We start from the raw sequence: 72089 nt of genomic DNA, 5'->3' as shown, positions 1-72089 counted from the left end.
ATGATGTTTTCCAGCTTTAACCATGTCCCTGCAAAGGACATGAACTCACCCTTTTTTATGCTGCATAGTATTCCATGGTGTATACGTGCCACCTTTTCTTTATCCAGGCTATCATTCCTGGGCATTTGGGCTGGTTCCAAGTCTTTGCTATTATGAACAGTGCTGCAATAAATACACGTGTGCATGTGTCTTTATAGTAGAATGATTTATAATCCTTTGGGTATATACCCAGTAATGGGATTGCTGGGTCAAATGGTATTTCTGGTTCTAGATCCTTGAGGAATGGCCACACTGTCTTCCACAGTGGTTGAACTAATTTACACTCCCACCAACAGTGTAAAAGCATTCCTATTTCTCCACATCCTCTCCAGCATCTGTTGTTTCCTGACTTTTTAATGATTGCCATTCTAACTGGCATGAGATGGTATCTCATTGTGGCTTTGACTTGCATTTCTCTAATGACTAGTGATGATGAGGTTTTTTTCATATGTGTGTTGGCTAAATAAATGTCTTCTTTTGGGAAGTGTCTGTTCATATCCTTTGCCCACTTTTTGATGGGGTTGTTTGGTTATTCTTGTAAATTTGTTTAAGTTCCTTGTAGATTCTGGATATTAGCCCTTCGTTAGATGCATAGATTGCAAAAATTTTCTCCCATTCTGTAGGTTGCTTGTTAACTCTGATGATAGTTTCTATTGCTGTGCTGAAGCTCTTTAGTTTAATTAGCTACCATTTGTCAATTTTGGCTTTTGTTGTCTTTGCTTTTGATGTTTTAGTCATGAAGTCTTTGCCCATGCCTACGTCCTGAATTGCCTAGGTTTCTTTCTAGGGTTTTTATGGTTTTAGGTCTTACATTTAAGTCTTAAGTCCAAGTTGAGTTAATTTTTGTATAAGGTGTAAGGAAGGGGTATAGTTTCAGTTTTCTGCATATGACTAGTCTGTTTTCCCAGCACCATTTATTAAATAGGGAATCCTTTCCCCATTGTTTGTTTTTGTCAGGTTTGTCAAAGATCAGATGGTTGTAGATATGCGGCATTATTTCTGAGGCCTCTGTTCTGTTCCACTGGTCTATATATCTGTTTTGGTACCAGTACCATGCTGTTTCAGTTACTGTAGCTTTGCAGTATTGTTTGAAGTCAGGTAGTGTGATGCCTCCAGTTTGTTCTTTTTGCTTATGATTGTCTTGGCTATACGGGCTCTTTTTTGGTTCCATATGAAATTTAAAGTAGGTTTTACTAATTCTGTGAAGAAAGTCAATGGTAGCTTGATGGGGATAGCATTGAATCTATAAATTACTTTGTGCAGTATGGCCATTTTCATGATATTGCTTCTTCCTATCCATGAGCATGAAATGTTTTTCTATTTGTTTGTGTCCTCTCTTATTTCCTTGAGCAGTCGTTTGCAGTTCTCCTTGAAGACATCCTTCACATCCCTTGTAAGTTGTATTCCTAGGTATTTTATTCTCTTTGTAGCAATGGTGAATGGGAGTTCACTCATGATTTGGCTCTTGGTTTGTCTATTATTGGTGTATAGGAATGCTTGTGATTTTTGCACATTGATTTTGTATCCTGAGACTTTGCTGAAGTTGCTTATCAGATTAAGGAGATTTTGGGCTGAGACGATGGGGTTTCTAAATATACAATGATGTCATCTACAAACAGAAACATTTTGTTTTCCTTTCTTCCTATTTAAATACACTTTATTTCTTTCTCTTGCCTGATAGCCCTGGCCAGAACTTCCAATACCATGTTGAATAGGAGTAGTGAGAGAGGGCATCTTTTTCTTGTGCTGGTTTTCAAAGAGAATGCTTCCAGCTTTTGTCCATTCAGTACGATATTGGCTGTGGGTCTGTCATAAATAGCTCTTATTATTTTGAGATATGTTCCATCAATACCAAATTTATTGAGTTTTTAGCATAAAGGGCTGTTGAATTTTCTTTTTTTTTTTTTTTTTTTTTTTTTTAGTATTCATTGATCATTCTTGGGTGTTTCTCGGAGAGGCGGATATGGCAGGGTCATAGGATAATAGTGGAGAGAAGGTCAGGAGATAAACACATGAACAAAGTTCTCTGGTTTTCCTAGGCAGAGGACCCTGCGGCCTTCTGCAGTGTTTGTGCCCCTGAGTACTTGAGATTAGGGAGTGGTGATGACTCTTAAAGAGCATGCTGCCTTCAAGCATCTGTTTAACAAAGCACAACTTGCACCGCCCTTAATCCATTTAACCCTGAGTTGACACAGCATATGTTTCAGAGAGCACGGGGCTGGGGGAAAGGCCATAGATCAACAGCATCCCAAGGCAGAAGAATTTCTCCTAGTCAGAACAAAATGGAGTCTCCTATGCCCACCCCTTTCTACACAGACACAGCAACAATCTGATCTCTCCTTCCTTTCCCCACACTTCCTCCCCTTCTCTTCAACAAAACTGCCATCGTCCTCATGGCCCGCTCCCGATGGTCGCTGTCTCTTCGGAGCTGTTGGGTACACCTCCCAGACAGGGCAGCCAGGCAGAGGCGCTCCTCACCTCCCAGACAGGGCGGCCGGGCAGAGGCGCTCCTCGCTTCCCAGACGGGGCCGCCCGGGCAGAGGCGCTCCTCTCCTCCCAGACCGGGTGGCAGCCGGGCAGAGGCGCTCCTCACTTCCCAGACGGGGCGGCTGAGCAGAGGTGCTCCTCACTTCCCAGAGGGGGCGGCCGGGCAGAGGCGCTCCTCACTTCCCAGACCGGGCGGCCGGGCAGAGGCGCTCCTCACTTCCCAGACGGGGCGGCCGGGCAGAGACGCTCCTCACTTCCTCCCAGACGGAGTGGCGGCCAGGCAGAGGCGCTCCTCACCTCCCAGACAGGGCGGCCGGGCAGAGGCGCTCCTCACTTCCCAGACTGGGCGGCCGGGCAGAGGCGCTCCTCACTTCCCAGACTGGGCGGCCGGGCAGAGGCGCTCCTCACCTCCTAGACGGGGTGGCCAGGCAGAGGCGCTCCTCACTTCCCAGACGGTGTGGCGGCTGGGCAGAGGCGCTCCTCCCTTCCCAGATGGGGCAGCCAGGCAGAGGCGCTCCTCACTTCCTCCCAGACGGGGTGGCGGCCAGGCAGAGGCGCTCCTCACTTCCCAGAGGGGGCGGCCGGGCAGAGGTGCTCCTCACTTCTTACCAGACAGGGTGGCGGCCGGGCAGAGGCACTCCTCACCTCCCAGACGGGGCGGCCGGGCAGAGGTGCTCCTCATCTCCCAGACGGGGCAGCCGGGCAGAGGTGCTCCTCACTTCCTCCCAGACGGGGTGACGGCCGGGCAGAGGCACTCCTCACCTCCCAGACGGGGCGGCCGGGCAGAGGCGCTCCTCACCCCCCAGACGGAGTGGCCAGGCAGAGGCGCGCCTCACTTCCCATATGGGGTGGCAGCCGGGCAGAGGCGCTCCTCACTTCCTCCCAGACGGGGTGGCGGCCAGGCAGAGGCGCTCCTCACTTCCCAGACGGGGCGGCCGGGCAGAGGTGCTCCTCACTTTCTCCCAGACGGGGTGGCGGCCAGGCAGAGGCGCTCCTCACCTCCCAGAGTGGGCGGCCGGGCAGAGGCGCTCCTCACTTCCCAGAGTGGGCGGCCGGGCAGAGGTGCTCCTCACTTCCCATAGGGGGTGTCAGCCGGGCAGAGGCACTCCTCACTTCCCAGATGAAGGGGGTGGGTCGCCCCTTCACAGCTGTGGGTGTTTCTCGTTGGGTGGAACGAGAGACTTGGAAAAGGAAAAGACACAAAGTGAAGAGAAAGAAATAAGGGGACCCAGGGGACCAGCGTTCAGCAGATGGAGGATCCCACTGGCTTCTGAGTTCCCTTAGTATTTATTGATTACTTATCGGTGTTTTTTAGAGAGGGGGATGTGTCATGGTCACAAGACAATAGTGGGGAGAGGGTCAGCAGACAAACACGTGAACAAAGGCCTTTGCATCACAGACAAGGTAAAGAATCAAGTGCTGTGCTTTAGAAATGCATAGACATAAACATTTCAATGCTTTGTTAAGCAGTACTACTGCCCACATGTCTCACCTCCAGCCCTAAGGCAGTTTTTCCCTATCTCAGTAGATGGAACGTACAATCCGGTTTTATACCGAGACATTCCATTGCCCAGGGACAGGCAGGAGACAGATGCCTTTGTCTTGTCTCAACTGCAAGAGGTATGCCTTCCTCTTATACTAATCCTCCTCAGCACAGACCCTTTACGGGTGTCGGGCTGGGGGACGGTCAGGTCTTTCCCTTCCCACGAGGCCATATTTCAGACTATCACATGGGGAGAAACCTTGGACAATACCTGGCTTTCCTAGGCAGAGGTCCCTGCGGCCTTCCGCAGTTTTTGTGTCCCTGGGTACTTGAGATTAGGGAGTGGTGATGACTCTTAAGGAGCATGCTGCCTTCAAGCATTTGTTTAACAAAGCACATCTTGCACAACCCTTAATCCATTTAACCTTGAGTTTGACACAGCACATGTTTTAGAGAGCACGGGGTTGGGGGTAAGGTCACAGATTAACAGCATCTCAAGGCGGAAGAATTTTTCTTAATACAGAACAAAATGGAGTCTCTTATGTCTACTTCTTTCTATACAGACATATTAACCATCTGATCTCTCTTGCTTTTCCCCACATTTCCCCCTTTTCTTTTCCACAAAACTGCCATCGTCATCATGGCCCGTTCTCGATGGTCGCTGTCTCTTCGGAGCTGTTGGGTGTACCTGCAGACTAACAACAGACAAAACAGGCACACAAGGATTAATATAAAATTTATAATTGTAGTACTTCCAATGGTCTTAACCCAAGTGACAGAGTTAAGATTTGCGAGGCCATCAGCAACTCCTGTAATTGCCTTAGTTCCTGGCACCAAATTTCAATGGGCTTTTGACGCTTCAAAAATTTGTTCTTTTAATTTGGAAACGTCTAAAGTGAGATTATCTTCTCTTCCTTGTAGATGGCATCTAACCATATCCCAGTGATGGTCAGACTCATTATAAATTTGGGGTGTAATACAAAAATCTGACGTATTCCAGTCACATTGTAACTGAAGGCCTTTTCTGCATCTATTGAGATAATCATGTGTTTTTTGTCATTGTTTCTGTTTATGTGATGGATTACATTTATTGATTTGCGTATGTTGAACCAGCCTTGCATTCCAGGGATGAAGCTGACTTGATCATGGTGGATAAGCTTTTGATATGCTGCTGGATTCAGTTTGCCAGTATTTTATTGAGGATTTTCGCATCGATGTTCATCAGGGATATTGGCCTGAAATTTTCCTTTTTTGTTGTGTCTTTGCCAGGTTTTGGAATGAGGATGATGCTGGCCTCATAAAAAGAGTTAGGGAGGAGTCCCTCTTTTTCTTTTGTTTGGAATAGTTTCAGAAGGAATGGTACCATCTCCTCTTTGTACCTCTGGTACAAAGGGCTGTGAATCCATCTGGTCCTGGGTTTTTTTGGTTGGTAGGCTATAAATTACAGCCTCGATTTCAGAACTTGTTATTGTTCTATTCAGGGATTTGACTTCTTCCTGGTTTAGTCTTGGGAGGGTGTTATGTGTCCAGGAATTTGTCCATTTCTTCTAGATTTTCTAGTTTATTTGTGTAGAGATGTTTATAGTATTCTCTGATAGTAGTTTGTATTTCTGTGGGATCAGTGGTGATATCCCCTTTATCATTTTTTATTGTGTCTATTTTATTCTTCTCTCTTTTCTTCTTTATTAGTCTGGCTAGCAGTCTATCTATTTTGTTATGTTTTCAAAACACCAGTTCCAGGATTCATTGATTGTTTTGAAGGGTTTTTCATGTCTCTATCTCATTCAGCTGTGCTCTGGTCTTAGTTATTTCTTGTCTTCTGCTAACTTTTAAATTAGTTTGCTCTTGCTTCTCTAGTTCTCTTAATTGTGCTTTCAGGATGTCTATTTTAGATCTTTCCCACTTTCTCCTGTGGGCATTTAGTGCTATAAATTTCCCTCTGCACACTGCTTTAGCTGTGTCCCAGAGATTCTAGTGCATTGTGTCTTTTTTCTTATCGGTTTCAAAGAACTTATTCATTTCTGCTAATATTTCGTTATTTACCCAGTAGTCATTCAGGAGCAGGTTGTTCAGTTTCCATGTAGTTGTGTGGTTTTGAGTGAGTTTCTTAATCCTGAGTTCTAATTTGATTGCACTGTGGTCTAAGAGACTGTCTGTTATGATTTCCATTCTTTTGCATTTGCTGAGGAGTGTTTTACTTCCAATTATGTGGTCAGTTTCAGAATAAGTGCAATGTGGTGCTGAAAAGAATGTATATTCTGTTGATTTGGGGTGGAGAGTTCTGTAGATGTCTATTAGGTCTGCTTGGTCCAGAGTTGAGTTCAAGTCCTGATTATCCTTGTTAATTTTCTGTCTCATTGATCTAATATTGACAGTGGGGTGTTAAAGTCTCCCACTATTATTGTGTGGTCTTGTGTGGGTCTCTACACACAAGAGTGTGTAGGTCTCTAAGAACTTGCTTTATGAATCTGTGTGCTCCTGTATTGGGTGCATATATATTTAGGATAGTTAGCTCTTCTTGTTGCACTGATCTCTTTACCAGGATGTAATGCCCTTCTTTGTCTCTTTTGATCTTTGTTGGTTTAAAGTCTGTTTTATCAGAGACTAGGATTGTAACCCCTGCTTTTTTTTTGCTCTCCACTTGCTTAGTAAATATTCCTCCATCCCTTTATTTTGAGCCTATGCGTGTCTTTGTAACTGAGATGGGTCTCCTGAATACAGCACACCAATGGGTCTTGAATCTTTATCCAATTTGCCAGTCTGTGTCTTTTAATTGGGGCATTTAGCCCATTTACATTTAAGGTTAATATTGTTATGTGTGAATTTGATCCTGTCATTATGATTCTAGCTGGTAATTTTGCCCATTAGTTGATGCAGTTTCTTCCTAGCATTGATGGTCTTTACAATTTGGTATGTTTTTGCAGTGGCTGGTACCGGCTTTTCCTTTCCATATTTAGTGCTTCCATCAGGAGCTCTTGTAAGGCAGGCCTGGTGGTGACAAAATCTCTCAGCATTTGCTTGTCTATAAAGGATTTTATTTCTCCTTCACTTATGAAGATTATTTTGGCTGGATGAAATTCTGGGTTGAAAATTCTTTTCTTTCAGAATGTTGAATATTGACCCCCACTCTCTTCTGGCTTATAGGGTTTCTGCAGAGAGATCTGCTGTTATTCTGATCGGCTTCCCTTTATGGGTAACCCGACCTTTCTCTCTGGCTGAGATAATTTTTCTTTTTACACCCCTTCCCTGTCACCCCCACCAGCCTTTGCCAACACACACACACACACACATTGTTTAGCCAGTTCTATTTTTCACTATATCCTGCCGTTTTAGAAGTATTTGGAGTGAGCAATTCCTAAGTCTTTCCAAAGTTGTGCAACAGGTATTAACTTGTTTCTTGTTCCCCTTACCTGCCTCTGCCTAGTAGTTTGTTAAGTCAGTTACCATTCATACATCCACTTCCCACTTTCCAACATTTTGACTTCTGTTTTCTGTTGTTTCTCCCGTGTTATTTTTGTACTGGTATTTCTTTTTTAAAAAAATTCCTGTCTGTTGTGCATTTTGGAGCAAGAGCAGATAAAAATGCATGTGTTCGATAAATGTGTTGGGATCATTTAGTTTCATTATCCACTTTGTAGGAATATAAAATTCCAGAAAAGTGGTTTGACCAAGACATTTAGGGTTCCATGGCAGAGCCAGGACTAGACTCCATGACCCTGATTCCCAGTGTAATTTTCTGCTGCACCACTCTCTCTTATACTAGACTATTATTCTTTCCTCTTCATCACACAGATGATTGAATTTTTATGTAAGGAACTTACCTCTACCTGTTTAATAATTCAATATCTACAAGACTACTGCAATTCATTATTTGGCACACTGTTTCTGTAAAGTGCTTTTCTATCATTATCCCAATATATATGTGTGCCACACTAGTGAATGATGAAGTATTTACATTTTCACAAGTAGTGCAGCTAAAAGTAGACAGTCATTGTATTTATATATAGAATTAATACTTGAAACCTAGGGAACAGATTTTGGGGGATTGTAGATAACAGGGTTTTTCTTTTTTAAACAATTGTAAGAACAGAATGAATGACCTTCATGATTGGTATAATCTTATAATCCTCATCCCCACTTCAGCATTTTTCTTTTATTATAATAATCACTTTGAAGTTTTTTATTGATGTGATACATATTCCCTAATTTAAAAATTAATCACTATAGAAAAGTACAAAGAAAAAATAGCAACAAATTATTCCAAAACAAAAACACAAATGTAAACCTAATTCCAGGTATCACTTTCACATACATAGAGAAAGAAATCTGTAGAGAGGAAAGGAGATTTGTCAAAATAATTTTATAACAATGAGCTATTTTTAAAAATCCACTTAATTATGCTTCAAGGAAATTTAATAGAAAAAAAGGAAATCAGATTCAAACTGCATGTGTTATTGAACTTCAGATAAACATGGCTTCATCATATAAAAAAAGGATTTAGAAGTAGTCCTTTTAACTTTTGTTTCAGTTTCATTCTGAATAAGTTGACTCCCAGCTATAAAGATTCGTACGTTGTTCAGAGACTAGCTCTCTGGATAATAGTTAAAAGTTGTGGACTCTAAAACATTCAAATCCTATCTCTACCACTCAGTAGTGGTATGAAGTCAGGCACATTTCTTAAGCTCTCCATGCCTCAGTCTCCTTATCTGTTATGGCAAGAATAATAGCAGATGCCTCAAAAGAGCTCTGTGTTGAAAAAATGAGTCCTTAAAACACTTAAGAAAAACTAGGAGTCTCTACAAGTGTTAGAAATTATTATTCACTCTCCCCTTTCAAACTCCTTCAATGTGGTTTGTGTTGACTATATTATTTTTGGTTTATCATACTGTATAATATTTATATCCTATTTTGTAACCTTAATTTTACCTATTGTTTAGTTTGTAAACAATAGGTTGGTTTCAATTCCTCTCCAGCCTAAAGAATCTAGTTCAATCTTAGTGAGATAGCTCCTGGCAACATCCTCCACCCCACCTGTCAACCTTCCCTGTCCTCATCTAGTATTCTCCATGTCTTTAATTTCAAACATGTTCTCCTTCCATGGACATGCCAGGCTCCTTAAAACCTTTAGGCCTTGGCTTACAATGGTGGCTTTGGGATACCATTTGTCTCCAGCCAACTTGGCGGATATCTACTTAGCTTGCAACATAAACTTTCCCCATTTCAATAAGTGACACCACAGTCCTTCCAGTCACTTTGACCCCAAACCTAGGACTTATCCTCTACTTCTTTTTCTACCTCATACCCCATATCTCATCTAATAGTAAGTTCTATCAGTTTACCTCTGAAATATTTTCCAAATCCAACCACTTTTCATCCTCCTCCCTGCTACCATCCTGATTCAAGCCATCATCATGTCTTGCTTGAATGACCCCAAGGATTTCCTAAACCATCTCCCTTCCTCTACTTTTGTCCCTTTACAGTCTATTCTTTTTTTTCTATTATTATACTTTAAGTTTTAGGGTACATGTGCACCACGTTTCTACATATGCATACATATGTACAAAAAAGGTTTGTTACATATGCATACATGTGCCATGTTGGTGTGCTGCACCCATTAACTCATCATTTGTATTAGGTATATCTCCTAATGCTATCCCTCCCCCCTCCTCCCACCCCACAACAGGACCCAGTGTGTGATGTTCCACACCCTGTGTCCAAGTGTTCTCATTGTTCAGTTCCCACCTATGAGTGAGAACATGTGGTGTTTGGTTTTCTGTCCTTGTGATAGTTTGTTCAGAATGATGGTTTCCAGCTTCATCCATGTCCCTATAAAGGACAGGAACTCATCCTTTTTTATGGCTGCATAGTATTTCATGGTGTATTTGTGCCACATTTTCTTAATCCAGTCTATCATTGATGGACATTTGGGTTGGTTCCAAGTCTTTGCTATTGTGAACAGTGCCACAATAAACATACGTGTGCATGTGTCTTTATAGCAGCATGATTTATAATCCTTTGGGTATATACTCAGTAATGGGATGGCTGGGTCAAATGGTATTTCTAGTTCTGAATCCTTGAGGAATCTCCACACTGTCTTCCACAATGGTTGAACTAGTTTACAGTCCCATCAACAGTGTAAAAGTGTTCCAATTTCTCCACATCCTCTCCAGCACCTGTTGTTTCCTGACTTGTTAATGATCACCATTCTAACAGGTGTGAGATGGTGTCTCATTGTGGTTTTGATTTGCATTTCTCTGATGGCCAGTGATGATGAGCATTTTTTTCATGTGTCTGTTGGCTGCATAAATGTCTTCTTTTGAGAAGTGTCTGTTCATATCCTTTGCCCACTTTTTGAGGGGGTTGTTTGATTTTTTCTTGTAAATTTGTTTAAGTTTTTTGTAGATTCTGGATATTAGCCCTTTGTCAGATGGGTAGACTGTAAAAATTTTCTACCATTCTGCAGGTTGCTTGTTCACTCTGATGGTAGTTTCTTTTGCTGTGCAGAAGCTCTTTAGTTTAATTAGATCCCATTTGTCAATTTTGGCTTTTGTTGCCATTGCTTTTGGTGTTTTAGTCATGAAGTCTTTGCCCATGCCTACGTCCTGAATGATATTGCTTAGGTTTTCTTCTAGGATTTTTATGGTTTTAGGTCTAACATTTAAGTCTTTAATCCATCTTGAATTAATTTTTGTATAAGGTGTAAGGAAGGGATCCAGTTTCAGCTTTCTGCATATGGCTAGCCAGTTTTCCCAGCACAATTTATTAAATAGGGAATCCTTTCCCCATTTCTTGTTTTTGTCAGGTTTGTCAAAGATCAGATGTTTGTGGATGTGTGGTATTATTTCTGAGGGCTCTGTTCTGTTCCATTGGTCTGGATCTCTGTTTTGGTACCAGTACCATGCTGTTTTGGTTACTGTGGATTTGTAGTATAGTTTGAAGTTAGGTAGCATGATGCCTCTAGCTTTATTCTTTTGGCTTAGGATTGTCTTGGCAATGCGGGCTCTGTTTTGGTTCCATGTGAACTTTAAAGTAGTTTTTTCCAATTCTGTGAAGAAAGTCATTGGTAGCTTGATGGGGATGGCACTGAATCTATAAATTATCTTGGGCAGTATGGCCATTTTCACAATATTGATTCTTCCTATCCATGAGAAGGAATGTTCTAATGTTCTTCCATTTGTTTGTGTCCTCTTTTATTTCGTTGAGCAGGGGTTTATAGTTCTCCTTGAAGAGGTTCTTCACATCCCTTGTAAGTTGGATTCCTAGGTATTTTATGCTCTTTGAAGCAATGGTGAATGGGAGTTCACTCATGATTTGGCTCTCTGCTTGTCTGTTATTGGTGTATAGGAATGCTTGTGATTTTTGCATATTGATTTTGTATCCTGAGACTTTGCTGAAGTTGCTTATCAGCTTAAGGAGATTTAGGGCTGACAGGATGGGGTTTTCTAAATATACAATCACGTCATCTGCAAACAAGGACAATTTGACTTCCTCTTTTCCTAATTGAATACCCTTTATTTGTTTCTCCTGCCTGATTGCCCTGGCCAGAACTTCCAACACTATGTTGAATAGGAGTGGTGAGAGAGGGCATCCCTGTCTTGTGTCAGTTTTCAAAGGGAATGCTTCCAATTTTTGCCCATTCAGTATGATATTGGCTGTGGGTTTGTCATAAATGGCTCTTATTATTGAGATACGTCCTATCAATACCTAGTTTATTGAGAGTTTTTAGCATGAAGGGCTGTTGAATTTTGTCAAAGGCCTTTTCTGCATCTATTGAGATAATCATGTGGTTTTTGTCTTTTGTTCTGTTTATATGATGGATTACGTTGATTGATCTGGGTATGTTGAACTAGCCTTGCATCCCAGGGATGAAGCCAACTTGATCATGATGGATAAGCTTTTTGATGTGCTACTGGATTCAGTTTGCCAGTATTTTATTGAGGATTTTTGCATCGATGTTCATCAGGAATATTGGTCTAAAATTCTCTTTTTTTGTTGTGTCTCTGCAAGACTTTGGTATCAGGATGATGCTGGCCTCACAAAATGAGTTAGGGAGGATTCCCTCTTTTTCTATTGATTGGAATAGTTTCAGAAGGAATGGTAGCAGCTCCTCTTTGTACCTCTGGTAGAATTTGGCTGTGAATCCATCTGGTCCTGGACTTTTTTTGGTTGGTAGGCTATTAATTATTGCCTAAATTTCAGAGCCTGTTATTGGTCTATTGAGGGATTCAACTTCTTCCTGGTTTAGTCTTGGGAGGTTGTATGTGTCCAGGAATTTATCCATTTCTTCTAGATTTTCTAGTTTATTTCCATAGAGGTGTTCATAGTATCCTCTGATGGTAGTTTGTATTTCTGTGGGATAGGTGGTGATATCCCCTTTATCGTTTTTTACTGCATCGATTTGATTCTTCTCTCTTTTCTTCTTTATTAGTCTTGCTAGTGGTCTATCAATTTTGTTGATCTTTTCAAAAAACCAGCCCCTGGATTCAATGATGTTTTGAAGGGTTTTTTATGTCTCTATCTCCTTCATTTCTGCTCTGATGTTAGTTATTTCTTGCCTTCTGCTAGCTTTTGAATGTGTTTGCTCTTGCTTCTTTAGTTCTTTCAATTGTGATATTAGGGTGTCCATTTTAGATCTTTCCTGCTTTCTCTTGTGGGTATTTGGTGCTCTAAATTTCCCTCTACACACTGCTTTAAATGTTTCCCAGAGATTCCGGTATATTGTGTCTTTGTTCTCATTGGTTTCAAAGAACATCTTTATTTCTGCCTTCATTTCGTTATGCACCCAGTAGTCCTTCAGGAGCAGATTGTTCAGTTTCCATGTAGTTGAGCAGTTTTGAGTGAGTTTCTTAACCCTGAGTTCTAGTTTGATTGCACTGTGGTCTGAGAGACAGTTTGTTATAATTTCTGTTGTTTTGCATTTGCTGAGGAGTGCTTTACTTCCAACTATGTGGTCAATTTTGGAATAAGTGCAATGTGGTGCTGAGAAGAATGTATATACTGTTGATTTGGGGTGGAGAGTTCTGTAGATGTCAATTAGGGTCACTTGGTGCAGAGCTGAGTTCAAGTCCTAGATATCCTTGTTAATTTTCTATCTCATTGATATATCTAATGTTGACAGTGGGGTGTTAAAGTCTCCCATTATTATTGTGTGGGAGTCTAAGTGTCTTTGTAGGTCTCTAAGAACTTGCTTTATGAATCTGGGTGTTCCTGTATTGGGTGCAAGTATATTTATGACAGTTAGCTCTTCTTGTTGAATTGATCCCTTTACCATTATGTAATGGCCTTCTTTGTCTCTTTTGATCTTTGCTGGTTTAAAGTCTGTTTTATCAGAGACTAGGATTGCAACCCCTGCTTTTTTTTGTTTTCCATTTGCTTGGTAGATCTTCCTCTATCCTTTTATTTTGAGCCTATGTGTGTCTCTGCACGTGAGATGGGTTTCCTGAATACAGCACACTGATGGATCTTGAATCTTTATCCAATTTGCCAGTCTGTGTCTTTTAATTGGAGCATTTAGCCCATTTACATTTAAGGTTAATGTTGTTATGTGTGAATGTGATCCTGTCATTATGATGTTCACTAGTTATTTTGCTCGTTAGTTGATGCAGTTTCTTCCTAGCATCGATGGTCTTTACAATTTGGCATGTTTTTGCAGTGGCTGGTACCAGTTATTCCTTTCCATTTTTAGTGCTTCCTTCAGGACCTCTTGTAAGGCAGGCCTGGTGGTGGCAAAATCTCTCAGCATTTGCTTTTCTGTAAAGGATTTTATTTCTCCTTCACTTATAAAGTTTAGCTTGGCTGGATATTAAATTCTGGGTTGAAAATTCTTTTCTTTCAGAATGTTGAATATTGGCCCCCACTATCTTCTGGCTTGGAGAGTTTCTGCCAAGAGATCCGCTGTTAGTCTGATGGGCTTCCCTTTGTGGTTAACCCGACCTGCCTCTCTGGCTGCCCTTAACATTTTTTCCTTCATTTCAAGTTTGGTGAATCTGATAATTATGTGTCTTGGAGTTGCTCTTCTTGAGGAGTATCTTTGTGGCGTTCTCTGTATTTCCTGAATTTGAATGTTGGCCTGCCTTGCTAGGTTGGGGAAGTTCTCCTGGATAATATCCTGCAGAGTGTTTTCCAAATTGGTTCCATTCTCCCCATCACTTTCAGGTATACCAATCAAACATAGATTTGGTCTTTTAACATAGTCCCATATTTCTTGGAGGCTTTGTTCGTTTCTTTTTACTCTTTTTTCTCTAAACTTCTCTTCTTGCTTCATTTCATTCATTTGATCTTCAATCACTGATACCCTTTCTTCCACTTGATCAAATTGGCTACTGAAGCTTGTGCATACATCATGAAGCTCTTGTGCCATGGTTTTCAGCTCCGTCGGGTCATTTAAGATCTTCTCTATGCTGTTTATTCTAGTTAGCCATTCAACTAATCTTTTTTCAAGGTTTTTAGCTTGTTTGTGATGGGTTCGAACATCCTCCTTTAGCTGGGAGAAATTTGTTATTACTATTCGTCTGAAGCCTTCTTCTCTCATCTCATCAAAGTCATTCTCCATCCAGCTTTGTTCCGTTGCTGGTGAGGAGCTGCGTTTCTTTGGACGAGAAGAGGCGCTTTGATTTTTAGAATTTTCAGCTTTTCTGCTGTGGTTCCTCCCCATCTCTGTGGTTTTATCTACCTTTGGTCTTTGATGATGGTGACGTATAGATGGGGTTTTGGTGTGGATGTTCTTTCTGTTTGTTAGTTTTCCTTCTAGCAGTCAGGACCCTCAGCTGCAGGTCTGTTGGAGTTTGCTAGAGGTCCACTCCAGACGCTGTTTGCCTGGGTATCACCAGTGGAGGCTGCAGAACAGCAAATATTGCAGAATGGCAAATGTTGCTGCCTGATCCTTTCTCTGGAAGCTTCGTCTCAAAGGGGCACCCGGCCGTATGAGGTGTCAGTCGGCCCCTACTGGAAGGTACCTCCCAGTTAGGCTACTCGGGGTCAGGGACCCACTTGAGGAGGCAGTCTGTTTGTTCTTAGATCTCAAATTCTGTGCTGGGAGAACCACTACTCTCTTCATAGCTGTCAGACAGGGATGTTTAAGTCTGCAGAAGTTTCTGCTGCCTTTCGTTCAGCTATGCCCTACCCCCAAAGGTGGAGTCTACAAAGGCAGGCAGGCCTCCCTGAGCTGTGGTGGGCTCCATGCAGTTCGAGCTTCCCAGCCACTTTGTTTACCTACTCAAGCCTCAGCAATGGTGGATGCCCCTCCCCTAGCCTCACTGCTGCCTTGCAATTCAATCTCAGACTGCTGTGCTAGCAGTGAGTGAGGCTCTGTGGGCATGGGACCCTCCAAGCCAGGCACGGGATATAATCTTCTGGTGTGCCACTTGCTAAGATTGTTGGAAAAGCACAGTATTAGGGTGGGGGTGTCCCGATTTTCCAGGTACTGTCCGTCATGGCTTCCCTTGGCTAGGAAAGGGAATTCCCTGACCCCTTGTGTTTCCCGGGTGAGGCAATGCCCCACCCTGCTTTGGCTGGGAGCCACACTCCACAGGCTGCACCCACTGTCCGACAAACCCCAGTGAGATGAACCCAGTACCTCAGTTGGAAATGCAGAAATCACCTGTCTTCTGCGTCGCTCATGCTGGGAGCTGTAGACTGGAGCTGTTCCTATTTGGCCATCTTGGAACCTTCTTCCTACAGTCTATTCTTTATACAATCAGAACAATTCTGTCCTTTCCTCTGTTGCAAACTTGTCCTGGTTTTATGAGAACTCTGAGGTCTTGCCAGTGTTATTTTTGTTGGATGTTGCTATAAAATTTTTTTTAAAGTTAGAATGTTCAGTAAATATGGAGTAAAAATTGAAGATAATCCTTAGATATTGCATTTCTTCTTTAACCAAAAATCTTTGTTTTATAGTCCTGAAATACTGTCTTTTGTTAACAGCAGGAAACAACTTCTCTACCCTTTCCCCCAAAATTTAAGGTCAAATTTAAAACACATTTTTATTTGCTCTTGAATTTTTAAAGATTTTGCATGCTATTAATCAATGACTATGAGGTGATAAATTTACCTTAGATTCTTAGATGTGTGAGTTATTGTGCACAATTATATTTCTGAAAAAAATCCTTGGGCATTTAAAAGTTGTCTTGTTCCTTGTGAAATAAGGTCATTCTCTTTCTACTAGTCTTAAGATTTCTCCTAGAAAAGTTTCATTTTTGGTATTTTCAAATGATAAGGAAAAAAAAGAAGGACAGAAGAAAGGAAGGCAAGGAGTGAGGGAGGGAGGGAGGAAAAAATATAATGCATGCAAAAATTCTGCATCACTGAAACAAAAGTGAAGGGCTAATATTCTACTAGTACAGGTTGAATATTCTTTATCTATAATGCTTGAGACCAGAAGTGTTTTCAATTTTGGATTTTGGAATATTTGCATATTATATATATATATAAATAGATAGATAGATAGATAGATAGTTAGTAGATATCTTGGGGATGGGACCCAAATCTAAACATGAAATCTATTTATGTTTCAGATACACCTTATACACATAGCCTGAAAGTAGTCTTAGACAATCGTTTAAAATAATTTTTTGTGTGAAACAGTTTGTGTACATTGAACCATCAGAAGCAAAGGTGTCACTATCTCAGCCACCCACATGGGCAATCTGGTTGTCTAGCATCACCATCATTCCTTACTGAATTATATGCTACTGATAAGCAATCATTTTTTATACTTATTTACACATAAGTACGTAATAGTAAAAAATGTGACACAGCACTGATACCGTGAAAAAAATAAAGTGTTCAGGGGAGGTAAGCAGCACAGTAGCATCACCAGAACACCCATCTCAGCTGTTATCAGCAACAATGAACAATAGCAGGCTCTTAGTCTCTACCTGTGATGCTGTGTTTTGATTAAAAGGTTACTGTACAGTGTATTTTATTTTTGTAAGAAAAATCATCAGAAGCAGTGAAGGATCAGGAAGTGGGTCCTCTAGGGATAAGGAGGCATTCTGCTGGATGTTTTTTTTAAATGTTTCCTCTGAAGTAATCTGCCTCGTTAACAACAGCTTTTGTCTTACAAGGCTTTCCTTGATTTTATAAACATACATGATTTCTTGTTTTGTTATGAATGCATGCTACTCTAGTCCTTCAAAAAGCTCATCACACATTTTCACCATGTTGTCTTTACATACCTTTTCTGCAGTGCTAATAACGTCATCTTCATTATCACTATTATCAGGATTTCCTTAAATCAGAACAATGTTGGCTATTTTACCATCAGTCAGTGAATGAAAAACTGAAGCTTTATTATTAATGTCAAAAAATTCTTAAGTGTCCACTTTTTCCAGCTGACTAATGGACTCTGAAGGTATATTTTTGCATCTGTAAGGAGATCAGGCATTTTTTTCTCACTTGATTATGAGAACCCTTCAAAGTCACCATCTTGTTCATCATCATCTATGGACCTAGTTACAGGCCAGAGGTTGCACCATGCATATACAACTGTGTCTGTAGTCACTGTGTTCCAAGTATTGGCAACAGCATATATGGTATCCTTCATGCTAAACTCTGTTGGAAAACCTTCTATGCCACCACCTGTGTTCATTGCTGTTAGCATGCTGTTCAAGAAACTGTTTTCATGTTTACTCTTCATTCATGTAAGGATACCCTGGGCATATGGCTGAATTAATAAAGTCAAATTTGGGAAAAAATCCATGGCATAAGCATTACTTTGATGATGACTTCAGCTGGAGGATGAGCAGAATCATTGTCAAGGGATAACAAAATCTTGCAGTTGTCATTTAGTACAACTTCCCTGCAGTGAGTATGAACTGCTGATAGAAAGTGTTCGTGAAACCAATCAGAAAAGATTTTTCTGGTGATCCATCCCTTTTTGTCAGCATAACAATTAACTGGTAAAAAATATATTCCTTGAAAACAGTGAGGATACAAGCTTTGGCCCGTCACAGCAAGTTTATTCTTAATGCATGCCTGCTTCATTAGCACATCCCAGCACAGTTATTCTGTCCTTGGAATTCTTAATTCCTGTAGGAACTGTCTCATCAGGTGTAATCAGGGCCTTTTGGGGGCAATAACACCAAAACAGTGATGTTTCATCAGTATCATAGATTTGTTTTGGTGTCAGATTTTCATCAGTGATGACCTCAGCAAACTTGTGAATGAATTTCTCTACTGCTTCATTACCACAAATCTTTAAAAAATTTAATGTTTTGGCTTTTCTTACATTTCTACAATGAGCCTATTAAACATTAACAGTTCCCTTCAATTTTCAGTTTATCAAGGTAGATCTTTATTTGTTTTATACTCAGCATACTATTATGTGGCACTGTTCACTGCAATGCTAATGAATACATTTTTCATTACATGATGGAGATCTTCATTTTTAGATTTATGGAGTGTTTTCTACTTTTCATTAATTTCTGTGCATCATTTTCAGCACAGAACTTCAACATTTTATCCTTCTGTCTCTTCAGGTCATATATGTTGGTAATTCCCATACCATTCTCTTCTATAATACATTTCACACTTACGCCACTATGCAGTTTCTCCAACAGCTTAAATTTCTGTGCTACAGATAAACATAAATGCCTCCTTTTTTGCCACTGTTACTCATAGGGGTATTTACAGGTTTTGTTGACATTTTCAACAATATCTTGATACCACAGAACAGAGAATAAGCAAAAAACAAACAAACAAACATACAAAAACCCACAGTGAGAAATACATTTAGGTCTTGGCCCTATGCGGGGCATTGCTGGTGTGTCCGGCCCACATGCATGCCATTTTATTACCCTTTGTGGGTGTGATTGCATAGGGGAATTTCAGCATGCATAGAAAAGATATAGTACAGCTGAAAGGGGCTAGGAGGCTCTTTTTCCCTTGGAAACACTAAATAAGCTGTGTGTTACACACCTATCACTTGAGGTCAGGTGTGGAATTTCTACTTGTGGCATTATGTCAGCACACAAAAATTTCAGATTTTAGAGCATTTCAGATTTTTTGTTTGTTTGTTTGTTTTGCATTAAGGATGTTCAATCTATAGTAATACTACTTTTCCTAGCATTACTACCAATGATAGTAATAGCAACAATAGCCATTCGTTGAATATTCTCTATGTTCCAGGCCAGAACAAAACATTTTACAAGCATCATCTCATTTAGTATCCATGCTACAATTTAATACTGGTGCTACAAGATGTTAAATAACTTACCCCTGGTTACCCAGATAGTGGGTATCGTTGCTAAAACTTGAACCCAGGTCTCTTAATCTGATGCTCTGATGCTATCTAACACTACTTTACAATATCCCTCATCATTAAATAATGAATACAAATTTAAAAATATACTTCAAGGTTGTGTTAAGAAACTGAAGATATTTGTGGTTAGGGTTTCTGTTTCCTCCATTGAAAAGTAGATTGTGTTTCACAGTTTTAAATCACAACAATTCCATTAGCATTCAGCTTTTGCTGTGAAAAGGTTCGGATCTTTGCCATAAAATCCTCTTTAAAGTAAAATTTGGCCAAGCTGTAGCCTAGAAGCAATAGTGGGGCACAATTGATCTACTAAAATAAAATTGCCAGACTTGAGTGGTCTAGCAACCATAATGTAGAATGCTGATTACACAGATTTCAAAGGTCTTTTTTTAATGTCAATGAAGTACTAATTTTTCATGTTCCAAGATGTTCACAAGTAGTCTACATATATATATATTTACTTATTTTGGAATCAGGCAATCAATTATAGAATGGTAATTCTATAAACCATAGCTAGAAAAAGACGCTTTCTTCACATTTCCCAATTCTCTACCCAACTCAAATTTGTGGGAATTTAGGGTAAGGAACATGTAGCCTGCACTGTAGCTTACAGGATTGATATCTTACTGGCATTTTAGAACTATTGGTCCTAAGTGACAGAAATTCAAAAGAGCTTTAGCAAAAAATAAATTTTTGATTTCTGTAAATGTGAAGTTTGGGACTGTTTGCCTTCAGGTGTGTCTGTCCAGTTGGTCTAACAATGCCATTGTTAGATGACAACTTTGTTTCCTTTATATATCCTCAATTCCCAGGCAGGCAATATTCGAATGGGGGCAAAGATGGAAAATATTTTGTATTTAGTTTAGTACCATCATAAGAATACAGGTGCCTCTGTCCCTGTCACTTCAGCCAAAGCTCCCAGAATGGCTACCAGTGCCTCCTATTGTGTCATGTACTCGCCCCTGAGTAATTATGAAGGCCAAGTACAATAGAGTGCTCCAAATGACCACTGAAGCTTGGTACTTGTATTGTAATAGATTGATTTTGTTCCGTTCTTGATCCTAGGCTACAATTTTGCCAAATTTCACTTTAAAGGACATCTATCCACTCCTGAAGCTGAGGACTCAAGTCAGTCCCACTCAAATGCCACCATGGTGGGAAAAATGGAAGAGAAGCTGTTTCTGTTACTAGAAGAAGGACAAATGGATGTTGGTCAGACAAAACAAAAGTCTAGTATACCTGGATATGTTTTTGTCAAGTGACAGAGAAATACAGTAATCTTTCATCAACATCTCATTTTATTGACATGAAATTCTACTTTACCCCAGTTTACTTTGGTTTCACCTTTCTATACCCTGGCAGATTTAGGACTTGACATAAACCTGTATTTCCAGTCACTTATCTTGGTGATAATTGGAGAGATAATTAAACATCAGTATAGAAAAATGGGGATAAAGTGTGCTGTAGAGCAGGAACTGAACTCTTTAGGAAAAACTTATGAAACATAAGAAATGCTAAACCCTACCTTAGAGATCTTCCAACGTCATTAAAAGCAAGTGGTATATCAAAAAGATTGATGATGTGTGCTTTGGGATGACTTGACCTTAGATAAAACCAAAGTTTTATGCCTCACTATATATTAACAGGGAGTTTTAAAAATTAGCATCTCAGCTAAGCTGTTTCCATGGCAAGCATCAAAGTTACTGTCTGTCTCCAGGACTGTGGTGAAATGTAGGAGGTGAGAATAAACAAATACAAATAATATCAGAAAGATATTAAACATTTAGTAGAAGAAATAGTTACACAGAATAAATTTTAACATTCCTATTATAAGCAGCAAAGAAAAGCTTATCAGTGAGTATCTGGTTGAAATTGTAGGAAAGAAAACTGTTAAATGTTTATAATGAACAATGAAATGCAACTACAAATTAATTGTACAGTGCTTATTATTATTAGCTAGGAGTAATAATAGTATCTAACACATAAACCTATTGTTAGAATTAAATGAGACAATAGTGCACAGTGCTAAGCTCAGATGAACTCCTCAAAAATTGTTAGATATTATATTGAATTTAAATATCCTTCCATATTATTTCATTTAAATTACAGTAAAAACATTGATAGCAACTTTCATCATTTCCCTGATGATCTTCTTCCTTGACTTTAATTTTCCCTGAAGCTCTTAAAAGTTTCTCAATCATGCATTTTCCAAGTAGTTTTATGAACCAAGCCAGTAAAGCTACTGTGGATAATACATTGAGTGTATGCCATGGGCTATGTGGGAAAATTGTAGATGAGTGAGCTGAAAGGACCTCAGAGGAAACCTTCCCTTCAATGCAGCCACACAGATTTTGGGAAAATGAAAAGACAGAGGGTTTGGGCTATGTGATGCTGCAGTTTTGCTCAGATGGAAGAGTTATTGGGCCCGCTCCTTTGCAGCATTTACAAAACTACAGCAGGTGCCTAGGGAAGCTTTGGTATTTACAGAAAACACGCTGTTAAGCAACCCTTTATTCTTTCACCCCCTTTTGGTCCCACACCAATCTATTATTAGTTCTGTAGCCAGAGTCATCTTTTTAAGACACATCTGTTAGTCTTGATGAAGGTACTGCTTAAGCAAGAAAAGCAGTCATTTGAGGGAGTCCAGGTTTTTCTCTCTCCCTATTTCTCACCCTTCACAGCCCATCAGACTTGTGAATTCTTCCTCACAAATGTTCTAGGTATCTTCCCCACAGATGTTCTAGGTATCTTCCCCATTTTCTATCCTCACTTCCATGAGACAGGTAGAGGTTTCTATTGTCAAGTCCTGGGACTATTGTGGGAGTACTTTATTGTCTCTCTCTGCTTCTTGACTTGTTCTTTTCCAAGCTTTCCTTCAGAGAATAACCAGAAGGATATTTATCAAATATAAATTTGGCATTTCACTCCCTTATTTAACATTCTACAGGGGCTATCCCCTGACTTACAGGACAAAGCCTAAAATCTTTCGTATGGCTTTCAAGGATATCAGTGATGTCTCTGGCCAACTGTCCAGCCTCAATTCTTAGGCCCTGCTCCTCCCAATAGTTGGATCTTTAACTTCCAGCCATTTAAATTATGCAAAGCTCCCTTACTGTGCCATGATTTTTACCCTCTGAACTTGCATCTGCCTTTCCTTCTATCTAGGACCCTCTCCTCCTGCATTTCCAGAAAATTCATGCTTTCATAAGCTTCAAATCAAAAGTTTTTTCCTATGAAACTTTTGTTATCATTGAAGGTCTTTAATTCATTTACTCATTCCCTTTTGTTTTTGTTCAATTTTATTGAGTCCTTATTATGCACTGGGCCCTTAAATGCTCCTTCTGTTCTGTTCCCACTAAACTTTTCTATTCAGTTATAACAGTGTTCTCATTATGCGATAATTTGTGTTTTTTTTTTCCTGTCTCTTTTTAAAAATACTTAAAGACCTTAAAGGACAAGAGCTATATCTTTTAATCAAATCCTCACAGCTTAGACTAGTGCCTGGCACATAATAGGTACACAATCAATAAGTAATTGAATGTGTGAACTTACCTAGAAGAGTAGGAAAAATTAAAAAGAGGCACTTGGGTTGGGATTATTCTAATAGGGGTTACCTATGCTATGCTCCTGCCAAGACCCAACCCTGTATACTCTTTGCCTGTTCCTCTGTAGAGAAGCACTGAGCAATCATACTGAGTGAGTAGTTGTTGTTTTGTCCTCTTCCTTCTGTGTGAGATAGCTGTTCATTTCATCTGATTGGTACTGCCCACTTAACACTCAGAACAGTAGACGAGCTAGTTGTCTAGAATCCTTATTAGTAAAGAGAAACTTGGGATGAAATAATATCAGAAGATACTGAGTAGTAGTTGTGCAGATCCAGATAACTTTTGAGAGCCATTTTTCTCTTTCCATTTTTGGGAAAATAAGATTCATGCCACTTTTTGCATTGTTACTTTGCCTTCCCACAGCCAATAAATTGGTAACTGGTTGCCGTGAGGAGTAACTATTTTCCTGATTAATTGGATGCATTAGGAGATGCTGATGTGTAGTGGGAATCTTAAAACATACTACATATTCCTGTTGCCAAAATATATTCATGGATGGTTTACTTTCTTTATTTTAAAGGAGACTCATGGAATGCTGAAGCACATATGGAACTTTGCACAGTGCTTTCATTCATTTCCAGCTATGTTTATGCACTTTTGTTTTTGTGGTAACATTTGGGTGGCTCCCAAACATAATTATTATACCATAGTTTGAAGTTTTGATTCAAGAATGAATTTGAAAAATAGCTGTAACACCTGGTGCCATTTATATAATATACTAATATGCTCTTATTGTGGCATTCTGGTTAATGAAAAGTATTAAATTAATGTATAAATCAAAGGGAAAAACAAAACTGAAATTGCAAGCTCACCATAATGTAATTAAAAGCAGTATGTCTCATATCAAGTTATGGTAAATAGCAAAATTTACCAAGAAGACAATTTACAGCCTTAAATGCCTTTATTGTTAATAAAAACATATTAAAGAGTAAGAGATAGTGACCATCTTAAGAAATGTGCAGAATAACAACAAAAAAGAACAAAAGAATTTAGAGAAAGAGAATTAGTAATATTAAGGTGAAATTAATTTTAAACACTTTAAAAATTAATAGAAAAGACCAACGTATCAAAAAAAAATTTATTTCAAGACTATAAAATAAATTGAGTGTATTAAAAGTGAAAAACAAAATGAAACAAAAAGTGAAAATAAAATTGAGAAAGGAGACATAACTCTAAGTGCAGAATAAACTTAATTAATTATACATTACTAAATACAAATTAATATTCAAAGCTTTAAAAGTCAAAGATGTTGATCTCTTAACAAAATGTAAATGACCAAGATTGATTCAAGAAAAAGTGAAAAAAATGGAATGACCCAAATAAATATAATAGAAGCAATAAGAAGATTTGCCATGTAGAAAGGCAACAAAACCAGTCTCACAAATAAGTTCTTTCTGACCTTTACAGAAAATAAAATTTCAAAGATTCTTAAATTCTTCCAAGTAATGAGAAGAAAGTGGAAATCTTTCTAATTCATTTTTAAAGCTAGTATAACATATAGTTTGGACATTTGTCCCCATCCAAATCTTATGTTGAATTATAATCCCCAATGCTGGAGGTGGGGCCTGGTGGGAGCTGTTTGGATTATGTGGGCAGATCCCCCCACTTGGTCCTAGCTTTATGATAGTGAGTCCTCATGAGATCTGGTTATTTAAAACTGTGTGGCACCTCCCCTCCACCCCACTTTCTCTCTCTTGCTCCCACTTTTGCCATGTGATACGCCTGCTCCCCTTCATTTTCCGCCATGATTATAAACTTCCTGAGACCTCCCTAAAAGCCAAGCAGATGCCACAACCATCCTTCCTGTACAGCCTGCAGAACCATGAGTCAATTAAACATATGTTCTAATAAATTACCCAGTCTCAGGTATTTCTTTACAGTAATGTAAGAATGGCCTAATAAAATAGCAACAATGTTAAAGCTGACAAATATACTATAAAAAGAAAAATATAAAATATAGTTTGCAATCATAGATGCAAAAATTCTAAAGAAAATATTTACAAATAGAATCTAGAAATATACTGAAAACTAAGTAGATTTTATTTTAAGAATACAAGGATGGTTCAATATCTGGAAATCAATCAACATCATTTATTACATAATTTTGTTTAAAGGGAACCATATGACTAAACCAGTCAATGCTAATAAGTATTTCAAACAATCAAATAGCCATTTCTAACAAAAATATAAGTGAAATAAGAAGGAAACTGCATAAATAAGATATTGGTTTCCCCAAATCCAACATCTAGTGATTATTCGAGTTGTTAAACAAGAAAACTCTTCCAATTAAAATCAGATATTACACAGGGATACCTGTGATTACCACTGCAACACTGGGAGATTCGAGGGAATGCAATAAGTTAATAAAGTGAAGTAATTGATATAAACGCTATTGGTGGAAAAATTGTGCATTTGAAAATTCAAATTATATGTAAAAGCTTCTTAGAAAAAATGTGGCACGGTATCTGCATAAGAAACAAATATTAAAAAAGTGTTTTCTTAGAAATAGAAATATGTAATTTCCTCATAATATGACTATTCCTTCACAACAGTAATTAGATCTATAAAAATCTTAAAAATAAACTTAAGATCAACCCCCCAAAATAGAGAAAATTAAAAAAAAAATTTGACAAAAGACATAAAAGACAAATGATAACCTTGACTATATTCTAAGATGAGAAGAGTTAATATCTTTAAAATGTCAATCTCCACAAAAGTGATGCATAAATTTAATGCATTTTCATCTCATCAGAATAACATTAGCATTTGGTTTGTTCATTTTCAAATTGAATACAATGAGCTTAAGATTCCTATATAACAATACATTTAATGACAGCCAAGAAAAAGTGAAGAATAGTGGGAAAACATTTGACTTACATGAAAATAAAAATATTTTAAAGTAATTAAAATAAAATAAATAATGAATTAGCCCATGATATAAAATCAGGCCAGGAGAAGGGAGGACTCAACATCCTCCAGAATACACAAACATTAAATAGATGACAATGCTGGTATTTTTCTTCAGTGAGGAAAGCCGGTTTATTTAATAAAGAGTGCAGACAAAACTGGCTTTCCTCCTGAAGGAAAACAAAATTAAATTTCTTTGAATTTTTTTATCCAAATGATATAAGAAATAAATTTTAGATAGAACAGAGACCTAAATATAAAACATTAAGACAATGAAAAATTGGGAGATTAAATGTACCATCTATAGGTATAAGAAACCCTTTTAAATAATGTAAGAAATCTAGAAGCTATAAAGAAAAGTATGTATTTGGCTATGGAAAACACATAGCTCATCCAAGGGCTATTCCCTTCTTTTATAAGGAGAACTTTCTTGGGCAGGGCGTGGTGGCTTACATCTGTAATTCCAGCACTTTGGGAAGCCAAGGTGGGCAGATCATTTCAGGCCAGGAGTTTGAGACCAGCCTAGCCAACATGGTGAAACCCCGTCTCTACTAAAAATACAAAAAAAAAAAAAAATAGCCAGGTGTGGTGGCACATGCCTGTAGTCCCAGCTACTAAGGAGACTGAGGCAGGAGAATCACTGGAACCTGGGAGGAGGAGGTTGCAGTGAGCCGAGATCATGCCACTGCACTTCAGCCTGGGTGACAGAGTGTGATTCCATCTCAAAAAAAAAAAAAAAAAAGAAGCTATATGTGAGGGCACATGCTTATGTAATCCCACCTACTCTGGAGGCTGAGGCACACAAGAATTGCTCGAACCCAGGAGGTAGAGGTTGCAGTGAGCTGAGATTGCACCACTATACTCTAGGCTGGATAACAGAGAGAGACTCTGACTCAAAAATAAAATAAAATAAAATAAGAGAAAGAGAGAGCTTTCTCACTGCCCCAGTACCTCTACTTTCTACCTTTGAACACAACCATGTGAAAACACCATGTCTGTATCTTAGAAGCTATCTTATGTCTAACAGTCAATATTTAGGCTTAGGATGACAAGCTAAAACACTTAGATGGAAGAGCAAAAGGATGAATGGAAAGGGGATGAATCCATGATGTTCCCTCTAAGCCAAGGAACTATCTTAGAATTTCACATCCAAATACCTTGTTGGTAAGATTTTTTTAAAAACGTCTTTTTTGGAAACTGTTATTCAATTACTTCAGTAAACTTTTTTGTAGTTGATTTGACTAATATAAGCACTTAAAATGTACAGCAAATAGCTTAAAGTCAGTTTTTGTTTTCAAAATGGCAGCACAGAATCAATCTGGCTTCACTACCCACCCTCACCCACAACAGAAAAACCAAAACCAAATAAACAGCACTGAGATTATCACCAGCATTATCCCAGAATTCAAATATAAAGATGAGACAGTTTCCAGGGCCACAAATAAGTGAAAAAACGTCGAGCAAATGATAAGGGAATTGGACTTCCATACCTGTGATGCCCCTCCCACCAGTCAGCTTGGCACCAAGCACATGGGAAGTCTGCCTCTAACTCTTGGTTTCTACACTAGAAAAAGTGAGGTCATGGTGGATGGCCAGTTTCCCCATCATCTTAGGTTCCCTGGCAGGATATCTGTCCCTGCTTCAACACAGCAAAGCTTTCCTAGTGCCTGAAAGGAAAAATATTCCTTAGGATAGGCAGAGACAAAATGTGGAGATGGGACTACCATCCTCAGCCGGGGAAACTCTGCTCTGTAGCTCAGCCGAAGGAGACGCCAAAGCAGAGTGGTTGTTCAGCAGCATCACCCTGTAAGAAGTACTTTACACAGGTCCTCTGCGCATGAACCAGTCTTCCCACACGGCCAGCCTACTATCTGTTTGGGAACCCCCCCCATTCAGGTCAGGCAGCGTTCTGTTTGCTAGAGCACAGGCAAAGCTGGCTTTCAGACGCCATCTAGTGCCAAAAAAGAGGCAGCAACCTAGTGGGGAAAAAAGAAAAGGAATTCATCAGATAAATTACAAAGACTCTAACCAAATGTATCCAATTATAAAACAAAACAAGCCAGACAGAAAAGACTGGAATCAATAACTAATCATTCAATGCAAATACATAAATGTACATCCACAAGAAACAACAGCAAACAGGGAGGAACCATGACCTCTCCAAACTGATAAAACAAGGAACCAGTGAATGACCCTAATGAGCACTGTGTGAGCTCTCTGAGCAAGAATTCAACATAAAGTAAAAGTCAAGTGATAGATTTGGGAAAATTGAGCCATAATAGAAAAAGAGTTCTTAAAAAGTAATAAACGTGGAAATATATAAATAAGTAGGTGGAAATATGAGCAAAATATATGACTAGAGTTTTTACAAAAGGACAAGTGCCAGTGATCTGTTAACATATGAAAAGGTTCCTAGACTTCCAAGTAAACAGGGAAATTAAAACTAAAATGACAATTATATGATTTTATACACAGCCCGTTAGAACATTTAAAAAAGTATTAGCCATTTTTCATAGAGATTTGCAGAAAAGTATTCTTCTATGCATTGATAGTGAAAATGTTGCTATAACCTCTTTGAAATAACAATCTGGGAAAATCTATGAAAATTTAAAATTCCCTTTGATCCAGTAATATAACCCCCTAGGAAACTCATCCATAAATATGAAAGGGTAGATGTAGAAGAATGCTTAAAACAGCATTATTCAAAATAGTAAAGTTCTCAAACCAAAACTTCACACCTTGGAATATCATGCAGCCACCAAGAGAAATGAATTAGAATGGTTGCAATTTACTCAGAGTTTTCCATGATCAGAGACAAAAGCAAGGTGTCAAGTCACATTACATTATAACAGATTTGAATTTTATTTTAAACAACACCACAAAGAAGTAAATGCCCTGTATTTTCAACTCCAGTATTTAAGATTGTTCTTTACAGGCACCCTAGGGCCTGTTCCATCACTCTTAATATATAACTAAATGATTAGAGCATTAATGATATAAAATATCCACCTGAATTATTAACTACTTATCTTGGTTTTGCCAGAGCAGATGCAGATTAGAGGATATGGCAGTGTGCAGGTTGACAGAAGGATAAGAGGACAGTGGAGTGAAGAATAAAGAAAATGACTACCTTGGAAAATAATACAATATAATTCTATTTATAGATAATATTATATGTGTGCATATGAGGATATGTTATTTTGTGTTCACATATTATTTATTAGAAAAAACAGAATTTAGTTAATTCCTACATATTTTTGGGTGGCCATAATACATTGTTAACTGAATAAAAGGACACCCAGGATAATGAGAATATGATGACATTTTGATGTTTTATTTAAAGGAAATCAAAGCCTTCTGTGTGTATAAGTGGCTGTATATGCACCGGTGTATATAGGTGAGTGTGTGTATAGGGTGTGTATGTGTGTGTAGGAGAGGAAATTAAGTGAGAAAAGATAAAAGTAATTTTGTAAACCCTGTTTATATTGTTTATCTTGTTACCACAGTTAGATATTGGTTTTATAATTTGGAAAACATCAAATGAATAAATTAGAATAAAAAGTTTATTATTTATTTTTATTATACTTTAAGTTCTAGGGTACATGTGCACAATGTGTAGGTTTGTTATATATGTATACATGTGCCATGTTGGTGTGCTGCACCCATTAACTCATCATTTACATTAGCTATATCTCCTAATGCTATCCCTCCCCACTGCCCCCACCCCACAACAGGCCCCGGTGTGTGATGTTCCCCACCCTGTGTCCAGGTGTTCTCATTGTTCAATTCCCACCTATGAGTGAGAACATGTGGTGTTTGGTTTTCTGTCCTTGTGATAGTTTGTTCAGAATGATGGTTTCCAGCTTCATCCATGTCCCTACAAAGGACATGCACTCATCCTTTTTTATGGCTGCATAGTATTCCATGGTGTGTAAGTGCCACATTTTCCTAATCCAGTCTATCATTGATGGACATTTGGGTTGGTTCCAAGTCTTTGCTATTGTGAACAGTGCCACAATAAACATACGTGTGCATGTGTCTTTATAGCAGCATGATTTATAATCCTTTGGGTATATACCCAGTAATGAGATGGCTGGGTCAAATGGTATTTATAGTTCTAGATCCTTGAGGAATCACCACACTGTCTTTCACAATGGTTGAACTAGTTTACAGTCCCACCAACAGTGTAAAAGTGTTCCTATTTCTCCACATCCTTTCCAGCACCTGTTGTTTCCTGACTTGTTAATGATCGCCATTCTAACTGGTGTGAGATGGTATTTTGTTGTGGTTTTGATTTGCATTTCTCTGATGGCCAGTGATGATGAGCATTTTTTCATGTGTCTGTTGGCTGCATAAATGTCTTCATTTGAGAAGTGTCTGTTCATATCCTTTGCCCACTTTTTGAGGGGGTTGTTTGATTTTTTCTTGTAAATTTGTTTGAGCTATTTGTAGATTCTGGATATTAGCCCTTTGTCAGATGGGTAGATTGTAAAAATTTTCTACCATTCTGCAGGTTGCTTGTTCACTCTGATGGTAGTTTCTTTTGCTGTGCAGAAGCTCTTTAGTTTAATTAGATCCCATTTGTCAATTTTGGCTTTTGTTGCCATTGCTTTTGGTGTTTCAGTCATGAAGTCCTTGCCTGTGCCTGCATCCTGAATGGTATTGCCTAGGTTTTCTTCTAGGCTTTTTATGATTTTAGGTCTAATTTTAAGTCTTTAATCCATCTTGAATTGATTTTTGTATAAGGTGTAAGGAAGGGATCCAGTTTCAGTTTTCTACATATGGCTAGTCAGTTTTCCCAGCACCATTTATTAAATAGGGAATCCTTTCCCCATTTCTTGTTTTTGTCAGGTTTGTGAAAGATCAGATGGTTGTAGATTTGTGGTATTATTTCTGAGGGCTCTGTTCTGTTCCATTGGTCTAGATCTCTGTTTTGGTATCAGTACCACGCTGTTTTGGTTACTGTAGACTTGTAGTATAGTTTGAAGTCAGGTAGCATGATGCCTCCAGCTTTGTTCTTTTGGCTTAGGATTGTCTTGGCAATGCGGGCTCTTTTTTGGTTCCATATGAACTTTAAAGTCGTTTTTTCCAATTCTGTGAAGAAAGTCATTGGTAGCTTGATGGGGATGGCACTGAATCTATAAATTATCTTGGGCAGTATGGCCATTTTCATGATATTGATTCTTTCTATCCATGAGCATGGAATGTTCTTCCATTTGTTTATGTCCTCTTTTATTTTGATAAGCAGTGGTTTGTAGTTCTCCTTGAAGAGGTCCTTCACATCCCTTGTAAGTTGGATTCCTAGGTATTTTATTCTCTTTGAAGCAATTGTGAATGTGAGTTTACTCATGATTTGGCTCTCTGATTGTCTGTTATTGGTGTATAGGAATGCTTGTGATTTTTGCACATTGATTTTGTATACTGAGACTTTGCTGAGTTGCTTATCAGCTTAAGGAGATTTTGGGCTGACACGATGGGGTTTTCTAAATATACAATCACGTCATCTGCAAACAGGTACAATTTGACTTCCTCTTTTCCTAATTGAACACCCTTTATTTGTTTCTCCTGCCTGATTGCCCTGGCCAGAACTTCCAACACTATGTTGAATAGGAGTGGTGAGAGGGGGCATCCCTGTCTTGTGCCAGTTTTCAAACGGAATGCTTCCAGTTTTTGCCCATTCAGTATGATATTGTCTGTGGGTTTGTCATAAATAGCTCTTATTATTTTGAGATACGTCCCATCAATACCTAGTTTATTGAGAGTTTTTAGCATGAAGGGCTGTTGAATTTTGTCAAAGGCCTTTTCTGCATCTATTGAGATAATCACATGGTTTTTGTCTTTGGTTCTGTTTATATGATGAATTACGTTTATTGATTTGCGTACGTTGAACCCGCCTTGCATCCCAGGGATGAAGCCCACTTGATCATGATGGATAAGCTTTTTGATGTGCTGCTGGATTCGGTTTGCCAGTGTTTTATTGAGGATTTTTGCATTGATGTTCATCAGGGATATTGGTCTAAAATTCTCTTTTTTTGTTGTGTCTGTTCCAGGCTTTGGTATCAGGATGATGCTGGCCTCATAAAATGCGTTAGGGAGGATTCTCTCTTTTTCTATTGATTGGAATAGTTTCAGAGGGAATGGTACCAGCTTCTGTTTGTAACTCTGGTAGAATTTGGCTGTGAATCCGTCTGGTCCTGGACTTTTTTTGGTTGGTAGGCTATTAATTATTGCCTAAATTTCAGAGGCTGTTATTGGTCTATTGAGGGATTCAACTTCTTCCTGGTTTAGTCTTGGGAGGGTGTATGTGTCCAGGAATTTATCCATTTCTTCTAGATTTTCTAGTTTATTTTCATAGAGGTGTTTATAGTATTCTCTGATGGTAGTTTGAATAGAAAGTTTAAGTGCTAATATCTGAGTAAGTTAATAGGAATGAGGTTCCTAATGTGTAATAGGATTATATTTAGGAGGTAAGAAGTCAATGTATTTTCAGCCTCAGAAATCCTTAACTATTGTTTTCCAGAGCCTGGCATCACCAATCGGTTGCATGTCTTCTTGGGCATGTTAGGGAAGCTGCCATTCAGTATCTAGGAAAATTCCCACACCCAGCATGGCCAGGAGCTAGAGAGCTGGACTGGTGCTAGGAGCCGGATAGGGAGAGAAGCCTGAGGCAGTCATCCTTCTGCTTCTCCACTTCCTGTCTGAGGGAACATGGAGCTGCTGAGAGAGCCAATGAATTTGCAGAGAGATCTAATGTTAAAGAAAGGAGGGGCAGCAGGCAGGAAGTTGAGACACAGACCCCAGCAGTACGTACCACTCATCACCCCCAGCCAAAGGCAGATGGGCCTTTCAAACTCAACAGTTACCAACCCAAAGAACAGAACAAGGGAGTTACTCTGATGCCAGAAAATGTGAAAACACAGAGAAAAATGCTAGGATCGGGTTCCTCTTCACCCCTTAGGTCATGGGGTCACAAACACCTCCATGCCAAGAAGGAAGAAAATATGAGACTGGGCACTTTACCTGCAGACACTGAGTATGTATGTGAAATACTACTTAAAGATACTGGGTTGGCCTGAGCCTCCTGGGCTGGATTCAGTTTATTCTGTCTTGCTTCAGTGGAAAAATCAAATCAGTTAATTAAAAAAAAATTCTGACATTGTTTTTATTATTTAAATGCAGTAAAAGTGAAATTGAAACCTGGCTACAGGGATAAGTATTGTAAAACATGCTTTCTATTTTTGACAGAAGAGAGATTTTAGAGCAGATGAGTACTGGGCACTAAGGGTGAAGGTGGGTGGGTATCTCTAAGTCAGGAGAGAGCAGGGAAAAGGGAATGTCTAGACATAAGCCAAGTTTTTCCACTTGACAATTTGCCTTTGGCCTATCCTGTTTGTCTTTAGTTGGGCTCAAATAACCAGAAGCTGAAGCTAAGAGGATTGTCCTTTGTTTTGCATGACAGAGTACAGTCCAGCCCAAGCAAGAATTATATTAGAATCTGTTACGGAGAAAACAGAGGGAGAGAGAAGGTGCACTTTTGTGGAGGTGTTTTCTTTCAAAATTCTTCTGCATGATCTTTTTTTCCCAAATATAGTTCCAAGGTGTTTATGAGTTCCTTTAAAACGTTTTCTTCTTTTATTATCTCTTTTTTCTTCTTTCCTGCTCTAAGCATGCTTATTTTTATTGATTTTGGACTTCAACCACCCTGCATTTTGTGGGAAATGAAGAGAGTTAGAAAAGTGAGTCAATAAATTGAGTGCTAGGACAGAGGAAAGACATTCAACAGAGGATTATTGCTAACCTATTTGCCTAAATTCTCAATTTACTATGCTAGGGATTTGGTTTAAGTAGTGGATCAAAGTGTTCAGTGATTTTAGGACTGCATATGCAGATGCTGCTCACTGGAATGTGGACATTTAAAAGATGGGTTTATTTATTCAACAAATATTTATTGAGCAATAAGTATAGCCAGCTACTAGTGAAATGGCAGTGAAAAGAGAAAAACAACAAAGAACAGATACTGTGTACCTGGTCCCATGGAGGTTTACTTTTATGTGGGGAAGAAAAAGAATAATCAAATAAATGATACATAATGTGGCAGGTGGTATTAACCATTATGAAGGAAAAACAAAGCAGATTAAGGGATTAGATAGTGACTACCAAGGAGGAGAGGCTGTAACCATTTTTAAGAAGTCCTCTTCTGGGCCAGGTGCAGTGGCTCACACCTGTAATCCCAGCACTTTGGGAACCGAGAGGGGTAGATCACTTCAGGTCAGGAGTTTGAGACCAGCCCTGGCTAACATGGTGAAACTCCATCTCTACTAAAAATACAAAAATTAGCTGGGCATGGTGGCAGATGCCTATAATCCCAGCTACTTGGGAGGCTGAGGCAGGAGAATTACTTGAAGCCAGGAGGCGGAGGTTGCAGTGAGCCAAGATGGCACCACTGCACTCCAGCCCAGGTGATGGAGCGAGACTCCACTTCAAAAAAAAAAAAAAAAAAAAAAAAAAAAAAGATTCCTGGGCTCAAGTGATCCTCCTGCCTCAGTCTCCTGAGTAGCTGCAGCTACAAGCGGGCACTATCATACGTGGCTAATTTTTTACTCTGTTTTATTTTTACATTTTGTAGAGACAGGATCTCGCTATGTTGCCCAGTCTGGGTAGGTGACATTTTAGAAGAGACCAAAATATAGTACGGAACCAACCACTGTGATGTTTAGAGGAGCACCTTTTCAGGCAGAGAGACCAGCAAGTACAAACGCCCTGAGGCGAGTGTGCCTGGCAGGAGTGGTTGGAGCAGTGTAATCAGTGGGGAGTGGTGGCTCAGTTGGCCATGGGCAGGTCAGAGCAGAATCTTTGAAGCCACTAGGACTTTTTTTCCCAAGTGATATAGGATGCCATGAAGTTTTGTTGAGCAGAACAGTGAAATAAACTGATCTATGTTTTAACCAAATTGACTTTGCTGTTGTGTTGAGAATAGTTTAACAAAAAACCCAGAAATTAGATTTTGAGGAGAAAGGATAAATATTGATATAGTCATTTTGGAAAGTGGGAGGCAAATTGAGTTGCAATGTGTAATAGGATTGTTGGAGCACCATGAACACATTTCAAGTCACAGAAGTCAGGATGGTTACATGTTTTGTCAATTCATGTCCAGCTTCTCATAGCCAAGCACAAAACAAACAAAAGTTGAATTCAATGAAGGTGGTATTTTGTCAGGCAATAAATAAGAGAGGCAGCAGTGTTAGGGGACTGTGTGAGGCTGTCAATATCACGATGGATCATATTTTAATACATTGGGTGAGCAGGGAAGTGAGAATGTGAAAAGGATGAAAGACAGGCTAAAGTTGCTAGGCTCTCTTTCACCACTAGAATGAAGCATCTTTGGATGGTGTGTGAAAGAGATGAAACTGAAAATAAACAAAAAGAGGTGGTCACAAAGTGGGATATTTCAAATGGAGGTTGTTGAGATCTGCACTAGGCAACAATAGAATCTAGGATATAACCTGGGAGAAGGTGGCTGAAGGAGGTGGAAACAAAATCACTGGACATCAGGAGGTCAAGGCACTGAGATTGAGGATAATAAAAGGATTTTCCACAGTGTCAATCGACATGGATATCACAGTCACCAAGAATGATCACAGAGTACTGGTGAAGAGTCAGTGAGCTACTTGCTACATTTTCACAGAATGAGGAGGTGTGACCTCAGTGTCTGCAGATGATTTTAATAAGATGGGGGTATTGATAGGAGTTTGCCACATGGCATGAACTTCAAAGAGCAAGGATTTTTGTGTGTGTGTGTGTGGAAAGAGGTAATACTAACTTGGAAATATCAACAAGCAACAAAGGAGAGTGTCTACCACATCTTCTGATTTGTGAGATAAAAAAAGAAACATTTCACCATGTTTAGAGACTACAAGGAAAGCACTATTGGAAGTGCAACCAGGTTTTAATTATAGCAAGAAGGTAATGGAAACACTTAAACAAGAATTAAGATGAGTTATCAGGAATTCCAGAGAGCCCATTGGAAGGATTTGAGGGAGAAGGGAGGAGTGGAAGGTGGTTCCAGATTAGGGGATGTTCAAAGCAATATGAAAGAGTTCAGGTGACGAGAGACGAATTGTGGTTCTTGGGAGTGAATGAAGTAAACAGGAATGTCGGGCATGATGGGTTTAGTCCCGAAATAAGATTTTGCTATCTGCAGAAAGGATTACTCAGCCCCCTCACATGTCGGGAAGCCTCCAGGGAAGTATGGAAAGGTGAGAAGGAGGATTTAAGAGTTGGTCCTAAAAATGCCAAACAGGAAAGGTTTAGATTTACTCAAAATGCCTGATTACTTAACACAGAGCTGCATTTTCAGTACTGCAATTTACTAGTAGAACCCTGGAGTAAATGGTCCAAATAAACTTACCATAATTATGATGACCTTCATACTATCACCAGGTATTGAGTGTTCATCATGCTAAGTGATTCATATATACTATTTCATTTAATTTCACAAACAGCATTGTAAGTTGGTACAATAATCTCTATTTTGTAGTTGAAAACAAAAAGTCAGCCAAGGTTTGAACTTAGAGCTCTCTGACTCCAAAGTTAATGTTGAATAATGGTGAGGGTATGGAATTTTGGAAGAGTTTTGGGTAGAGATGAAGTGAAAATCTGGTTTTGGCACTAAATTCAACTCCACAAATATCAAGTATCCATATTTCCGCAGCACACTGAAATGAGAAAGATAAAAAAAATCTTGGTCTTAGAGAATCTTGAAATCTATTGGACAGAATGAGTACAACAAAATTACAGTCCATTATGACTTATGCAAAGATAAAAATGCTCCTCTCCAGACAGAGTTAGTACAGAGGAAGAAATGCCTAACCCTGTATCAGGAAGGTTTTGAGGGATGAATCAGAGTTGTCTAGGCAGACAAAGTGTTAACATGATTAAAGACACAGGTGGATTCCTTAGGCTTGAATAGAAAGAGAGGCCCAACATTTTCAACATTTCAGAGCGAAAAAGGAAGAATTAGGGAAGATATAGTCATGTGTATGGAGGGGGCAATGAAAAAGCTAAAGAAAAACTGTACCTTGGATTTATATAAATTGTATAATCTTTCACATAAAAGCAGTGACTGATAAGAAAAAAATTAGAACTGTCCAGAGCTTCTCATATCTGTAATCATCACAAGTAAGTCTTATCCCCATTATATAAATGACAAGGAAAGAGACAGATGTCCAAATATATCTGACTCAAAAGTCCATGTGCACTCTGCCTCCCACAAAGGAGAATCACAAATATATACCACATTGCGTATAATTCATTTGGCCAAGTTAGGAACAGTATCAACAGAGAAGAAGCTGGGAAAGAAAAAAAATAAAAACAAAAAATGAGTCACATAAGGATACAGAAGGATTCTATAGGTAAAGACACAGATTGCCAAAAATTCTCATTCATCATCATGAACACTTAGCCTAATTTGATTAAGTGCCAAGAATACAAACAGGCTTAGAACATCCTGTATATCTTGTGTTAGAAATAGATTATGTATTTGAAAATAATTTGTTTATTCATTCATTATTTCACAAAAATATATATGTATATATTTATTTAGGAGTTAATATGTGCTAGACCAGTTGCTGGTCACTATGAAATATAAAAATGAGTAAGACAGATAGCCTGCTCTGCAGGAACTCACAGTTAAGTAAAGGAGACACAAACAAACAAGTCATAGATATATGGAAAATACTCTAAGAAAGTTCTTAGCTTGAGGGACACTTCATACAGGCTTCAGAGAGAGAAAAAAAAATGTGAGTTTTCTGGCAAATGGTGGATGCTCCAAAAGGCTATGGCTCTAAGTGTTGCCCAGTGGATGTGAGTAGAAGGGAGAGCGTCTGGTTACTTTTTGGTTTCTGAGTTTTGGCCTAGTCAACTAGAACGTCAAAAAGGAGGGATCTGGGTATGTTTATGTTTACCTACCCCAAGTGATTCTTCTGAAGAGACAAAATTGGGAACCATGAGTTAAGACAGTGGCTTTTAACCACAGGTACACATTAGAATCATTCAGGGAGCTTGGAAAAAGTGCTGCCTTGGCTCCATTCCAGTCCTATTCAGCTAGAATCTCTGCAGGTGGGTCTCATGCACTAATATTTTTATAACACAGCCTAGGTAATTCTAATGGTCAAAATGGAAACCCTTGAGTTAACAGGATCCGCAGAGAAAAGGATAGGCAAAATAGGAGGCTAAGAAATAGCACAAATGAAAGAGGAGCCCTAGACCTGGTGGGAGATGCAAGAAAAAATATGTTGTAACACTACAGAGCCCTCTTAAAAACATGTGGTCAACTGTTAAATGTCAGAGAAACATCAACACGGTCACTGGATTTGAGAATCAGAAAGTAGCTAGTGACCCTGATGAAAACAGATTCAAAAGCTAGTGGGACAGAAGCCAGATTACAATGGATTGAGACCTGAATGAAGGAGAGAAAGTGAAGAAAGAGTATAGATTATTCTTTCAAGAAACTTGTTTTGAAAGGAAGAAAGAGAAGGTGAAAGTTTGAAAAGGATGAAAAGTTGGTTAATAAAAGATAATTGGTAAAAGCTGGAGAACCTGAGACCTAGAGCAAGTTAGGAGAAAAGTAAGTTCTCTCCCTAGGAAAAGGCTTATAGAAGGATGTGGATATAGAGAAGTTTATACCTTAGGGGCAGGAGGGAAACCTGAAGGAACTCATGACCTATGAAGCCAAAAAGTGGTGGATAATTCAAAGAAGCTAAGGAGAAGGGAACTGAACTAAAGGGGAGATACAAAGGCCTGCTGAGTGCAATTAAGGACATCACCTTAGCAAGAGACATTAAAATGAACTAATTGTGCATCTTTATTCAATACATTTCTGAAATATGGGTATAGAAGCTAAACACTGAATAAATGAATTGGTTTGGGATAGGTGAATTATGGGATAAATAGAGCAGACAAAAGTTAGTACTATCAGCATTCTTCTCTTGTAATATTAGGTACCGTATGAATGATAACAGAAGTAATCTTCCCAGAGCCAGCGCAAGAGGGAAAGTCTTCCTGGGAAAACATGATATGGAGAAAAGGAGAGTTAAAATTTTAGGCTTAAGAGAAAGCAGCTCACCCCTGTAATCCCAGCACTTTGGGAGGCCAAGGCAGGAGGATTGCTTGAGCCCAAGAGGTCGAGGCTGCAGTGAGCCACGTTTGCGTCACTGCACCTCCAGCCTGGGTGATAGAGTGAGAGACCCTGTCTCCAAAAAAGAAAGAAAGACATAAAAAATTGTCAACTTCAATGCCAATGGTGGTAGTGCTCAGACCACAAACACATCAGTTAAGCTGGCAATAGTGACCATTTTGATTAGAGCAGTCCACTTATGAGCATAGAAGAGAGGAAATAGGCAAGGCCCAATTGTTGAAGGGCCTTGGGTGATGGAAAAAGGAGATCTATACTGAATTATACCCTAATGAAGAACCACTGTTTGTTTTTGATAATGGAAGGTGGTGTGCAAAGGTGCATTTTAAGGGGGTTAATTTGGCAGCAACCTGTATTGTGCATCTGCATTTTAGAGTTGGCCTAAGTTTAGTTTTTTGGGTTTTTTTTTCTGGCTTTCATTATTGAGCTTCTCTAATAATTTATTCCCCCATTTTCCACAATTTTCATTATTTAGCACCTCATAGATTGTTCTCAAACTTAATTCCTTTTGCCTTCTCTGCCTCATTCCACAACTGTGGAAATTTTCTCCTCCTTAGGCGTCGGTCCTGCTTCCATTTCTATTTATCAGCTGGGATTTTTTCTGTCCTTTTAAAACTCCTTCTTCCCTCCTTCATCCTCCTAATGCAGGTTTCCACCTGGACCCTCCACTCTTCTTTGTCTTCTTCAGCGGGCATTTTCCCTCTATGACTCAACCACCACGTCTATACAGGTGACCTGCATGTCTATACCTCCAGCCATCACTGCTATCCTGAGTTCCAGACCCAAATTTTCAAATTCCTGTGATAAACCTGCACATGCATTCCCCATGTACCTGAAACTCAGTGTTTCAAAAACAGAATTATCATATTACCCACAAAGTAATAGTTTCTTTTCATCTCCAGGAAATTTTTCTCTCTTTTTAAAATTTTGTGTCTCCTAATAACATTATATCTGTGTTGTTATAGTAGTCTCTTAATTGACTTTCTTGATTCTGGTTTCTCATTGCTTTGATTTGAGCTATACACCTTTGTATAGGAAAAAAACAACTGTTTTTCTCTATATTCACACTCCATGTGTCAGTGACCAAACGTGTGGGATTTTCCCCTCACCGAGCAATTCTCCAATTCTCTGCAGACACCAACTCTATGTCTTATAATCCAATTCAATTCTGACACCAACCAGAGTTAGCACAGACCCTATGGTTTAAGAACTCAGTTTCACAAGACTTTCTTCTACTCTTCAGGTGCCAATTGCAATTAGTAAGTCCCCAGGTTACCTACTACTTCTATCTGACGTGGCTACAAATTCGACGTTCCCATGACCCTCTGCTCAGATTTGATGATTTGCCAGAGCATCATTCCACAGAACCCAGGAAAACAGTTTACTTACTAGTGTTAATTTATTGCAAAGGGTATTTTAAGGATACAGTTAAACAGCCAGAGGAAGAGATATTTAGGTCAAGGTCTGGAAGGGCCCCAAACATAGAAGCCTCTGTGCTGCACTCTCCCAGCAGGTAGATGTGTTCTCCAACATGTAAGCTCTCTGAACCCCATAGTTCAGTGATTTCTATGTTGACTTCATCACATAGGCATGTTTGATTTTTAATCTCCAGCCCTTCTCTTCTTCCCAGAGGTTGGGGTGCAAGAGCTGAATGTTTCAAGCTTCTAATTATAGTTTGGTGTTTCTGGTGATCAGCCCATATCTAGGAGCCCACAAAAATTGCCTCATTATAATAAATGATGCTCCTATCAGCCAAAAAATCCTAAGGGATAGAAGCTCTGTGTCAGGAACCGGGTCAAAGACCAAATAATAGGACAAAAGATACACCCAGCACCCCTACTGGTCAGGAAATTACGAAGGTTTTAGACACTCCATGCCAGAAGCCAGGGGTAGAGACCAAACATTTAATTTTTGTTATGTCACAACCTTACCAGATAAATCTTCCTGAATCAGAATTTGATTCATATTCTCCAGCTGGCCCTATCCTTAGCCTTTCTGGCCTCTCAAGCTTTAATTGACCTTCCATTGCTCATTGATTCAAGTCCAAGAGCTTAAACTTCTTGACCTTTGCAATCTGTCCCCATCTATTCCTCAAATCATTTGTTCTTCTGTAGCAATATTTCTGTTGATCTTTATGATTTTCTGCACTGTTTTTGTGTCCTGAATTGAGTTCTATTAATCCCTTATCTTCATTTTATTTGCTTGTTTATTTAGTAAGTAAATAGTTTTCAACATCTCCTGTAATTCTAACAGGAGGTAAGTGATTCCCACTTGATAATTTACCTGCCTTACAGGTAATGCGTTCTTTGTCTACCCCAAACACAAACTGCTCCATCTCTACACCCAACTCCCAAACATGACGGTTTCCTGAAGGTAAATGTGACCTTGCTCATAAAAGTGCACTTCTTTTTATTTATAAAAATTTTTTTTATAAGAGACTATGCTCTACTGGTACTTTTTGGTCTACTTTTTTTTTTTTTTTTTTTTCTTTAACATAAGCTTTCTGGGCGGGTAATCTGTGAGGCAGACAAGCATGTCACTACCTTCTTACACAAATTACTGCACACACAGTGAATGGTATACTCTGGGGACTCTCCTGGCTTCTTACCCTTTCTGCTTGCACAATAGTTCAGCCTCTACTTTCCTAAGTACGAAAGAACTTCTTTATGTGTGCATGTATTTGATGCCCAAGGCCCTATTCTTTTTTTTAATTTTTTAAATTTTATTATTATTATACTTTAAGTTTTAGGGTACATGTGCACAATGTGCAGGTTAGTTACATATGTATACATGTGCCATGCTGGTGTGCTGCACCCATTAACTCGTCATTTAGCATTAGGTATATCTCCTAAAGCTATCCCTCCCCCTTCTCCCCACCCCACAACAGTCCCCAGAGTGTGATGTTCCCCTTCCTGTGTCCATGTGTTCTCATTGTTCAATTCCCACCTATGAGTGAGAATATGCGGTGTTAGGTTTTTTGTTCTTGTGATAGTTTACTGAGAATGATGATTTCCAGTTTCATCCATGTCCCTACAAAGGACATGAACTCATCCTTTTTTATGGCTGCATAGTATTCCATGGTGTATATGTGCCACATTTTCTTAATCCAGTCTATCATTGTTGGACATTTGGGTTGGTTCCAAGTCTTTGCTATTGTGAATAGTGCTGCAATAAACATACGTGTACATGTGTCTTTATAGCAGCATGATTTATAGTCCTTTGGGTATATACTCAGTAATGGGATTGCTGGGTCAAATGGTATTTCTAGTTCTGGATCCCTGAGGAATCGCCACACTGACTTCCACAAGGGTTGAACTAGTTTACAGTCCCACCAACAGTGTACCTATTTCTCCACATCCTCTCCAGCACCTGTTGTTTCCTGACTTTTTAAAGATTGCCATTCTAACTGGTGTGAGATGGTATCTCATTGTGGTTTTGATTTTCATTGCTCTGATGGCCAGTGATGGTGAGCATTTTTTCATGTGTTTTTTGGCTGCATAAATGTCTTCTTTTGAGAAGTGTCTGTTCATGTCCTTCGTCCACTTTTTGATGGGGTTGTTTTTTTCTTGTAAATTTGTTTGAGTTCATTGTAGATTCTGGATATTAGCCCTTTGTCAGATGAGTAGGTTGTGAAAATTTTCTCCCATTTTGTAGGTTGCCTGTTCACTCTGATGGTAGTTTCTTTTGCTGTGCAGAAGCTCTTTAGTTTAATTAGATCCCATTTGTCAATTTTGGCTTTTGTTGCCATTGCTTTTGGTGTTTTAGACATGAAGTCCTTGCCCATGCCAATGTCCTGAATGGTAATGCCTAGGTTTTCTTCTAGGGTTTTTATGGTTTTAGGTCTAACTTTAAGTCTTTAATCCATCTTGAATTGATTTTTGTATAAGGTGTAAGGAAGGGATCCAGTTTCAGTTTTCTACATATGGCTAGCCAGTTTTCCCAGCACCATTTATTAAATAGGGAATCCTTTCCCCATTGCTGGTTTTCATTGGGTTTGTCAAAGATCAGATAGTTGTAGATATGCAGCGTTATTTCTGAGGGCTCTGTTCTGTTCCATTGATCTATATCTCTGTTTTGGTATCAGTACCATGCTGTTTTGGTTACTGTAGCCTTGTAGTGTAGTTTGAAGTCAGGTAGTGTGATGCCTCCAGCTTTGTTCTTTTGGCTTAGGATTGACTTGGCGATGCGGGCTCTTTTTTGGTTCCATATGAACTTTAAAGTCGTTTTTTCCAATTCTGTGAAGAAAGTCATTGGTAGCTTGATGGGGATGGCATTGAATCTATAAGTTAACTTGGGAAGTATGGCCATTTTCATGATATTGATTCTTCCTACCCGTGAACTTGGAATGTTCTTCCATTTGTTTGTATCCTCTTTTATTTCCTTGAGCAGTGGTTTGTAGTTCTCCTTGAAGAGGTCCTTCACATCCCTTATAAGTTGGATTCCTAGGTATTTCATTCTCTTTGAAGCAATTGTGAATGGGAGTTCACTCATGATTTGGCTCTCTGTTTATCTGTTATTGGTATATAAGAATGTTTGTGATTTTTGCACATTGATTTTGTATCCTGAGACTTTGCTGAAGTTGCTTATCAGCTTAAGGAGATTTTGGACTGAGACAATGGGGTTTTCTAGATATACAATCATGTCATCTGCAAACAGGGACAATTTGACTTCCTCTTTTCCTAATTGAATACCCTTTATTTCCTTCTCCTGCCTAATTGCCCTGGCCAGAACTTCCAACACTATGTTGAATAGGAGTGGTGAGAGACGGCATCCCTGTCTTGTGCCAGTTTTCAAAGGGAATGCTTCCAGTTTTTGCCCATTCAGTATGATATTGGCTGTGGGTTTGTCATAGATAGCTCTTAATATTTTGAGATACGTCCCATCAATACCTAATTTATTGAGAGTTTTTAGTATGAAGGGTTGTTGAGTTTTGTCAAAGGCCTTTTCTACATCTATTGAGATAATCATGTGGTTTTTGTCTTTGGTTCTGTTTATATGCTGGATTACATTTATTGATTTGTGTATGTTGAACCAGCCTGGCATCCCAGGGATGAAGCCCACTGGATCATGGTGGATAAGCTTTTTGATGTGCTGCTGGATTTGGTTTGCCAGTATTTTATTGAGGATTTTTGCATCAATGTTCATCAAGGATATTGGTCTAAAATTCTCTTCTTTGATTGTGTGTCTGCCCAGCTTTGGTATCAGGATGATGCTGGCCTCATAAAATGAGTTAGGGAGGATTCCCTCTTTTTCTATTGATTGGAATAGTTTCAGAAGGAATGATACCAGTTCCTCCTTGTACCTCTGGTAGAATTCGTCTGTGAATCCATCTGGTCCTCGACTCTTTTTGGTCGGTAAGCTATTGATTATTGCCATAATTTCAGAGCCTGTTATTGGTCTATTCAGAGATTCAACTTCTTCCTGATTTAGTCTTGGGAGGGTGTATGTGTTGAGGAATTTATCCATGTCTTCTAGATTTTCTAGTTTCTTTGTGTAGAGGTGTTTGTAGTATTCTCTGATGGTAGTTTGTATTTCTGTGGGATCGGTGGTGATATCCCCTTTATCATTTTTTTTTTGCGTCTATTTGAGTCTTCTCTCTTTTCTTCTTTATTAGTCTTGGTAGCGGTCTATCAATTTATTGATCCTTTCAAGAAACCAGCTCCTGGATTCATTAATTTTTTGAAAGGTTTTTTGTGTCTCTATTTCCTTCAGTTCTGTTCTGATGTTAGTTATTTCTTGCCTCCCGCCAGCTTTTGAATGTGTTTGCTCTTGCTTTTCTAGTTCTTTTAATTGTGATGTTAGGGTGTCAATTTTGGATCTTTCCTGCTTTCTCTTGTGGGTATTTAGTGCTATAAATTTCCCCCTACCTGCTGCTTTGAATGTGTCCCAGAGATTCTGGTATGTTGTATCTTTCTTCTCGTTGGTTTCAAAGAACATCTTTATTTCTGCCTTCATTTCATTATGTACCCAGTAGTCATTCAGGAGCAGGTTGTTCAGTTTCCATGTAGTTGAGTAGTTTTGAGTGAGTTTCTTAATCCTGAGTTCTAGTTTGATTGCACTGTGGTCTGAGAGACAGTTTGTTATAATTTCTGATCTTTTACATTTGCTGAGGAGAGCTTTACTTCCAACTATGTGGTCAATTTTGGAATAGGTGTGGTGTGGTGCTGAAAAAAATGTATATTCTGTTGATTTGGGGTGGAGAGTTCTGTAGATGTCTATTAGGTCCGCTTGGTGCAGAGCTGAGTTCAATTCCCGGGTATCCTTGTTAACTTTCTGTCTTGTTGATCTGTCTAATGTTGACAGTGGGGTGTTAAAGTCTCCCATTATTATTGTGTGGGAGTCTAAGTCTCTTTGTAGGTCATTCAGGACTTGCTTTATGAATCTGGGTGCTCCTGTATTGGGTGCATATATATTTAGGATAGTTAGCTCTTCTTGTTGAATTGATCCCTTTACCATTATGTAATGGTCTTCTTTGTCTTTTTTGGTCTTTGTTGGTTTAAAGTCTGTTTTATCAGAGACTAGGATTGCAACCCCTGCCTTTTTTGTTTTCCATTTGCTTGGTAGATCTTCCTCCATCCTTTTATTTTGAGCCTATGTGTGTCTCTGCATGTGAGATGGGTTTCCTGAATACAGCACACTGATGGGTCTTGACTCTTTATCCAATTTGCCAGTGTGTGTCTTTTAATTGGAGCATTTAGTCCATTTACATTTAAAGTTAATATGGTTATGTGTGAATTTGATCCTGTCATTATGATGTTAGCTGGCTATTTTGCTCATTAGTTGATGCAGTTTCTTCCTAGCCTTGATGGTCTTTACAATTTGGCATGATTTTGCAGTGGCTAGTACCACTTGTTCCTTTCCATGTTTAGTGCTTCCTTCAGGAGCTCTTGTAGGGCAGGCCTGGTGGTGACAAAATCTCTCAGCATTTGCTTGTCTGTAAAGTATTTTATTTCTCCTTCACTTATGAACCTTAGTTTGGCTGGATATGAAATTCTGGGTTGAAAATTCTTTTCTTTAAGAATGTTGAATATTGGCCCCCACTCTCTTCTGGCTTGTAGAGTTTCTGCCAAGAGATCCACTGTTAGTCTGATGGGCTTCCCTTTGTGGGTAACCCGACCTTTCTCTCTGGCTGCCCTTAACATTTTTTCCTTCATTTCAAGTTTGGTGAATCTGACAATTATGTTTCTTGGAGTTGCTCTTCTCGAGGAGTATCTTTGTGGCGTTCTCTGTATTTCCTGAATCTGAATGTTGGCCTGCCTTGCTAGATTGGGGAAGTTCTCCTGGATAATATCCTGCAGAGTGTTTTCCAACTTGGTTCCATTCTCCTCGTCACTCTCAGGTACACCAATCAGACGTAGATTTGGTCTATTCACATAGTCCCATATTTCTTGGAGGCTTTGTTTCTTTTTATTCTTTTTTCTCTAAACTTCCCTTCTCGCTTCATTTCATTCATTTCATCTTCCATCACTGATACCCTTTCTTCCAGTTGATTGCATCGGCTCCTGAGGGTTCTGCATTCTTCATGTAGTTCTCGAGCCTTGGCTTTCAGCTCCATCAGCTCCTTTAAGCACTTCCCTGTATTGGTTATTCTAGTTATACAGTCGTCTAAATTTTTTTCAAAGTTTTCAACTTCTTTGCCTTTGGTTTGAATTTCCTCCTGTAGTTTGGAGTAGTTTGATCGTCTGAAGCCTTCTTCTCTCAATTCGTCAAAGTCATTCTCCATCCAGCTTTGTTCCGTTGCTGGTGAGGAGCTGCATTCCTTTGGAGGAGGAGAGGTGCTCTGCTTTTTAGAGTTTCCAGTTTTTCTGCTCTGTTTTTTCCCCATATTTGTGGTTTTATCTACTTTTGGTCTTTGATGATGGTGATGTACAGATGGGTTTTTGGTGTGGATGTCCTTTTTGTTTGTTAGGTTTCCTTCTAACAGACAGGACCCTCAGCTGCAGGTCTGTTGGAATTTGCTAGAGGTCCACTCCAGACCCTGTTTGCCTGGGTACCAGCAGCGGTAGCTGCAGAACAGCGGATTTTCGTGAACCATGAATGCTGCTGTCTGATCGTTCCTCTGGAAGTTTTGTCTCAGAGGAGTACCCGGCCGTGTGAGGTGTCAGTCTGCCCCTATTGGGGGGTGCCTCCCAGTTAGGCTGCTCGGGGTTCAGGGGTCAGGGACCCACTTGAGGAGGCAGTCTGCCCGTTCTCAGATCTCCAGCTGCGTGCTGGGAGAACCACTGCTCTCTTCAAAGCTGTCAGATAGGGACATTTAAGTCTGCAGAGGTTACTACTGTCTTTTTATTTGTCTGTGTCCTGCCCCCAGAGGTGGAGCCTACAGAGGCCGGCAGGCCTACTTGAGCTGTGGTGAAGTTCGAGCTTCCTGGCTGCTTTGTTTACCTAAGCAAGCCTGGGCAATGGCGGGCGCCCTTCCCCCAGCCTCGCTGCCGCCTTGCAGTTTGATCTCAGACTGCTGTGCTAGCAATCAGCGAGACTCCGTGGGCGTAGGACCCTCAGAGCCAGGTGCGGGATATAATCTCCTGGTGCGCCATTTTTTTAAGCCCGTTGGAAAAGCGCAGTATTGGGGTGGGAGTGACTCGATTTTCCAGGTGCCATCTGTCACCCCTTTCTTTGACTAGGAAAGAGAACTCCCTGACCCCTTGCGCTTCCTGAGTGAGGCAATGCCTCGCCCTGCTTCGGCTTGTGCACGGTGCACTGCACCCACTGTCCTGCGCCCACTGTCTGGCACTCCCTAGTGAGATGAACCCGGTACCTCAGATGGAAATGCAGAAATCACCCGTCTTCTGCGTCGCTCACGCTGGGAGCTGTAGACTGGAGCTGTTCCTATTCGGCCATCTTGGCTCCAGCCGGCCCTATTCTTTAGCTAGAATTTTAAAGCTGGCTCATGCTTCTGTGTTATGTGAAAAAATAATTAAGGATGCATCTACGAGGATTTTGTACTCTACAGGGTCCAGAAAGAAAAGAAGTGCTCTGATGGAAGCCCTCCTGGGTCTGGACACCTTTCATTGCACCAAGGCTGTTGTCTCCAAGAGTTTTATGTTAAACTGTCTTTTATCCAACTCTGCTGGTTGCTTTTCTAATCATCTGAGTTTTAATAAATATAATTTCCCTTGTTTGTTCTGCCTGTAAAAGACATTTTTAACAATTGTTTGAATTTTACACTTAAATATTTATTTTGGCCTATTGTTTCTACTAAATTTTAAACATTGTTTAAATTATCACCTTTTCTAGAAATTACATGTCACTTCCTGAGAATTTTAAAAGAGAATAAGAACAAAGTAAATATGAGCTAATTTGCAAAACACCAGTTGATATTGTAACTTTTTATGCATAAGTGTTTTTTTCTTCCTTTCTAACATGATTGTCAATCATATTTTATATATTTTTTTGTATCCATCACTAGCACCTAATAGGGCCATGGAGATAGTAGACACTCAGTAAATATTTGTTGGCTTTTTGGTTCAGAAACACAATCAACCAGTGTTTTGAAAATGGACTTTTCATAATCTTCAGCTTCAAATAAATCATACTAATTTATTGAACTTAGAATTTAACCAAACCTCATTTTTTTATTGCTTCCTAGAACAAACTTTTGGTTCTCTCCAACTCTCCAAATTTGAATGAAATTCTGTTGGTTTGATCTTGACTGTTATCTAGATCTCCACATGTTAATAGGAACGAAGTGTTAACTTGCCCTAATTATGAATGATTTCATCTAGTACCATACAGCTAGGAAATCATGGATAATCTTGTCCCTTGAATTTATAATAAATATATTTCAACTATCTTCTATATAGAGGCTTATCTGTAATTTTTAGAGATCAGACTAAAGCTACAGGCTCTTTGGGGTGTATCTCTATACTTTTAAAATGTTTGATTAAGGAAGTTACTCAAAAAATGTATCTTTTTGCTAATAAATAAAAGTATAATAATGAATCCTGGAAGGAAAAATTGGAGATGAATTTAGAATGTTGTATATGCAATGGAAATTTTGAGTTAACAATTTAGATAGTATTAAGGCAAATCACTTGAAAAGTCCACATGAAATCCATGTCAAATAATTGTTAGGAAATAGAAAAGGTATGTTAATATGCATGACATCTTCATGAAACCAAGTCATTTTTTTTCTGATCTACTCTGAGCTTCAGAATGGGGGCAAGATTTAAACTTCAGAATCTGAAGAAGCTTTTTAAAAAGCAAAAAAAGTTTGCATGAAAATTTTATTTTACTTAAAGTTCAATCAATATGAAATAATATTCATTGCAAGTAAGTCAAATCATAAATATTGTAAAGCCTCTGCTAATCCTGTGCTTGCTGCCATAAAGCAGACATAAAAAATAAAATAAAAAGGCAAATATTTGTTCTCATAGTTTATTCCTATTAAAGGAAAAATTTTTTAAAACAATAAAAAGTGAAATAATAAAAAATATCCCTCAAGATTAAAAACAGAAGACATATCACAGGGCAATATTTATTTGCAAACATATTCTTTGATGTAGTCCTGTGTTTAACCAAATGTCATTCCCTTCTTTTTTACCTCCCTCCCTTCTCTCCCCAAACATGGCTGAGCATCTTCTGCATGTCAGGCTCTGTGCAGGGTATAGGGTGACAAGGAAGAACAAAGCCCAGCTTCTGACCTCAAATGCAAAGCATAATTAAAATCTTCAAGAATCCTCATTTGACAGCTCAAACATCCAAACACCAAGAGCTGGAGGAAGGGGGTTGTCTCTCCTCACTAATGATCTTTGGGTTCTTAAAGGACTTTTAGCCCCACCCATGGTGTCTCCCAGTCATAAAACCTGTTGATTATGGGATTGTAGCCTGCCCTATACATCTATACTGGACATCTTCATGGAACCAAGTCAATTTTTCTAATCCAGCCTCAGCTTCAGAACAGGGACAAGATTAAAATGAAGTGAACTATTTAGGAGGCAATAGGGGCATTATTTATGTAGCATTACTAAATAAGACTAAGAGGTTAAGTCAGAACTCAAACTTTAGATTATGTTGTCTCAAGGTCATTTTCATTAGTCTAAAATATTCTGAACTTCACCACTCAAGTGTTGTTACTCCTGAAATCTTGGGAAATAATGTGGATCAACAAGACTTAGAATCAAATAAAGGAAAATCTACTGTGGGTAAGGAATGTGTATCTTAAGGGAAAGAATGGTACTCCCTAAAGTTATCATGACCTACAAGTAAAGAAATCATATAATTCCTGGCACACAATAAGTGATCAATAAAAATTATTAAGGGAAATATCTATGTCAAAATGATGTATAGCTTTCAGAAGACAGATGTGGGGAACTACCTTCAAAGATATTTCCATGCCAGTGTCTGTGGCCCAGTCTGAGGAGACAGGTGTCCTCTTATTTCTACGCCCAGGTCAGTGTTTATATGTGGGAGGGGTTTCAAGAGATTATTGTGTTTCCATTTTTTGACTTTTATTTCAGGAATGGTATGTCTGGCTGCCTTGTTCCTCTTGGCCCTTCTGGTTCTGGTATCATAAGTTGTATGAAAGGGAACTGAGGACTCTGCTTCTACTTTCTTCCTTATTGGAAAGATTTACCAGGTTTACTCATTAAGGGGATGGTGATGTTCCAGGTGGGCTGCAAGGCTAAGTTTCTTTTCTTTATCTGAAATGTTTTTAACCCCTTCCTCAGATCCAGATTGTAAGACCACATCCATGGGAAGTTTGACAGTGACACTGGAATCTAGAGTATTGCCATTCTTTTGATTCTAGTTCCTGAAATGTTATTAAACAGATGAAATTACATAGTACTTTCTAAGCCTCTCCATAACCATCCTGTGCTGAAATAATTAAGACTTTAAAGCAATGATGCCAGCTTAGTTCAACTCACAAACATGGGGCTCAGATTAGAGACTGTTTGAAAAGGTGAGTAATCTTAGTGCTGGTGACTTTAAATTCTGAAGTTGCCTATGAGGAGTGTCGAGTCTGACTAAACCTGACAGTTTGCTTATTCCTTATGAAAATATTAGGTGTCAGGGCAATGGCTCAACAGAAATGACTCTCACACATTCCTTCAAGTAGGAAAAGGAGAGACATGCTGGTTCTTTTTATGTCTTATTAGGGATATGCCTAAGAGTCCCTGGGAGGCAAAAAGGGGTCACACAGAACAGACAAGTCTCAGCTCACAGTATTATTAATTTGAGGAAGAATGGGTTGGTAGAAAAACTTAAAACTTCCAGGAATCAAGAGTCTTAGGGAAAAAAGGCACACTTTACCCAGAAAACCGGGGCTTATTGGATGAGTGGTAAAGGGAATTGGCAAGGAAGAGACAGGCTCTGCAGGCAGGGAAGTGGACAATTGTGTATTCTTTATGGCCCCAAACCTGGTGAATGACCTTTCTTCTCTCATTCTGTAGTGTTTGTCCCTGATGTATCTTTGGGCTGGCACCAGCCTACTTTAGCAAATTGTGTTAATTCTGGATTTGTGGGGCTTAAACAATTATTACAGTTTGGGTGCAACATCTGAGGAAACATGTTCCTTGATTTGAAGTTCTGGAATTCAAGCAATTTAGCTTGTTCTTTCAGCTAGAAACAGAAGTAGGGAATATTTCCTAGGTTCTATGTCTTCCTACTATTTTTCACTTCTATTTCTTTGTGTTTTTATTTCTATTCCAACTGTTTGACTTTATTTAGGTTTTAATGTTGTAAATGACCTCAACTTCTGTTAGGGAGTGGAGGCTAGATATAATGTGATACAATTTCTTTTTCTTTTTTTGTGTGTGATAAGTTGTGTGGTGTCATAACTAATCTGAAAAGTTAAACAGATGTCTTTGAGGAAAGAAAACTGAGATTATGCTATAATCATTTAGTTAATATTCTGGTTGCTCAGGAAAAAATCTTAGTCATGTTTGCATCCTTTCTTTTCCTCACATCCCATATCCAAATCATCAGCAAAGCTCCAGGCTTTAATCCCAAATATCTCCCAAATCAACCTTTTCTCACCAACTCCAGCAAAATCATCCTTGCCCAAGCCTTGAAAGAAAGTTGGGATTTGCAATGGTCTTCTAACTTACCACCTTCATTTCACTCTGCCTCCTCCCCATTCTCAACCCATAGCCAGAATGGTCCTTTTAAAACCTAAAGGATCATATGATTTTTTCATGTTTCTCATCTCAGAATAAAAACCGAAATGCTTATTATGGCCTATAAGGCTAAGGATGAAACCTGATTGATCTGAGCTAACCAGCTACCCCTTCCCAGCTTGATCCTTCTGCTACTTAAAACTCATTGAATATGACAACATACATCTACCTTGAAACATCAGGGTTTCACCCTTTTCCCTAAATATCTTCATGACTTGGTCCTTCACCTCCTTCAGCTCTGTGCTAAATGTAACTTCCGCAGTGCCTTTCATGATCATCTGATATCTGATAGCGCCATACTCCTTGCCAAGCCACACTGCCTCCTTTACGTTTCTCCTAGCACTTATTAGTGTTTCACTATATTTGTTAGTCTCCCTTGTTAGCAATGTTTGTAGAGACCTTTCTCACTAGATTTATCCCCAGACACTAGTCAGTTTCAGACACATTGTATGTTTCAACAAACATCTGTTGACTAAACATCGAGGAAGTTAATAATCAGGGTTAGTCTTCTACATAGGAGAAGTAGATGTAACCACCGAGGGGTTCAAAAGTTGGGTCTACTCTCTGTTTACTCACCTATTTTATCCAAGTCTTATTAACATGAGGTTGCATTCCACAGTTAAGAGGAGAAATTAAATACTAGTTAGCTACCATGGCTGCTGTTCAGGAAGGGGTTCTGGACCTCTGTCAGGACAGCCATGGGACTTGTGACCAGTTGGTAAAAGTCATAATTCATATCCAGATCTGATATATAAGCCCATTACTCCATCATAGTCTACAATTTTGCCTAGGGTTAGCCATGGAAAAAAATGCCCTTTTGTATACAAAATTATTGGCCTGTTTCTTTCTCTAGTGCATCAAAAGTTATGATATACACATACCCTAATCACTGGGATTATACATACTGAGATCATACCCAATGGGACAGATAAAATCTTTCTCCAACTGTGGCTATGGTAATTGTTTCTTTTCCTGGCCACATCATTTTGGACTTCTGGTTTGCTGACTCATTTCCTGTGTTTCATATTGTTCTTTTCTATAATGCTTTCTCACATCATGGAGTTTTACATTAATTGGAGAATATTTTTATTTGTATAATGGTAGACCACTAGAAGTTCAGATTTTAAATACAGAGCTATCTATAGTGACTATTGCTATAGAGTCAGTCAGTCATCTGTCTTCTAAATTGCCCAGACTTCGAGGTTTTTCAAAACACTGGTGCATGTTTTTCCTTAACTATAATATAAAATGGCAATAACAATGTCTACCTAAGAGGACTGTAGTGAGATTTAAATTAGATAATACCCATAGAGCTTTTGGAAGAGTAGGTGGCACAAGGTAAGCCATCTCTTGTTAATTACTATTGTTTACTTCAGTAGTAAGGTGACATTGTCTGTGTTCTTTGCTTTTCTTCTCTGTATTTGAGGATGTATGTGTGTTGGGAGGAAGGGTGGGACCCTACTCTGCTTTTTGGCTGGAAAAGCAATTTCTGGATTGAATCCAATCAGCAAAATGATTCCTTTTTTGGGAAATTATGATTTTTGTGGCATTTCTGTTATAACACTATTGACTAGAGGGCTCATTTTGAGTGCTGCCTCAGCCTTCTTGGATTTTCATTTTAGACAGTTTACATTTTCTGTCTGCTATGCTGCATTTGTTTATGGGATTCAGTTTAGCTCCACAGATGTTCACTGATCAACTGCTATTGATTGGATGCTAGGGATACAATGGCAATTGATGCAATACCCCCACCTCAGAGATCTTTGTCCAATTAATTACATATGTGCCCAAATTATAATCTATAGTATCCTGGGGTTTTGCTTTTTGCCACATCTTTCTCAAGTCTGTGAACCAGGAGACAACATCATTCTAACCTGGAAAAATCAGTGCCAGCTCACTGCTGGATTTGACTCAAATCAGCAACCCATACTCATCTAATCCCACATAGTTCCTAATGACATCAGTGGGAATTCTGAGGGTGTATCTGAGAAGAATTTTGTTCACTCTTTGCATTCTTTCTAAGTATAAGCATATGTACCCAGGAAGTTTGATGCTTATCTGTTCTTCCTCAGGCTTCAACATGCCAGCCACCCACTGCTGTGGAACTGTTGAGAACACTTGAGACACATGGTTCTTCAGAATGAGATAAAGAGCTAGAAGTAATTTATAAATTATTAGATCTAAAAGGAGCCCATGGAGATTATCCTGCTGCCAGGTTCTGGAATCTAGCTCAAACTATGCATTTGACTGATGAGTTACATTAACGAGGTTATAACAGATTACTCAAGGATGCCCTGTGACATCTCAAGGGTCACCCAGCTGGTTGTGGTTTAGGCAGAACTAAGAGTTGCATCTTCTTTTAACACAGTTTTCTGTAACTGTGGAGTGTCTGTGTACTTCAATTCTCAACTTCTGTGATGCTGTCAGCTATTACTCTATTTATCTTAAAAGTCTCAATATTGGAATATGACTTCCTTAAAGGCCAGAGTTGCTAAAGAATTAGGAAAATGATTTAATTTGCCATGAAAAAGATGTGACTATTAACACCTCTTAGAGAATTTCTTTCTTCTATTAGGCTTTCACAAATGTAAAATGCATTCATTATTCAAATGTACTATGTGAAGGTGCTTGGGAATTAGTATGCTTAAATTCTATGTCATTGCCTTAGGTCTCTCTATGCAGTGCTTGGACTCTATGCAGTCTTTGGTGGAGAGAGAAAAGAGATGGGAGTTATGGAATGGTTAGTGGGTGAAGAGCTAGTTCTTTTGCAATTAAGATTAAAAAAAAAACAAGATGGAACTGCTTCCTGATTTATATTTTGCCCAGTTAATTACATATGTGCCCAAATTATAATCTAACATAACCTACAGAATTTTTCAGAAAGGAGGGAGCCTTAGAGACCATTAAGTCAAAAGCTGGAAGAAAGGAGACTAACTGAATATCATCCCCTGTAGGAAGATAAGATGCTAATTTTTAGAGGCACTCAGCCTCTAAAATCAATTTTTCTTAACATTGAGAATTATTGAGTGGCTGGAAAAGCATCTTACTCTATGAAATATAGTCACTGTTTAGTGCCTTTCCATTTTATTTACTATTTGAAGCATACAACAGCTAGTTAACCAACTACTTATAAAATATATTTAATGTTTACAGGCACTCAGTGTGGTTATAAAATGATTTTAAGGGTATACAAATATGGTACATTAACCACATTTCATGAACTATGGTTCCCTCTGGAAAAACAAAAACGTTTTCCCTGGCATCCTGCAGCATCTCATCCTGAAGTTTTGTAAATGACCCATACTGCTCAAACTGGCTGCCTCATTGGCTTTTGATGCCAGCCACTTTAGAGCACACACCAGAAAGATCAATATAACCCCTACATAAGTGATAGAGCACCATGCACTCAAAGGCTGTTAGACTCTTCGATAAAGAACGGCTTGACAGATGCAGTGAAATTAAGCAGCACGCACAAAACCCAAGTAAAGAGGTTGTAGGGCTGTAGTCTTTTTTCAGTGCACAGTGGATTGATGGGTGCACCGTGACACAAGATGCACTGAGATGAGACTTGGTCCCTGCCATGTGTATGCATTAGCGAGTTTACGGTCTATGAAAACATGGGGAGAGTCCAACAAAGGATGGGATAAGAATGGAGCCTTTTTCAAAGGAACCTACTTCAGAGAATTATGATAAGCGAGACATAAGAGGATCTAGCATAAATTTAACAGCAAGGAAATGTTCAACGCTATTTATTTTCAGGCAATATCCTAGTTCCCTGAAAACACTCTACATCACAATGTACTAATCTCTATCTTTCATTATTAAAATTCCATGGCATTGATTATTGAGAAAATGTGATGGAAATGTTGCTTTCAATTTCCCGTTCATGTAATGAAGCTGAATGTGTGATGATGTTCATTTTGTCTTGTTTACTTTGCATGTACCTCCTGCAGCATGCAGCCTGGCAGAAGGGCTTCTACCCCAGGAATACGCCACACTATAGCTGGGGAAAGGATGCAAAGACAGAGAGTCAGGGCAGCCTGGAGTAAACCCATACTTTGATTTGTCATATAGCGGGGCAGTATTACTAGAAGGGGTAGTCAATGTAAAGTTCTAACCAAAGATAGTTGATGGGAAAGTAGACCAATTTCTTAACCAAAAGTTTTTAAAAAAGCATAAACTATAAAGAAGTAGATAATGTTAAGGAATAAAAATAGACAATAAAAATTGTTTAGTGGGAGCTGTAGCTTACAGTGCAATGTGTTTCAGTTCTCTGGGCCACTTCAAAACGTGCTAGACGGGAGTTCCAGTTTTGGTTCAGCATGTAAGAAGCTTGGAAGTCATCACTCCATTCTAACAGTTAAAATACTGAATAAACTGAAAGGCAACAAATCTTAGATCCCTCAGAGAATTGAGAACACAGGGCAAACCATTATCCCCCAAATTGGGGACAGACTGGTAAATACAGAGAAGCACAACTTAAAGGAGAATAAACCTTGTGGGAGCTGGTTCAAGAGAGGAAAACTTAAACTGTAATTGATTAATTGCTGAAGGCTCAGTATGAACAAATCTGAATGCTAAAAACTCCAGGAGAGCCCAGTTTTAGGTGAGCCCCATGTTTTCTAGGTTCTACTTTCAGGAACTCTACCAGGTTCTCACAGTAAAAAGGAAAGAAATATTCCCTATCTTTTCTGCATGGAGAGGGAAAAAGCAGCCATCGTGAAATATGCTCAGAGAATTCTGTTATTCCTAACACGTGCTGCCCTCAAGAGAAACTATTTTGCTGGAACCTAATCTACTGGGGTTTTATCAGAGCCTAACTGACATCAAAGAAGGGAAGTACCCAACTCCAGCCCCCTCTAAGCCATCCTGTCCCACTAAGTAGGGGAAAAAACTTAGAAGCACTTGTGAAGATTAGAGCCCAGCAATACAGCCTCATTATATGACTGAGACCTAATCACAGGACTATAGCATGCTTCTCCTCCCACCATACCTTACTACCATATAACTAAAAGCTTATTTACTACAGTTCCTTTTACCTAGTACATCATGTCCAGCTTTCAACAAAAAACTACACGGCATACTAAAAGGAAAAAAAAAAAACCCACAGTTTGCAGAGACAGAACAAGCTCAGAACCAGACTCACATATAGCAGTGATTTTGAAATTATCAAACCAGTAATTTAAAACAACTATTATTAATATGCTAGAGATTCTAATAGAAAAAGGTAGACAACACTCAAGAACAGATTAGGTAATTCAGCAGAGAGATGGAATTCTAAGAATCAAAAAGAATTGTAGAAGCCAAAAACACTGTAACATAAATGAAGAATGCCTTTGATGGTGTGGTTAGTAGATTAGACATATCTGAGGAAAGAATTAATGAGCTTGAGGATATGTCCACAGAAACTTCCACAACTAAAAAGCAGAGAGTGGAGTGATATATTTAAAATGTTGAGAAAAAAGGAAAAAAAATACCAACCTAGAATTTTGTATCTTTTACATTATTCTTCAAAGTGAAGGAGAAGTACAGATATAGCTGATTGTATTATGCTTCACTTTATAGCACTTTGCAGATATTATGATTCTTACAAATTAAAGGTTTGTGGCAATCCTGCATTGAGCAAGTCTATCCATGGTATTTTCCCAACATGTGCTCAATTTGTGTCTCTGTGATATATTGGTAATTCTTACAATAATTCATACTTTTATTATTATTATTGTATCTGTTATGGTGATTTATGGTCAGCAATCTTTGATTTTACTACTGTAATTGTTTTGGGATGCCATGAACTGCACTCATATAAGAGGGCAAGCTTAACTGATAAATATCATGTGTGCGCTGCCTGCCCCACTGACTCGCCATTCCCCCATCCCTCTGCCTTGTCTCAGGCCTCCATTTTCTCTGAAGCACAACAATATTTAAATTAGGCCAATTAATAACCCTATGATAGCCTCTAAGTGTTCAAGTAGAAGAGTTGCAGGTCTCTCACTTAGAATCAAAAGCTAGAAATAATTAAACTTAGTGAGGAAGGCAGGTCAAAATGTGAGATAAGTTGGAAGATAGGCTTCTTGTGTTAAACAGTTTAGCCAAGTTGTGAACGCAAAAGTTCTTGAAGAAAATAAAAAGTGCTACTCCAGTGAACACATGAATGATAAGAAAGCAAAACAGCCTTATTGCAAATATGGAGAAAGTCTTAGTGATCTGGATAGAAGATCAAACCAGCTACAACATTCCATTAAGCCAAAGCCCAATCCAGAGCAAGGCTGTAACTCTCTTCAATTTTTTGAAGGCCAAGAGAGGTGAGGAAGCTGCAGAAGAAAAGTAGAAAGCTAGTTGATCTAGCAAAGACAATGATGAAGGTGGACATATTAAACAACAAATTTCCATTGTAGAGGTAAGAGCCTTATATTGGAAGATGCCATCTAGGATTTTCATAGCTAGAGAAGTCAATGTCTGGCTTCAAGGCTACAAAGGACAGGGAGAATCTCTTGTTAGGGACTAATGCTGGTGGCTTGAAGTTGAAGCCAACGATTACCATTCTGAAAATCCTAGAACTCTTAAGAATTATGCTAAATTTACTCTGGCTGTGTTCTGTAAATGGAACAACAAAACCTGGATGACAGCACATCTGTTTACTGCATGGTTTTCTTAATATATATTTTAAGCCCACTGATGAGACCTATTGCTCAGAAAAAAAAGATTCCTGTCAAAATATTCCTGCTCATTGACAATGCACCTGATCATCCAAAAGCTACAATGAAGATATATAAACAGATTAATGTTGTTTTCATGACTGCTAACATAACATCCATTCTGCAGCTCATGGATCAAGAAGCAATTTCAACTCTTAATTATTATTTAAGAAATACGTTTCATAAAGCTATAGCTGCCATACATAGTGATTCCTCTGATGGATCTGGGCAAAATAAATTGAAAATGTTCTGGAAAGAATTCACTTTAGATGCCATTAAGAACATTCTTTATTCATGGGAAGATGTCAAAATATCAACATTAACAGAGGTCTGGAAGAAGCTGATTCTAACCCTCATCGATGACTTTGAGGGTTTAAAACTTCAGTGGAGGAAGCAACTGCAGATGTGGTCGAAATAGCAAGGGAACCAGAATTAGAAGTGAAGCCTAAAGATGTGACTACATTGCTATAATCTCATGATAAAACTTGAACGAATGAGGAGTTCGTTCTTATAAATGAGCACAGAAAATAGTTTCCTGAGATGGAAACTTCTCCGGTGAAGATGCTCTGAACATTGTTGAAATGACAATAAAAGATCTAAAATGTTACATAAACTTAGTTTATAAAGCAGTATGCAGGGTTTGAGAGTATTGATTCAATTTTGAAAGAAGTTCTACTGTGAGTAAAATGCTGTCAAACAGCACTGCATGCTACAGATAAATATTTTGTGAAACAAAGAGTCAATTGATACAGCAACTTCAACGTTATATTTTAAGAAACTGACACAGCCACCTCAACCTTCAGGGACTACTACACTGATCAGTCAGTAGCCATCAATATGGAGGCAAGACCTTCCACCAACAAAAAGATTACAACTTGTTAAAGGCTCGGATGATAGCTAGCATTTTTTGGCAATAAAAATTTTTAAATTAAGTTATGTCCATTGGGTTCTTTAGACTTACTTCTATTGCACACTTACTGGACTACAGTAGCGTGTAAATCTAACTTTTGTATGCACTGAGAAACCGAAAAATCCATGACTTGCTTTGAGACATTCGCTTTATTGTGGTGGTCTGGAACCAAACCCACAATATCTCTGAGGGATGCCTATTAAGACTTTCCCAAACAAACAAAAATAGAGAATATTTGTTGCCAGTAAACCTGCCTTGCAAAAAATGTTAAAAGAAGTTTTTCAGAGAGGATAATAATATAGGTCAGAAATTTTGCTTCACATAAAGAAGAGCATCAGAGAAGGAATAAGGTAAAAAAAAAAAAGAACTTATTTTTCTCTACTTAATTGGCTGAATATACAACAGTTTGTTAAAAATAATAATAGCAGGCTGGGCACGGTGGCTCACGCCTGTAATCCCAGCACTTTAGGAGGCCAAGGTGGGCGGATCATGAGGTCAGGAGATTGAGACCATCCTGGCTAACCCAGTGAAACCCCATCTCTACTAAAAATACAAAAAATTGGTGGGGCGTGGTGGCAGGCACCTGTAATCCCAGCTACTCAGGAGGCTGAGGCAGAAGAATGGCGTGAACCCAGGAGGCGGAGGTTGCAGTGAGCCGAGATCACACCACTGCACTCCAGCCTGGGCTACAGAGTGAGACTCCATCTCAAATAAATAAATAAATAAATAAATAAATAAATAAATAAAAATAGCAATAATGTATTTAGTGATTGTAACTTATGGATAACCTTGCACTATCCATGAGGCAGTATAGTGTTATTCAAAAGTAGATTTGGATTAGATGCAAATGTATATTGAAAATACCACAGCAACCACTAAAAAAAGTAAGTAAATAAGTATACTATAGTTGATATGCTAAGGAGAAAAAAAATGAAATCACACAAAATGCTCAGTTAAACCACAAAAGGCAAAAAAAGAGTGGAAGAATAAAAAACAATGAATAGAATGCAGTAATAAGGAAGATATTAATCCAACAATATCAATAATTAAACATCAATTGTCGTTGACACAAAAAGAGATTGTCAGAGTGGATCAAAAGACCCAACTATATATTGTCTACAAGAAACACACTTTAAATATAAAGACATATCAAGATTAAACATAAAGGGATGGAGAAAGATATAATAACTCGAATCAAAAGAAAACTCAGTAGCTACATTAATTTTAGATAGAGCAGACTTCAAAGCAAGGAATGTTATCACAGATAAAGATGGACTTTACATAATGATAAAAGGAGTCAATTCTCCAAGAAGACATAACAATCCTTAAAGTATATGCACCGAACAACAGAGCATTAAAATACACGAGGCACAAACTTATAAAACTCCAAGGAGAAATAGAGGAATACACTATTATAGTTGGAAACTTCAACACTTATCAGTAATGGACAGATTCAGCAGCCAGAAAATCAGTAAAGACATAGTTGAACTCAACAGCACTATCAATCAACTGGATATAAATGGCATCTATAAAATACTTCATCCAACAACAGCAGACGACACATTCTTCTCAAGCTCACATGGAACATTCACCAAGACAGACCACATTCTTGGCCATAAAACACACCTCAACAAATTTAAAAATAAAATACAATGTCTGCTCTCAAATCCCTCAGTAAAATTAAACTAGATACCAGTAACAGAAAGGTAGCTTGAAGATCTCCAAGTACTGGGAGATTAAACAACACACTTGTAAATAACACTTGGATCAAAGAAGAAATCTCGAGAGATATCTCAAAGACAATATTGTCAATATGTCAGTTCTTCCTAACTTCATCTATAGATTCAATGTAATCTCAAGGGAAATTGCAGCAATCTCTTTGTGAACATTGACAGATTGATACTAACATTTACATGGGGAGGCAAAAGACCCAGAGTAGCCAACACAATATTGAAGGAAAACTAAGTCAGAGTACTGACACTACTTGACTTCATGCCTTACTATAAACTTCCAGTAATCAAGATAGCGTAGTATTGGCAAAAGAATAGACAGGTCAATAGAACGGAATAGCGAACCCAGAAATAGATACCCACAAATATAGTCAACTGATCTTTGACAAAGGAGCAAAGGCAACATAATGGAGAAAAGACAGTCTTTTCAACAAATAGTGCTGAAGCAACTGGACATCTGCATGCAAAAATAATCTGCATGCAAAAATAAATACATAAATCTGGACACTACCTTATACTTTTCAGAAAAACTCCAAAACACTGATAACAGCAAATGATTCCAAGGATGTGGATGGTAATGCAATACGGTATAGCCACATTGAAAGACAGTCTGGCAGTTTCTTACAAAACTAAACATACTCTTAACACATGATCCAGCAGTTATATTCCTTGACAATTATTCAAATTATATTTTATTTACAAAAAACCTGCACACAGATGTTCATAACAGTTTTATTCATAATTGCCAAAACTTGGAAACAACCATAATGTCTTTCAGTAGGTGAATAGATAAACAGTGATACAACCAGACAATGGAATATTATTCAGCCCTAAAAATAAATGAGTTATTGGGTACAAAAAACAGAAAGAATGAATAATACCTACTATTTGATAGCACAGCAGGGTGACTACAGTCAATAATAACAATTGTACACTTTACAATAACCAAAAGAGTGTAACTGGATTGTTTGTAACACAAAGCATAAATGTATAAAGGGATGGATACCCCATTCTCCATGATGTGATTATTTCACATTGTGTGCCTGTATAAAAACATCTCATGCACCCCATAAATATATACTCACAAAAATTAAAAATAAAAAAACATAAATGAGTTCTCAAGCCATGAAAAGACATGTTGGGAACTTAAATTCCTAATCAGAAGAGCTCAATCTGAAAAGGCTACATATTGTATGTCTAACTATATAGCATTTTGGGAAAAACAAAACTATAGAGACAGTTATAGATCCACAGTTTCCAGGGGTTGGGGAGCAGGAAGGATGCAGAGACAGACCAGAGAGGATTTTCAAGACAGTGAAACTATCCTGTATGATACTATAATGATGGATGATACGTGCCATTATACATTTGTCAAAACCCACAGAATGGAGAACATCAAGAATGAACTCTAATGAACTATGGTGTTGGGGTGATAATGATGTGTTAATGTAGCTTCATCAAAGATAACAAATGTACCATTTGATGTAGGATGTTGATAGTGGGGGAGGCTTTGCCTGTGTGAAATCAAAAAAGTATATGGAAACTCTCTGTACTGTCCACTCAATTTTGCTGTGAACCTAAAATTGCTCTAAAAATTAAATTCTAGGTCAGGTGCCCTGGCTGTGGGAGGCCAGGCATTCCCAACACTGTGGGAGGCCTAGGCAGGAGGATTGCTTGAGTCCAGAACTTTGACGACAGCCTGGGCAATATGGCGAGACCCCATCTCTACAAAAAATTTAAAAAGTTAGCCAGGCACGGTAGTGCACGCCTGTGGTCCCACTTACTTGAGGGGCTGAGGCAACAGGATCGCTTGAGCCAGTGCACTCCAGCCTGGGCAACAGAGTGAGACCCTATCTAAAAAAAAAAAAAAAAAGTACAGTCTATTTTGAAAAATGTGCTAGGCATTCGATGAACTTTAAAGATTATGTTTCTAACAGAAAATAAACAACCTTGCATTAGTGAATGGAATTTTTTTTTTTAGGACAAATGCTATGTTGAAGCACAGAGAAATGTAAAGAATATGTAAGACAACTTAGGTGAAAGCTTTAGATATTAGGTTCTATGAACATACTCAAAAACGAACGGTGAAATGGAAATCTTAATTGAAATGTTTAAGTTGTAAGGATCAAAATTTTTACCTTTTTTTGGAAGAATGTCAATGGAAAATACTGCCTGAAGACTTACATTCGGGTATGGCTGGGTTTTTTTTGTTTTTTGTTTTGTTTTTTTTAAGGCGAGGAGCACTTTTATGTAGACTTCATTTCTCCCTAAATGCTTAGAGGAGAACGGCCTGGTGGTCTGGGTCCCTGCTCCCTTCCCAAAAAGCGGCGTGGAAGCTCTGGCAAAGACGAGTGATGTGGAAAGCGGTTCACTGATTGGAGTAGGAACCTCGGAAGAGTTGCTGAAGGCCAAGCTCGTGTGATAGTGGTCAGGCAGCCCATTGACCATGCTGGGGAAGACAGGACGTTCTCCCAGGTCTGGCTACTGAGGCCTGGGTGTTCTCGGGACCCCTCTGTGTGTGCGTGTGCGGCTTCGCTGGCTTAGGCGTGGCTCGCTGGGGCGCCACGGCCGGTAAGGGGAATGCCCCCTCTCTCGGCGCAGAGCAGAGCTTGTGCGGATGGGGCCCGGCCGCGACTCGCGGCCAACCCTGGCGTTTTCTTCGCCGCTGTGTCGGATCTGGCGCGTGGAGGAGTCGCTGGAGAAATGCCGGTCAGAGGACAGATAGGCGACCTGACGGCGGGGAGGGAAAGGCGGTCGAGCCCAGAAGAACGAAGCGAGCGATCGAGGGGCACGGAGGTCTCCTCGGTCCGCTCGGTCTCCTCGGCCCGCTCGGTCCCCTCGGCCGTGTGGGTCCGCTCGGTCGTCTCGGGGCTGCCTTCTGCCCGCCGGGGCTGCACGTCTGTTGGCGTGGCCATGCCTGACCCACCCGTCCACGGCTTCGCGGCGGGGCAGGTCCACGCCCCAGGCGTCTGCCAGGTGGGCCAGTAGCAGCTGGGAAAGGTGGCGGTGCGCGCGCTCGTCCCAGTGCACACCGTCGGCGAGCCGGTGCCGCGTGGCGTGGCGGAAGTGGAAATGCAGGTCCAGCACGTCGAAGCCGCGCCTCGCCGCCTCGGCGGAGCTGTAGAAGTTGGCCTCCATCACCTCTTCGCGCAGGCGGGCGCGGCGGAGCTGGCGCGCGCATGGGAGGCAGCTTCCCGAGATGGTTTCGGCCACGGGCATGGCGGTGTTCCACATCAGGAGGCAGGACGTGGGCAGCGCCCAGTCCAGCCGCACGAACAGGCTCTCCACGTCACGCCGGTAGCTCCTGGGGAAGCCCCGGCCATCCCTGGCGAGGTCCCAGAGGCAGGAGTTCATGATCACCACGTCCGGGGCGGGCTCGGCCCTACGCAGCTCCTCCACGACGCGCTCCGCGTAGTGCGAGTACACGCGCGTGAGGAAGTAGAAGCGCACCAGGTGGTGGCCCGAGCGGAACTGGCGCACCTCGCGGTAGTGGCTGTCGTAGTGCATGCGGCCGCTGCTGCAGCCCACCAGCAGCATGTCGCGCTCGAAGCTCAGCTCGCCCTTGGCCTTCAGCTGACTGGAGGACAGCAGGCAGTCCTTCTGAAGCAGGAGCACCAGGTCCTTGTACACGGCCAGCTGGACCGAGTCCCCCATGACCACCACGAACTTGTTGTGCAGCAGCTGCCGGACTTCGCAGGCTCGCAGCTGGGCCATGGCGGCGGAGGCAGGGCGCGCGGCCGAGCTCCCGCCTTTCCTCAGTGCTGATCCGAAGAGGATTCAGGGACCTGCAGGACCGCTAGGCGTAGGACCGCTAAGGTCGTCTCTGCTGGGCGCCGGGGCTTGGGCCGAGGAAAGACGCTGGGGTCGCGCCCCTGAAGGCCGCCTGAGCGCAGTTTACTTCAGCCGGGATGTGACCTCTGAACCGCGGAGGCTCCCGTGCGAGGACTGGCTCCACCTGGCGGAGGGGAGGCGCGGAACCCCCGCGGGAGCGCCCCGCTAGCCGTGGGTCGGCGAGGGCTCCCTTTGGGTGGCTGTGTGCTGGCTTTCAAGTACCGCCGCCGCGGACTGCGCTCAGTTTGCACTCAGCGCCGCCTGCTCACGGCCTTCTCTTTGTTTTACCAGCAGCAGCTCGCTAATGGAGGCCACCGTCCCGTGTGGAGGCCGCTTCTTAGCGTTGGCTCTTGGCGTTCCTGTGTCCAGTGGAGAATGTCTTCATCGCCGGCTTGGCTCTCCTTCCGTGCCAACTCCTATCCTGGGGCATTTGGGAAATGCTTCCTCTGGAGGAGGGGTGCCATTCCCAGGGGTAGAGCCCGACCTGGGGACTGACTTGCTAGATCAGTCTGTTGGGAGAATACTCAGGTCAACCTGTACTGACAGAATACTCAGGTCAATCTGTGCTGGAGGGCTCAACTCTATTTTAGTTAAAATCTTTTTTACCAGCTCATGGAGGATTCACATGTACTTATAACAAATAATACAGAGATCATAGTGTACCCTTTACCTATTTCCCCCACTGGTGGCGTCTTGGAGAGCTGTAGTACCTCGGCGCACTGAACATACAGACCCTTTCCTCTGCACAAGGATGCCTCCCATTGTCCTTCCAGTGCCAACCACCTTCTTCTCTCCCCATTGCCCTGATGCCTGGCAACCGCTAAGCTGTCCCCCGCTTACAGAATGTTGCCATTTCAAGAATTCTATTTAAATGGAGTGGCATACTATGTAAGCTTAGGGGACTGGCTTTTTCCCCCTGCAGCATTGTTCTCTGCAAATTCGTTCAGTGTGTTTACTTTGTATACACTGACCACCTGTTTTCTGTACTAGGAAGTGAGTTTCCAGTGGTACCAAGGTGTCAATACTTTGTTCCATTTTTATTGCTGAGTACTATTCAATGGTATGGATGTACCATAGTCGGTTTAACCAATCATCTGTTGAAAGGACTGTAGGGTTGTTTCCACTTTGGGGCTTTACACATCACGTTGTTACGAGCATTTCTGGGCAGGTTTTTCTACAAACCCAGGTTTTCATTTCTCCAGGATAAACCCAAAACTGCAATTGCTGGGTGGTATAATGGTTATGTATTTATCTAGGGCTTTAGGAAATGCCCAGACTCTTCTCCAGAGTGGTTGTACCATTTTACGTTCCCACTAGTAATGAATTTAGTGGCTAATTTCGTTCTTTCTGAGATGTAGATATGCATATCCTGGATATGTAAACCCTGGAATCCTATTCTGTATGGAGATGGATGTGACTTTCCTGGTTGTATGAACCCTGGTTTCCTTCTTCCTTGGATATGGGTATATAAGTGTCAAGCTGTGTAACGCAGGCCTCCTTCATCTTTCGGTATGGATGTGAGCTTCTAGCCTGTGTGTAATCCTAGCGTCTTCATCCTCAATTAGGAATATGAGCTTCCTGCTGAGTAAATCTGGACTTCTTTCTCTCCGTCCTTGGTTCTGAGTGCAAAATTCTTGAACTTGTTTTTAACAGAGGTTAATAAACAATCACCTTTTAAAATATTCCTTATGATTGTCCTATTTATCAGTTAACACCTTTGTGTGAAACAGCTAATTTTGGAGCCAGTTATTGTAATTTTTAGTTATGACGTAAACATTGTGAAAATTGTCAAAATCAAAATGCAGTCACTTGTTTTAAAAATCGCTGACAAATAGAGGTAAGGAAAGCCGTGAAGGGGGAATTCTCGTGCATAAATGCCTCATAAGAAGTATCACAAAAGTGTCCACAAAAACCACAATCTTGAACAAAGGCCATCACAACCTTACAATCTTACACCTCTGTCACAACATCTGCCCAGCAACTGCCTGTCCAACCTTGGACTGGCACCACTCTTGTTGTTACTGATCCTTCTAGCCAGAATAATTATCTAAAAACAGTGACACAGTCCTCATTTTTCCTTTAAAAACCTCTGTCTTCCTTTACTTTCCTGAATACTCACATAGTTGCTATGGCACGTATGTTCTCACTGAAATACCTATTTCTGAATAAACATAATTTTCTTTTGCAGAATCTCCTTCTGTGTTTTCTGTTTAGGTTGACAATATAAATTCATGAAAACCATAAAATTCATAAATAGACCATTATCAAGAATTGTATTTATACATTAAGGGGACTTTACATGCTTTCGTCATTACCTATTTTATATATTTATATATATATAACTAGATATAAATCAATTGGTTTGGTAATTTCTTCTCATATTTTACATATTTCTAATTAGTGGGAGCATCAAAGCCTTTTGCCTTCAGTACAAATGAAAGCGTGATTTATATTGGTTTAACAACTACTTTTTGGCCCCTAAAATCAATTGTTTGTCCTTATTGCCAAGAAAGAAAGTTGAAATTATTCACTAGTGTATGTAAGAATTACCTAAAATTTTATATTATTTTGTGAAAACAAAATGATTTATTTGTATGTTGCATTTTAAAGGTAATAATTGAATAAAACTAAAGTTAGTTTATAATAATCTACACAAGCACCTTTTGTTCAGACTACCTTCATGGACATGCTACCCTCTCTTGGGGAGATTTTCTCACTTTCAGGATAAAATGAAGAAAAAGGTTTTAAACCCAAGTTATGGTGATATAGAAGCCTCATACTACATCTTTTCTTTTTTTTATATACGGAGTCTTGCTCTGTCACTCAGGCTGGAGTGCAGTTGCACTATCTCAGCTCACTGCAGCTTCCGCCTCCTAGGTTCAAGCGATTCTCCTGCCTTAGCCTCTGAGTCGCTGAGACTACAGTTGCCCACCACCATGCCTGGCTAATTTTTGTATTTTTAGTAGAGGTGGGGTTTTGCCATGTTGGCTAGGCTGGTCTTGAACTCCTGACCTTAGGTGATCTGCCCTCCTCAGCCTCCCAAAGTGCTGGGATTACACACATGAGCCATCGTGCCCAGCCTCATACTACATCTTAAAAATGAACATGTATGGCTAAAGAAGCATTACATTTATTAGAATACTATTATAATATTGAAGTTGAAACTTCAATGTGATTAAAGGAAAGAAACCAATTTTAATTTCTCTTGAGCTATTTTTTTTTCCAAAGATAAAGAGGTCTGTCTTGAGAGCACAGTGAATAAATACTGTCATTTAACCAGTTAATTTTTACAGAGTTTTTATCTACTTGTTTATCCATATTGATTTTTTTAAAAATCAGTTAATTTATAGATTTGTGGGTTTTTTTTTTGTGTTGTATAAATACAACCTTAAAAGACATTGTTTTGTGTTGTGATGCCACTCTACGTACAAAGATATTTCACATTAGGACCAGTAAATGTTAAAGCTAATAGAAAACCACGTCAACATTTACTTTGTTTAGCTCATTTTCCAATATTATCATTTTTTAATTGTTTATTTCCAATGCCTAAGATTTGTTATTAATGATATAAAAATATGCAATATGTTCAATTTAAAGTATAGCATAATATGAACTTTATGATATTTTAAAGTATTTTTTCAGTATTTTTTTCAGCATTTTTCAGTACTTTTTTAAAGTTTTTTTTCAGTATTTAAAAAAATTGCAAATGTTAATACATGACCTTAAAAATTCTAGAGAAGAATAAATAAAAATTCAGTCTTTTATTTACTCCTACCTGTTCTCAAAGATGTGTATCCATCCAGTCCTCTTTTTACAATGTCACGAATAATTAAATGTGTATATGCTTTTGTATTTTTACATAAAATTCATTATTTTCCGTAGTATTCTGTAACTTACTGTTTCATGTAACATTATATGACAAACGTCTACCTTGAGTCAAGTACCCTAGAAAACAGAGCTTAAAGAAAAAGCTGATATGCTCACTTATTTGCAGGTAAATCCCAGAGAAATAGGAATAAGGGAAGAAAAGAAAACAAATATGATGGGATACATTACTGGGCTGACTACTGTGGGTGTCAATTGCAACTGACTGCATGATCTCATGGGATCATCTTCCCAGATGTTGAGTGAACTGTTTCATCTCAGGACAGTTAATCTCTGAAATGAAGGGAGAAAAGTGTATCTATTAGCTCAATCTCCAACATGTCAAAAGTTCATTTACCATACAGGGCATTCAGTTCCCCTGTGATTCCAGATTACCAGTGTGTGAGAACCATATGGATCCCCCTGCCACTGATAGCTCAGCAGCAACAGAAAAGCCCTGGGGCCTAAGGTGGACAGTATAGTAAGGTCTGAGAAAGTGAATTGTCACCATAACACCTGGGTAAAACTAGTAGCCTGTCTCTTTTTCTGTGAGGACACCAGTCATATTGGATAAAGGCCTGGACACAGGTACTATCAAAAGGATCTGATGTGCTAGTATGTATTGATGACTGAAACATGCTTTTCCATGTTTCTTATGTCTTACAGGTATAGCTCATACCTTTAAATGGCTGAATAGTACTTCATTGAAGGGATATACAAGTTATTTAAATAATCTAATAGTATTTGTAATGATAATAAAGGAAAAAGGAAATAAGGCAAGGAAGGATGGGAAAGAGCAAAATATTGCCTTTGGTCTTTGGTCAGGAACTTGTCAATGAATTCTTTCATCCAAAACTCCAACCTCCATTTCCTACCTCTAACTCACTCAAGATCCAATCCCATATGCATTCTTCCAATTCCTGCTGATACATATTAGCTAGGTCATGAAATGCCTTTAGCATGGAAGCTGGGATTTTACTTCTGTGCACAAGTTGTGTTAAGACATGATCTGGCTATTGGCCTAGACGCAGTGAGAGATGATAATGTCAAGCCTTGCGATCTTGCAAATTTACAATTTCAGTGTAATCATTACACAGTCTCTAGGCAAGCAGAGACTGTTCTTCGCTGGTGAGGAGGATGAGGCTGCTTATATCAGCCAGGAAATCTCAGGAGAATCCAGGGGTTCAAGATTACAATGCCCATCCACCTAAATGTCATTATCCAAGATACTAATGGTCTCAATATTTTCTATCTGGGTTCTGACAGTGACTTGGGAGAACGCTTGCAACTGTACATTTGGTTTCATTTACATCTCTAACAATGCCATAAATGGATTCCAGTCTTAATTTTTCACCACAGTCTGTCCTGAGTTTCCATTGATGCTGCCATAGCAATCCTCTGAGAATCAGAGCATGCCTTAAGTTAGCAATTAACTGCTTTGAGCCTATGATTTTCTTTTTACAAGTTATTTAGGCCTATCAAAACTAGCTACCTTACTCCATTATCTTTTTATTTATCATGTACCCATACTGATTACCACAGATACTTGGGCTCCTTCTTTTACCTTTACCTGAAGCTTAATTGTGATACCATTGTGTGCCATGGGTTATTAGCATTCTACTTAACACAGTAATGGTGTCCCTCTTGCCTTCCAACAAGTGGGCATCCAAATCCAAAATCCCATTGTAAAGGTCTGTGTTCTAGAACAATTTCTAGTACCAATTGCTTGACCCCTTGTATTAGTTGCCTGGGGATATCATAATAAATTACCACAAATTGGGTGGCTTAAAACAACAGAAATGTATAATCTCCTTTTTGGAGAGATGAGAAGTGCAAAATGAAGGTGGGTGTCGTCAAGGCCATCATTCCTCTGAAATCTCTAGGGGAAGATCCTTCCTTGCTTTTTCCAGTATGGGGTAGCTCTATGAGTTCCTTGGTTTATGGCAGCGTTAAGTCCAATTTCTGTGTCAGTCTTAACATGGTTTTCTCCCTGTATGTTTTTGTCCCTTTTTTCCTGAAGAGGACAGCAGTCATATTGGATAAGGGCGAATCCCACTCCAGTATGACCTCAACTTCACTAATTACATCTATAATGATGCTATTTCCAATAAGGTCACACATTCTGAGATATTGAAGGTTAGGACTTCAACACATCTTTTGGTGAGGCACAATTTAACTTATAATGGCCCTCACTCCTTACAAAAAGAGCCTGAGCCAAGGATTAAATGTTGATGGAGAAGTGTAATCCTATTGGTGAGAGAATGAGGGAAATGGGAAATGTTGGAGGGAAGACCAGGAAGCAATTCACAGTGAAATATTATCATTTTAGCCACATTTCTCAACAAGCCACAGCGAAGCACAGTTGTTTACAAAGCAGATGTGCTTATTTATTCATGTATGATATTTTCAGATAAAGAATAAAGAGAAAATCAGGCTCAAGCAAGTCCATCCGAGGGAGTCAGGAATAGAGGATGACTTTTCGGCTTGGTGCTTTTCTGAATCCTGTCTCCTGTTGGTTAGAATTTGCCCATTAGGGATTTAACTCCGCTATAACTGGGTTATATTATCTAGACCCTTTAGCAGCAGCTTGGTAAACCCAGCTGTGTGGTGCTTTATCCATGTCTGGAAGCAGTGAGAAGAGTGAGAGACTGCAGGTATGTGACCAGACAGTCATGTGAAGGGGTGTTACGTGTATCTTTAGGTCTACAATTTTAGCTCCCATCACCATTTGCTTGATAATCATGAGGGAGAGGAGTAAGAGGAGGTCTTCCCCTTTCAGGTATGATCCTCTAAATAATTACTCTGATATTTTTGCACAATCTACTCTTGCTCTTTGTACTTATTAACTCTGAGCATGGAAAATCTTTGAGAATTTCTTCAATATTCAGACTTCTTCTACTTAGGGCATTTGGTGCCATAGTTTCCCTGCTCTATTCCCCCCAGTGATCAGACCCTGTCTACTTCTAGTATCTTCT

At 39.4% G+C, this 72089-nt stretch overlaps 1 protein-coding gene across 4 annotated transcripts; it reads right to left on the bottom strand.

The window, feature by feature from the left end:
• Positions 1 to 32434: 32434 nt before the first annotated feature.
• Positions 32435 to 66920, bottom strand: LOC129058114 (PC-esterase domain-containing protein 1B-like). 4 transcript variants are annotated; one of them, XR_008522974.1, is made up of 3 exons: positions 65921 to 66062; positions 63558 to 65784; positions 32435 to 33479 (listed from the first exon to the last, which is right to left on the bottom strand). XR_008522974.1 is itself a non-coding variant. In XM_054549800.2 (2 exons), exon 2 carries the CDS (start codon positions 65131 to 65133, stop codon positions 63901 to 63903), a length of 1233 nt encoding a protein of 410 aa, XP_054405775.1. In that variant the 5' UTR covers positions 65134 to 65784; positions 65921 to 66047; the 3' UTR covers positions 60735 to 63900. The 4 variants fall into 4 exon arrangements, 1 of the variants encoding a protein (XP_054405775.1); XR_008522973.2 differs by having other exon boundaries at positions 63558 to 66920; XR_008522975.1 differs by lacking the exon at positions 63558 to 65784 and having other exon boundaries at positions 65921 to 66068.
• Between the last annotated feature and the right edge of the window lie 5169 nt (positions 66921 to 72089).

This window comes from Pongo abelii, chromosome 11 (genome assembly GCF_028885655.2).
Source record: "Pongo abelii isolate AG06213 chromosome 11, NHGRI_mPonAbe1-v2.0_pri, whole genome shotgun sequence".
NCBI classification, from domain to species: domain Eukaryota; kingdom Metazoa; phylum Chordata; class Mammalia; order Primates; family Hominidae; genus Pongo; species Pongo abelii.
The sequence above is the reverse complement of the archived record's forward strand: the minus strand, read 5'-3'. Positions and strand labels throughout refer to the sequence as shown.

Excerpts from the sequence above, each read along its gene's own strand:
- LOC129058114 (XM_054549800.2), bottom strand. The coding sequence starts at position 65,133 with ATGGCCCAGCTGCGAGCCTGCGAAGTCCGGCAGCTGCTGCACAACAAG.